The sequence below is a fragment of the Triticum urartu genome, unplaced genomic scaffold (genome assembly GCF_003073215.2).
Source record: "Triticum urartu cultivar G1812 unplaced genomic scaffold, Tu2.1 TuUngrouped_contig_261, whole genome shotgun sequence".
NCBI classification, from domain to species: domain Eukaryota; kingdom Viridiplantae; phylum Streptophyta; class Magnoliopsida; order Poales; family Poaceae; genus Triticum; species Triticum urartu.
This window is the reverse complement of record NW_024113100.1, coordinates 2,067-74,155: the sequence shown is the minus strand read 5'-3', so window position 1 is coordinate 74,155 and position 72,089 is coordinate 2,067. Positions and strand designations below refer to the sequence as shown.

Below are 72,089 nucleotides of genomic sequence, written 5' to 3'. Positions count from 1 at the left end.
CCCCGCCAAATGCATCAACTACACATTCACACATGTTACATCACGTACCCCATTGATCTAAAAAGCCCTCTCTTCATGTTTATTTCGCATACAACATTCCTTTGAATAAAGTGTGGCCAAAAAAATATTTTAGAGTTTCTACATATATACAACATTACAAAGTTATATGGAGGAGTACGAACGCTAATTTTCATTGCGTGGTGCCCACAATGATATTTATTCCGCACTGTGAATTTGTATATTTTTATACTATATACAAAGTTAGTCATAATAAAGAGAAACGAAGAGCATCTCTCTCTCAATCGCATACCCCCCTGTACGCCCCTTTCACGTATGCACACAAAACTATCTCCAGGTCCTCTAAAAGTAAGCCCCCAGAAAATTCACGCATGTTTCATCTTTCTCTCGCGATATATGCAATGACGATCATTGTATTTGAAGCGAAAGCACGATACGTTCATTGGACTTCAGAATCCACTCATTACGGTCACCATTTACGTTTAGTGGTTATTATACAGTCACGGGCTCACCGTACAACTCTATATTTGCTCATGACATGACTAGTTGACCAGTTAAACGCTCCACGTGGCACCTCTAGTGTTGCATCACATTATCTCACTACCATCGTGCCCACCTGTCGACTTGTATCTACTCTACATCTACACTCTTATAAAATCATAAAATACACTCTTATAAAAAACAGAGTTGGTGATGATGGTGTGTGTGCCATCCTGCAATATAGGCCGTCCGATTTATATTTGACGGATAGGAAAGAAACTATGGCAATTTTGCAAAAAGGTACCCACACACCTCTCCACATTTGCAAATAAGGCCTTCCCTCGTTCATCATTTTCTCTCACAAGATAAACAAGTCATACAAATGCATCTTGATGTTACGTGCAACGCACGGGCATCTTGCTAGTAAGAATGAAAACAAACGACAAAAAAAATATTTGGGCGGTGGTTCGAAGTCATGACCGCGGGCACAGCGGACAAGGTGGCCTTGTATTGGTATGCTGAGCCGTCTGTTTTAACACATAGGAGCTGGTGTGGTGATTATACACACACGCACACATGCACACGAACTGCATCCACGCAACACTCACACAAACACATGCACCCACGCACGCATGCAACACTCACACGTACACACGCAGCCACGCACGCACGCAACACTCACATGCACACACGCACGCATGCATGCACACACCAGTACACCACACGACCAACACACACTCTCACGCTCAAGTGCTCAACCTACACGTGCATGCGCACACATCAGGCCCTGACAGACACATACACAACCAGGTGATTCCCGCGCACGGGTTGGAGCCTTGTCGCGCCTGCGTAAATTTGTGTTTATCTGACCTTTTGCCTATGCGAACTAACAGGTGGGACCCATAAGGAACGTGGTCAATTTAACTAGTCAACATGGCGCCACGCAGACTATTTGGCCGGTCAACAGAGTGCAATCCGATGCTGAACTGTGAGCAAGTGACCGTATAATCACCGCAAAACATATATAGTGACCGTAATCAGCTTATTCTGAAGTTCGATGACCGTATTATGCTTTTCTCTCTGTAGGCCCTCCAAAACTACATCTCTACACGTTCTCACATGTTACACCTAACAACTATGCAATACAGCACTACTACTACACTCTAACACAATAAATCATATGTGTTTTTAGTTTTACTAGATATCATATTGTTACTTATAATTATTCAGTTTGCATACATTAAAATTGCCTTTGAAATGTATGGCCAGTATCATCTACCGCGCGGGGAAAATCCCGTCCTTTCCTGTTTAATCGGGTTTGTATCGATGGATCGTGCGAAACAGCAAAACTATAGTACTATACAGTACAAGTGACAGTTCACTGGGTTGTCGTGTCGTCTACTCCTCCGTCGTAAGAGTGGAGCGCTCGCTTTCATAAATCTTCTAGTCCCTTTCGCCGACATGTGGGACATCAAGCTACCGGGTCCACGTGCCATACCGGAATACAGTGCAGAGCAGCCGGGGTGAAGCACCCCATTCATGGCACTGGTGTAGTAATGAGTAATGAGGCGTCAAATCACAAAGCTGCACCTTTCCCGCTGTTAAGTTGGAGGGACGAAGCAACCATCATTTCACTCGTTGCTGAATCCACTTCTCCCTCATCTTCTTCAACTTAACCACGTGTTGCTTCTGCCGTTGTTCTGCCTCATGTGGGACGCGGATCGGCTTGGTAAAGCACTGACACGTGGCACCGCATGTTAGCAAACCGCCAGGACAACGTCCTTCGAAAATAAGAAGCCTAATCCTAGACTTATAAAGGGCTATGTAGTTGCTATGTATACTTTCCATCTAATCTATATATGCCCCCCTGATTTTCAGGTGGGATGGGCCTAATCCTCTCCTTTAATCCAATCAAATAGTCCCACATCACATCAGTTCGTAACTTTACGTAAACCATTACGTGGATGTAGCATTGCTCAAATAAGAAACCTCCCCCGCCATCCGCGCGGCAAAATCACCTCCTTTTTACTAATCTTGATTCTATAATTTTTTAGATCAATATAATTGAGATTTATATAGATAGCACATAGGAGCAAAACTAAGTGGTACGATTAAGGGCATCCACAATGTGTAGCCAAATGTGAAAATAGCTTTTGGCATCGTGGGAACCATTGTGAACGGTGTTGCCAAAGCCAAAAAGATGGAACCGAAGCTCCCTGATTGATTGATTGAAGGAATAGAAAAATGCAACGTCTCTCCTCTTTCTCCCATGCTTGGACGCATGTAGTACAGTATAGAGCACAGAGTCTACTCCCCTGTCCCTTCTATCACAAATCCCAAAGCAGTGAGGCATCAAATCACAAAAGCACGGACGAAGCAACCATCATTTCACTCTTCGCTGACTCCGCTTCTCCATCGTCTTCTTCAAGAAACCATCTCACCGCACTAGTACTCCTAGTAGTACTAGTAAAGGACTTCCTGGATGCAAATAAGGCGGTTGTCTCGGCTTGCAGGTGGCACTTGCAAACGACTTACCGTGGTCTCCCTCAATGGTGTTCTCCGTCGAACGCACTTCGCCAAACCACAAAAAAAAGATATCGTCGACGTCACCGCAATGGGGAAGGAAGTCAAATATAGTTACTACCTCCATTTTTTGTACACAAGGCCAGTATATCAAAATTACAATTTGCAAAGGGCCACTAACAATAGTCGAGGCAAAATTGATGGGGTTAGCAACCAAGGACATTAATATCCCCTGCATGCATGCGGAAGTGAGAAGGTTGGTTTGCATGGCGCTGCATTAATCAAGCGATGAGGAGTGAGATAGTTAGCTATTTGGTCTTTGGAGAAAAAAATACGCATTAATTGACACATGAAACGAGGATTTGTATCGATTAAATCCCGTGAAGGAAAACCCCGCCTTTCTTTTTTAACACTAGTACTCCTAGTACGTATGTACTTATCCTGTTTGGGCCTAGGCCTTGCATTGCCAAACTTTGCCACACATTTTTGCCAAGCTTGCCTAAAGTTTTCAAAATGAGAAGGAGGTACACTTGCGCACGGCTTTCGCGGTCGCACCGCACCCTCACACGGTCGCTCCTGCACGTCGTGGTCGCACCGCACCCTCACACGGTCGCTCCTGCACGCCGGAAACCCAACCAAGGGAACGCACCCTTACTGACACGTGCTGTCGCATGTGAACAAACCAAACTCAGCCATCCTATAGCTGACACATAATTTTCGTTCATAGAGTGTGTTTATCCAACCGCATGTTGGGGAGTATCCGTACGGCGAGGAAGAATGAAACAAGGGTTAGGAGACGTAGGATATTCATCCAACCGTCTGAAATGGTAGACTGACCCAAGTTAGGCGACTTGCATAACAAATATATGTTTTTACACAGCAAAAGATCCATAAAAACAACAACATAAAGAAAAACTATCACTGCTCGTGGAAAGAGACGGCCTCGTCGTCTTTGGCTGCCGGCGCGAACCAGCCATCGCTGCCGACGTGTGTCTCCGCACCGTGGTTGTCCTTGGCCTCCAGGTACTCGTTCAAGCGGAGCGTGCAGGCGCTCTGCACGGACGAGAGCACAGCCCGGTTCAAGTCGAGGACGTCCGGTTCCGCCTGCAGGAGGGCCTCGATGGCAGCGGCATCCGCGCGCTCCGCGTCGAGTCGAGCCTCCACCGCCTGGTTCAAGTCCAGGAAGCCCGATTCCGACTGCAGGAGGGCGTCGATGAGAGCGGCATCCGCGCGCTCTGCGTTGAGTCGAGCCTCTGCCGCCCGGTTCAAGTCCAGGACGTCTAGTTCCGCCTGCAGGAGGGCCTCGATGGCGGCGGCATCCGCGCGCTCCGCCTCAAGTTGAGCCTCCGCCGCCCGGTTCACATCCACGACATCTGGTTACGCCTGCAGGAGAGCCTCGATGGCAGCGGCATGCGCGCGCTCCGCGTCAAGTTGAGCCTCTGCCTCCCGGTCCTCCCTTAGTATTGCCATGTTGAACCGCTAGTCCGCCTGCACCGTGAGGGACTCGGACGCCGGCACGAAGTCGACGTCCATCGTCTCATACCCATCGGGGGCCTTCTACGCCGCGACCTCCGCCATGAACATTGGATCGGCTTCCTCCTCCTCGTAGCTTGGCTCCAGAGAACTTGGGGATTGGCCCGCCGCAAAGCGAGCTTGGGACTGGAGGTCTGTGGCGCCCACCGCTACCGCGATTTATGCGCGGCGCTCCAGCGTCAGCATCTTGTAGTAAGTGATCTTGCGGCGCACCATGGCTTTCCGGCGAACTAGGGGAAGCTTGATGCGGGCTAGGGGATTGAAATGTGGGGGAATGGGCTGGAGATTTGGTGTGGTTTTAGGGCAGTGGCTGGCGTAGGCCGAGCAGCGAAGGTTTTGGTGTGAATAGTGGTTCCGGTGACGACCGGTCAATCGGTTTTGAGTGTACATCACTCTTGTCGTGTTCGCGTTGCAGCCCGGCACGCTGGACCCTCCACATCGCTCACCAAATGGAACGCGCTTTGTCTTGTGTTTTCGCTCGCTTGTGGGACCGCAGTTGAGAGCAAACCAACGTCCCTCCCCCTCCCCCGCCCGCGTCATTTATTACCACCACTCCCTCCGTTTTATGCGGAGTAAATAAAAACAGAGGGAGTATACTACGGATGAGGATCCCCTGATGTGGTCGAACCCATTGAGTAACTGACATGCGGGGCCTAGCAAGCATGGGGTCCGCCAGTAAGTGACCGAAAGGGAGGGTAAGGCAGGGATACCTACGTCAGAGGATCCACTTCCACTATACTACTTTGACCAAATGTTAGAGTAATAATATATGACATGCAACTTACACAAATGTTAGAGTAATAATATATGACATGCAACTTACACAAAGCATACAGGGTCTAATGCATTTTTCGAGGCTAACTTTGACCAAATGTTAGAGTAATAATATATGGCATGCAACTTACACAAAGCATACGGTCAAATTCGTATGTGAAAGGAGTTTCCAATGATATAATTTTCACATTATACATCTCATGTACTATTAATCTTGTCAATAGTCAAATTGGAAACCATCTCGAGTACAAATCTAGGAGTACGTACGAATCTAACAATATTGATTGGGCGTTGTTGAATGTTGATACCTTTTTGATCAAAGTAGAGATACTTTGACTACACATAAAACTTAATGTAAACTCGAAAGGATAGGAGGGAGTATATTGTACGTTCAAAAACGAAACAAACATTGAATACCCATTATATATGATTTGCGGATGCTATGATCACTGGTTCAAAATTCTGAATCCGCCTTAGGTATCACGTGCCCCCACTCGTTCCCTCTCGATTTCATCTCGGGGTCCGGAGATCTATTGAAAGAGGACTAGGGTGGGTACATGCGAAGGATACTCGGCAGAATGTTCAAATGAGGCATGCAGGAGCATGGACTCGACTGGAGGGCGACATGATCGATGGAGAAGAGGGTTGGAGAGGAATGAGAAATAAGCAAACGCCACATGATTATACTTGAACGGCTCAAATAAACAATAATTTGTCTCACTTGGCCTACATAGTGAAAGGCCTAATGCGCAACGCGGAGCACTGCCGCTCGAATATGGCCGGGAAAACAGGGAAACCGACATGTGGGGCACACCCGTCGGGACGACATAGCGCAGACTAGTCCAATGGAGGAGCTGGCCCATGACCTCCTCGCCACCGACAACCGTTCATGTGGGTCGTTGGGGCCAACAATGGGGCGCAGCTCCAGCACCGCATGTGGACACGGCGACCGCGGTGAGCGACACGCTCATATCGTCGCTAGACACGGTCGGTTTCAGTGTGTCGAGGGTGGCATTAGTGATGTGGCATGACCAACGGTATGTTTGTTTTGTGCCCAAGGTTGCCCCATCAAAGCATTGGGTAGCCAAAATTTTGGTTGAGGTATTGGTTGCCCATGATTTGGCCGACATTGGCAAGAAAAATGGACTAGAGTTGGCTAGAGTTCATTGGCATGCCAAAGAAATGGCAACCATCCAAACAAAGACCAATCTTTGGGTCATGACCAAAATTTTGGTTGAGGTATTGGTTGCCCATGACTTGGCCGACATTGGCAAGAAAAATGAACTAGAGTTGGCTAGAGTTCGTTGGCATGCCAGAAAATGGCAACCATCCAAACAAAGACCAATCTTTGGGTCATGACCAAAATTTTGGTAAGGTGCACTTTGGCCACAATCCAAACACACCCCAACACCCGGCTCGTCGAGGATGCACGGGGCGTCGCGACGCGTCCGCGGAGTGGTGTAGCGTGGCCAACTGCATCCTCTGGACCTGAGACCATGCCGGGTCGTCTTGCTTTTTCAGTGACATGCGGGGATCACATGTGAGCAAAGGGCATCTCCAACGTTGCCACGACCGCAGCTGACTACCCTGGCACACCAAAACCCTCGTCCCTCGCGCCGTCGCGCGGTGCGTTCCCAGCCGGCGCCCGCTGCCCGCATTCATGTCGTCCGTTCGTATGTCATCGTTAAGAGGCTCGGTGCCCGAGGAACCAACTCCGGTGACTTAATGACGCACCCAGACGCTTGGCCTCACCGGAATGCGCTACTTAAAGCGGCAACGCCCAGCTAACCTCCACACCATAGCGCATCGTCCTCCTACCTGGCACCACATCCGCCATGACCGCAAGTGCGAACGCTCTGCAGGAGAGCTTGTCTTCGGGGATGAAGCTCGAGGTCGCCGCCCTCGCTCAAGTCGCCTCTCGTGACGCAATAGCGGCATAGCCGGACGCGGACGCGACCGCACAAGCGGTGGCCACGCTGGCGGCCGACGACGGGAGCACCGTCAGCCACGCGTCCTACTTGCCGCCGTCCAACGTCCGGCACCGCCGAGGTTGGGAACTCCTCCGAGGATGAGTAGGGCATGGGAGGCGGCAGGGCATGGTGTGCCAACTGGCCGGTCCGTATCCCGTGTTCTACTCTTCCTCATCGGAGACCGCACCTTCACTTCACGGGTCTTGAACCCCGCCCCCGTACATAGAGATCGCAGATGGAGGACGTCGGTCGCCGCCGTAGAATAGGTTTAGGGTCGGGTTTCTTTTATTTTTTTTGTCCTATAGAAGTTTGAAATGTAATGAAAATCTGTCGTGTTTGCATTAATCTCGGCCGGTGTATATGAACTTTCATAATAATATACATATTGTAGGAGTACTAGCAAGATGCCCGTGCGTTGCACGGAAGATCAAGATCTTGTGGGAGAAAAGGATGAACGAGGGAAAGCCTTATCTGCAAATGTGGAGAGGAGTGCGGGTAAATTGTCATAGTTTCCTTCCTATCCGTTAGATATAGATCGGACGGCCTATATTGCAGTATGACAGGCACACCATCATCACCAACTCTGCTTTTTATTGAACCGAGACAAATCTAACATGCGAAGTAAAATAAACACATAGGGTCTATACATACACAAATTATCTTAGGCACTCCAATAGTACGTCCACTACACATTCACGCATTTCACATCTTTCTACATCTACGGGAACCTACAAAAGGGTTAACGTAAATTGCCTCTCTCTCTCCTCCCCTGATTTTCATGGTGGTGGGCCCCTCCCTCCCCCCAATCTACAATCAACAGCTCACACGGTTCACATTACGTTAATTACGTAACTGGTATTACGTAGGTGTAGCATTACTCGTCCTAAAAAACCCAACTAAGCCAACCTCCCAGCATATCGCGCGGGAAAAGACCCGGCCGCGCCATTTTAGTCGGGATTACCGGATTACTAGTAGTAGTATCAATGGATCGCGCGAAGCAACATTTTTTTTGAGGGGGCGAAGCACCTAGTTTAAAAGGAAAAAAGGCGGTACACTCACAGCACTCCTGTCGCGGTCGCATTGCACCCCACACACGTTCGGTCCTGCACACGGCTCACGCAAACGGAACACGCTTCGGCTTGCCTCTTCACTGACACGTGGGACTGCATTTGGAGAAACCGACCATGCGCCAAATTCCCCCCGCCCACCGCACGAAAATCCTCCCCCCCCCCCACCGCGTGAAAATCCTCCCCCCCCCCCACACCCAAAAATTCCCCCCAAATCTGATTCAACCGCCCTTTGGCCAACTAGCCAATAATATTCCCCAAACCCCCCTCCCCCTGTCCCCCTCCACTCCATTGGCTCCACCAAAGCCGCCCTCCCTGCCGCGCTGATACGTCGGCGCCGCGGTTCGGCGATCCTCTCGCTCCCACAGTACGCTCTCGTAGACTGCCGTCCTCTAGCCACGCCGCCACCTCTGGCTACGTTCTTGTGGAGGCGCACGGCGGTCAGCGCCGCAATCGCTGGCGACGTTCGTGTGGAGACGCACGGCGGTCAGCTTCTCTCACTATACGCTCATTCTAGACTGAGGCCCCGTTCATGTCGGTGTAGCGCTGAATGTTAGCTGATAGACGCTATTAATCTCACTGTTTGCCGAAGTAGTTTACTGTCAATATGCTCTGCTTAAGAAGCTTCCTTGCCCTGTTCTGCACTCAATCTGCTTAGCTGAGATGGCATGCCAAGGCTGATTAGTTGCTAAAATATCCTGCCATATATTATTGTGACATAGACTGCCATGGTCTAGTAGCCAATCTGTTAGGTGAAACAGCTCTACACCATTTTATACTCGATCTTTGTTGCTGCGATGGCCTTCAATAGTTTGATGGTTGTGTGCCCGGCCTCATTGACTGCTGAAACAGCCTACCATAATTTGGCAATCAAATCTGTTTGCTGAATTAGCTTTACACATATTTCGTTACTTAGATCTGCTCGTCCAAATATCTTGCCATAGCTTTAGACATCGACCTAGGTATTTTTTTTCTGGACTTCATAAAAAAGCATATATGTTTTTCCTGTAATATCTAGTAGAAGAACTAATTTGTATTTCTAACAGATGGACAGAACTTGGATAACTTCTGCTCGAAGATTCTCCGCTGCATATGTCGAGGGGGTTGAAAACTTCATGAACTTTATCAGAGCTGAGTACGGTGGTCTGAAATCAGATGTGCTCTGCCCGTGTAGCAGTTGTATGAATTCAGTTACAAGACCCCAGTCAACTGTGCAAAATCATCTACACTTGTATGGGATGTCGGTCACATATACTAGGTGGGTTCATCATGGTGAAGCTGTGAACGTCAATGTTATTGACTACGTGGAAGCAGCAGATCACCATCTTGATCTGCCTGATGCTCAGGTGGAAGAGGAGGAGGAGGTGGTGGTGGCGGAGCCAGTGAGTTTGACCAACATTGAAACAATGCTACGAAATGCTCGTGCATTCCGTGAACTTTCACCTGCAGAAGAAAAACGGTGGGCCCGCATGTTGGAACAATGCAATGTTGTTATCACCCCAGGAAATAAGCTGTCAGTATTCTCAGCTATGGTCACCTTTCTTCAGGTGAAGACATCTGAGCAGATGACCAACAAATCATTCAATGCGATGTTGGCTGCTTTCCGCGAATCTTTCGTAGATGCGTCTGAGCTGCCACACACCTACAGTAAAATGAAGAATTTCCTTCGTGCAGTTGGAATTGGATATGATATGATCCATGTTTGTAAGAATAATTGTGTTCTATTCCGGAAGGTTTATGCCAACTTAAGTGAATGCCCGAAATGCAAATCATCAAGATGGAAAGATGGCGATGCTGTGAAGAGGATTCCTCATAATGTTCTGAGACATTTTCCAATTACACCAAGATTGCAGAGGTTGTTTCATGATGCTGAAACAAGAGAGGATGTACTGTGGCATTCTAGGAACCAGGAGTACAGAGATCAGAATGTAATGAGCCATTCATCTCATGGTAGTGAGTGGAAAAGCTTCAATGATAAACACAAAGAGTTTGCTGCTGACCCGAGAAACATTAGACTTGGCTTAGCTTCAGATGGATTTAACCCATTTGGCCACCAGAGCGCCACATATAGCATGTGGCCAGTGCTTGTTATCCCTTACAACATGCCTCCAAATGTCTGCATCAAATAATCAAACTACATGATGGCCTTGCTCATCCCAGGTCCAAAAAGTCCTGAAAAGGATTTTGATTTATTCATGGAGCCTCTTGTGGAGGAACTTCAACGGCTATGGAAGGGTGTTCTTACTCGAGACCTATATAGCAGCCCACCATCTGCTTTCTTTCTGCGTGCTATTATAATTTGGTGCATCCATGATTATCCGGCTTTGGGCACTATGTCAGGGCGAACGACACATGGTTACAATGCATGTGTTCGCTGTGACAGGAATCCGCCGTCATACGCAATACTTAGCAAGATCTGTTACATTGGACACCGTTGTTTGCTTGCCAAGGACAAGCCGCATCCTAGAAAATACCGAAGACATGTGTTCAATGCAAAGCATGAAAACCGTGATGCACCAAAGAGGCTCACCGCCGATGAGTTGCAAGTGGAATTAGAGAAGGTCAGGCATATTACACCAGGAAACCATCCTGGTAATAGTAGCGGGAAAAGGAAGCGTGGCAGGGTAGAAGAGAGATTATTGTTTACCCGCAGGTCCACTTTGTGGGACTTGGAGTATTGGAAATATTTGGATCTGAGGCAGAATCTTGATGTGATGCACATCGAGAAAAATATATGTGACAGCATTATCGGCACACTTCTTAATATTGAAGGCAAGACGAAAGATACCTTAAAATCTAGGATTGATTTGACACACCTGGGTATCAGAAAGGATTTGCAGGTGCAAGATGAAGGTAAACCATGGGATATGGCACCAGCTGTGTACGTCTTGGACAAGGTAAAAAGAAAAGAATTCTGCGAGGTCCTGTCACGTGTGAGATTCCCACATGGATTTGCTTCCAACCCTGAAAGGAGAGTCAGTGCAGATGGAAACAAGGTACAAGGGTTGAAAACTCATGACTGTCATGTCCTACTTCAAAGGGTTTTACCTGTTATCCTTAGAGGATTGGGCCGCCCTGACTTATACAGAGCAGTTGCAGAGTTGGGACAATTCTTCAGGGAACTCTGTAGTAGGAATATCAGGATAGATGCTTTGGAGCGTCTTAGAGACAAGATACCAACTATCCTATGCGACCTTGAGAAAATATATCCTCCATCCTTCTTTGATGTGATGGTGCATTTGGCTGTTCATCTACCTAGTGAGGCACTACTTAGAGGTCCAGTACAGTATGGCTGGATGTACCCTATTGAAAGGCGGCTAGGCACTTTCAAGGGCTATGTTAGGAATAGAGCTAGACCCAAGGGTTCCATTGCAGAGGCCTACATTGCTACAGAAGCGTTGACATTCTGCTCAAAATACATTGAAACAGCTGATCAGCTTAGCAAAGAGGTGGGTGAAGACAATCCCGGGCTCAATGTTTCCAATTATTCTGTTCGAGTTACAGGGAAGAGTCGACAAGAGGACAAACCTAAAGATTTGGACAAGAACCATGTAAGCTTTTGAAGTGCACTGTCAGTTTTTTTAATATATTGAGTACATAGGATGATCAACTTGTCTATTTTCTAACCATAGGTTAAGAAGATGCGGGAGGATGGGCAGGCAGTTGATGATGCCCTTTACTCACTAGCAATGGGTCCTGATACTCGGGTAAGACATTATGAATCTTGCGTTGTTGGAGATGTGCGCTACAACACCCTTGCACGAGATGAAGGCAGGAAGACACAAAACAGTGCCATCATGAGCATGGATACGTATGACAAAGAGACAACTGAAATGTATGCTAACATAACAGACATTATTCAGTTGCAGTATATCTCCAGTTTCGAGGATCATCGGTGTGTGGTTCTGTTGTGCTGTCGTTGGTATAACCTGTTGTCCAGCATCGCAAAACCCAGAGTTGATGATTATTTCAAATCCATCAATGTCAAGGCGGCGTACCAGACCAACGAGCCTTTTATTTTGGCAAATCAAGCAACATAGATATTTTTCTTGGAAGACACATTTGCACGTAGCGATGACTGGAGAGTATTGCAAAGGTTTGAGCAGAGGAATTCATTTAATGAAGTTGCACAACAAGATGATGCTTACACTGCTCCTGATGTACAAGATAACACAGATGTTCCTAATATCTTTGAGAACCATCACGTCAATGGCGCCAGCGAAAAGATTGCCTGTCGTGCTGTGGACATACAAGAGTTGATCAAGAAGAAGCCAACGTTCGAGGATGTTGAGGACGAAGAAGAAGATGACACCGTGGAGAATTACGATTTAGACTGATACACATGGTGAAGATGTTGACGCTGCTGCTGCAGATGATGATTACATTGCTTTTGTCGTATTTGCCTGTCAGAAGACGTTTTTTATATACTATGTGAAATTGTGTTTGCTATGACAACTGAAACCTGATGAACATGTTGTTTAGTATTTTGCTGTGAGAACATCACTTGTTATGTATGCTGATTTGTGTTTGGTGATTGTCTGACAACTAAAACATGATGACATTGTTGTTTAGTTGTAATCATATTTGGCTGTGAAACTTGAATTTGATGACATAGTTTGCTATTGGACTGCAATTTGCTCAACGTCTTCGAATGAGAACAAAGCTGGCCCGATAGGGCCTCTGCTATTTATTTATTTATATGAGCAAAAGGGGATACCCCCTGATTTCCGTTAATAGAAATCATTAGATGTTCACAACACTACGCCCAGCCTGCTACACAGGTTTCATTCATTACTAGTTTCAGCAAAGTGCTCATGTCGTAGCCACTGAATACATCACGAGTGCTACATACACTGCAAATAAAGAGACAATCATCCTATAGAGCACATCGATTTTTCCCATTATCTTCACAAGCTCTTTCATCTCCTCATTGATGTCAAGGCCGTTCAGCAGCTGTTGCTTGTCCATGATCAGAGGAACTGCATCTTTAAGCTTCTGCTCTGCATCTTCCTCTTCTATCGTTCCTTCAGTTACTTGTCCAACACCCCAACCTGCTGGTATTGGGATTCCTCAGCTAACCAAATAATCAGCGTAGTTGCATTCCCCCACACCGGCAACTTCCTAGAAATACAAATCACGCGAATCTTCCCTTTTCTGCACGAATCAAATTGGTAGATCATCAACCAAACTATTAAAAAATCAGTAACTGAAAGCAGCAGAACAACACTTAAACATATTATTACCCCATGATTCGGGCATTTGTAGAAGACTCGGCCAGGGTTGCGGATTGTGGTTGAGACGCGACGGATGACTTTGCGTGATTTGCAGAAGTGGCACCACACCAACGGCAGCGGGTTGCGATGAGCAATCGGCTACAGTGCGCGTGCTGGTGAGGGTGTGATGAGACCCACAGGCAATGGTACGGGTTGCGACTTGGCGCATATCTGGTTGTTGCCTGCTGAAGAGCAGGTGGATGAGTAGCCAGCGGACATGGTTGCTGCGGCCAGAGCTTCTGATGCTAGGAAGAGTAAGTAGAGAAGAGGAGAAGCGAACGTTGGATATGTCAATTTCATTACTTGCAGAGTAGCATAGCACCATATATAGTCATAGTCTAGGTTTGGATTCGAACCAGCTATAGGAGCACGTCTTTATTTTTTCTAAAACTCGGCAACGTCTCATTACTGGTACACTAGCTTGTTCTGTACGCCTTCCCAAGTCTTTGATTTTCTTTCCCTTTTTTGCGAGGAAGGAAGGAAGACAAAATTGAGAGTTCCTGGGACTCGAACCCAAGACCTCTTGGTTGAAAACCAAGGGTGCTAGTCACTTATGTGGCGAACGTTCCCTGTGAGGAGGATGGCAGAAGAACGCATTTGCCTCGCAGTTTTCTTCCTATATATAAAAAGTATGCTACTTGGTGTCCGCTTAGTCAACAAAACGATTGTGCCAACCTTGACCGTTGGATTGACATTCAATGTCTGTCGTGTTTCTTCAGTCTCTTCTTCCTCGAGCCGCCAAAGCCAAACCAGCGCCGGCGGGACCGCCTGCTCCCGCCTCCCACGGCTGGCTGTGATCTGCCCCGGCTCCTGTTCGTTCCCGTCCGAGGCCTCACCATCGTCCTCCGCCTTGGTTCCCTCGCCGCGGCGCCGCCCTCCAGTGTTGTCAACATGGTCAACAACCGAGAGGAATAAGGAGATGACTATACATGGTGAGGATGACAGTAGGGACCCAGCAGTGCGCGCAGTAATTTTGTTATTTCGGGACGGAGAAGGGTATCAACTGGGTTGTGCGGGACCCGTGGCCCGTCTAGCCCAGGCTTGTATTTCATATGTTTAGCACATGACCAGCCCAGTTTGTTTTTTTCCTTTCTGAAAATTGCTAGCCAGCTATTTTGTTTTTTTTGCAGAATAACCAATGTAGGCCTACTTGCTTTTCTACGCCCTGCTGGGCCGGAAATCTTTCAAGAGGAGGAGGGATGCATTTTGCCTAGAAAATGTCCTATAAGTAATAAGAAATGGGCTATAAGAAATAATAAATGGGCTATAAAATGAAAAAATACAGCAAACAGACAATTAGTTCCAAAATATTGTTTTCTTTCGGATTTTGATATTTTAAATTTCATTATTTTTGTGCGGGTAAAATTTCATTGAATTTAAATTAAGGTATATTTAGATTTAAAATTAATTTGAATCTGGCTAGAAATTTCGGGCTGTATGCTGTTTGGGACAGATTTGGAGGCTGATTTGTGGGTCTACTAGGTTGACGTGTACTTTGGCTTTGTCAACTTAGTCCACAAACGATTCTAGCAGTAGTGACCGTTGGATGTTAATCCAACGGTCGTGCTACTTCTTCAATATCTGATCTTCTTGCTCCAGCCGCCCAAACCAGCTCCGGTGGGACTGCCTGCTCCCGCCTCCCGTGGCCGGCTGTGCTGCCGCACAGGCCGCACCGCCCCACCCTACTTCATTGCTGGCCAGGCCATTCCTCTACTCACCCACACCTCCTGTTATTTTCCGCGACGGCAGCCGGACCAGTAAACCCTCGTACTCCCCACCGCGAGGGCAACCATTGTCGAGTCTTCCCCGGCTCCGTGTCGTTCCCTTCCTAGGCCTTGCCGTCGTCCACCACCATGGTGCTCTCAGCGCGGCCTGGTCAACTTGGTCAATGAACGACATCCATCGGCCGTGGACTGTACGCGCAAAATAATGATTCCTCCACCTGACAGCTGGGACCCACCGTAAGGGCCTCTGTATTTCGCGAAAAAATGTTCCCCCCGCTGACATGTCGGACCCACCAGCTATATCTTCGCACACAAGGAAGTGCCTCCTTATTACGCACAAAAAAATGAATACCCCCTGCTAGCTGGGACCCACCATAGTGGGAGGATGACTTGTGGGCCAACAAAGTTGACGGGGACGGAGGGCTTGGTCAACTTAGTCAATATGAACGATTCTAGCTCCAGTGACCATACGATGTCCATCCAACGCCCGTAGTGCTTCTTCAACCTCTGGTCTTCTTGCTCCAGCCGCCCAAAGCAGCGCCGGTCGTGCCGCATGCTCCTGCCTCCCGTGGCCGGCTGTGCTGCCGCGGAGGCCTCACCGCCCCCTACTATTCCCACCACTGGCCAGGCCCTGCGGCGACGGCAGCCTCACACCGCAGCCGAACCAGTGAACCCTCGTACTCCTCTCCGCGCAAGCTTCCACTGCCGCGTCTTCCTCGGCTCCGCGTCGTCCCCTTCCTAGGCCTCGCCATCGTCCACCGCCGTGGTGCTCTCCGCGCGCGTCATCAACATGTTCAAGGAACGACTTCCATCGGAAGAGTACTGTACGTGGAGAGGCTGACAGCTGGGTCCACGGCCACAGCCAGTTTTTTTGTGATTTGCCAAGTAAGCCGCTTTGTCAGGCCTGTTGGGCTGCAAATCTTTCAAGACGAGGAGAGCTTTCATTCGGCTAGCCGAGAAAATGGCCCATCAGTAATGAGAAATGGGCTGTACATTTTTAAAACACATCAAACCGGCAATTAGTTTCAAATATCTTTTTTTTCATTTCAAGATTTTAAATTACATTAATTTTTATGCGTGGAGAATTTGTTGGATTTTATATTGATATACATTTATTTTTAAAATTAGTTTGAATGTGAGTCGAAATTTCGGGATTAAAAACAGTTCGGACCGCACCGAAATATGCAAAATTTCGTATAATTTTTTAACCGTGGCCACAATTTGGGTTGTAATGCTAACAAAGAGAATATGGGCTCCAAAAAAACCTTAAGAATTAGCAAATGGGCTGAAAATTATTAGAAATAATGGCAGATGGGTTGTATGCTGTTTTCCACAGATTTGAGGCTTTCCTAAAAAAAGGTTGACGCACAAGCAGTGACTGTTGGATGTCCATCCAATGGCCGTCATGCTTCTTCAATCTCTGCTCTTCCTGCTCCAGCCGCTCAAACAAGCGCTGGCAGGACTGCCTGCTCCCTCCTCCCCGCGGCCGGCTATGCTGCCGCGCAGGCCTCACCGCCCCACCGTACTCCCATCGCTGGCCTAGCTATCCCTCTACTCACCCACACCTGCTGTTATTCTCCGGCGACGGCAGACGAACCAGTAAACCCTCATACAGTCGTACTCCCCTCCACGTGGGAAACAACTGCCGAGTCTTCCCTGCCTCTGTGTCGTTCCCTTCCTAGGCCTCACCTCATCCACCGCCCTGGTGCTCTCGGCGCGACCTGGTCAACGTGGTCAACGACCGACATGCATCTGAAGTGGACTGTACATGGAGAGGCCGACAGCTGGGTCCACGGCCGCACGCAAGGAAATGCCTCCTTATTACACGCAAAATAATGATTCCTCCACCTGACATCAGGGACCCACCGAAAGGGCCTCTTTATTTCGCGAAAAAAACGTTACCGCCGCTGACAGCTCGGACCCACCAGCTATATCTTCGCACGCAAGGAAGTGCCTCCTTATTACGCACAAAAAAATGAATACTCCCCCTGTTAGCTGGGACCCAGTATAGTGGCAGGCTGACTTGTGGGCCTACTAAGTTGACGGGGACGGAGGGCTTTGTCAACTTAGTCAATATGCATGATTCTAGCTCCAGTGACCGTACGATGTCCATCCAACGGTCGTAGTGCTTCTTCAACCTCTGGTCTTCTTGCTCCAGCCGCCCAAACCAGCGTCGGTCGTGCCTCGTGCTCTTGCCTCCCGTGGCCGGCTGTGATGCGGCGGAGGCCTCACCGCACCCTACTACTCCCACCGCTGGCCAGGCCATCCCTCTACTCACCCACACCCCCTGTTACTCTGCGGCGACGGCAGCCTCACACCGCAGCGAACCAATGCCCTCGTACTCCTCTACGCGTGGGCATCCACTGCCGCGTCTTCCCTGGCTCCGCGTCATCCCCTTCCTAGGCCTCGTCATCATCCACCGCCCTGGTGCTCTCGGCGCGGCGTGGTCAACGTGGTCAAGGAACGACTTCCATCGGACGTGGACTGTACGTGGAGAGGCTGACAGCTGGGTCCACGGCCGCGGCAAGGAAGTGCCTCCTTATTACGTGCAAAATAATTATTCCTCCACCTGACAGCGGGGACCCACCGGACGGGCCACCGTATTTCGCCCCCCTGACTGCTGGGACCCACCAGCTACAACTTCGCACGCAAGGAAGTGCCTGACAGTCGGGACCCACCTGGTCGAAGCATACGTAGCATTGTCATTCTGGTCGCGAACGTGTACGTACATATATACTGGTGGATGTAGAGGCGCGCACGTGTCGTAGTAGAGGCGGCCAGGGTGCAAGAAAGAAAATACGGCCACGTATGTGTACATACGGGCGGGGTCTCGAACGCCTACTCACGCATACATACGGCGAGGGCTCGTTGACATGGCTGGGTCGGAACGGAGAAACAGTGTTGTCGTCGTGTTCGTGGGGAGGCAACGGAAAGCGTCGTGTTCATGGGGAGGCAACGGAATGCGTCGTGTTCATGGGGAGGCAACGGAACGCGTGGGAGCCAACCGGCTGGGTCGGAACGGAATGCGTGGTCGTGTTCATCGGGAGGGCTTGGACGGAACAGGTGATGGAAACGAGGCCTGGCGTACCGCACAACGGAGGAAACAGACCTCCTACGTTCAGAACGGGGTCCTGTTGATCGGGAGGGGTCTAGCTTACCGCAAAATGGAGGAAATGGACCTCCTACAGTCGAAACGGGGGTCCTGTTCATCGGGAGGGGTGTGGCGTACCGCAAAACGGACGAAACAGACTTGTGTTGGAGCGCTACGGTCGAAACGAGGGTCATGTTCATTGGGAGGGGTGTGGCGTACCGCAAAACGGGACTCCGCGAGATACTGTTCATCTCCAACGTCGACCCCCTCCAGCCTCCATGAGCTACTGTTCATCCACTGTCGACCTCCTCCAGCCTCCACCTGCGACTGTTCATCCACGGGCTCCTATTCATCCAGCCTCCACCGCGCGCTACTCCACCGGCTACTGTTCAACCAGCCCTCTCCACGGGCTCCTGTTCAACCACCCCTCCACGGGCTACTGTTCATCCTGCCCTCCACCGTCTACTGTTCATCCGGCCCTCCACGGGGTTGTTCTGTTCATCCAGCCCTCCACGGGGTCCTATTCATCCAGCCCCAACCGGCTCGATCGATCGGGGTCCTGTTCATCCAGAGGCAACACCACGGGGTCCTGTTCATCCACCCCCACCAGGAACTGTTCATCCACCCCCCCCCCCCCCCCCCCCCCCCCGGAACTGTTCATCCCCCCCCCCCCCCCGCAACGCTCACTGTTCAACCAGAGGCAGCATCGATCGGCTTCAGTTAGCAGCAGTAGCGAAGGAATCGCTCGATCGGGTTCAGTTAACAGCCATCGATCGATCGCTCGGGTTCAGTAACGCGTAGCCTGCAGTGCAATCGCTCGGGTTCAGTTAGAGCCCAACTCCTCGCTCGGGTTCAGTTAGAGCCAACGCCTCACACACACGCGTGTATGTGTACGAGAGAAACGCGCATCGCTCGGCCCCCGACCTCCCACCGTAACCGGGAACTCCCCGAAATTTTCCTCGCCCTCGCTTCTACCATGGTTTTTTCCGTCATGGACGGCCCAAAGAATGTCATGCAGCTGCATCTCCGGCCCGCCCAGGACGAAAAGCCCATTTTATGTCATGATTTTTTTGTCATAGAAGTAGGAGCCCACCACATCTATGATGATACCGGGTTTTGTCACAATTATCGTCATAGAAGTGTCATATGTATGATAGAAAAAAATTCGTTCAGCACAAAATGTCACGGATGTGTCATTTTTTGTAGTGTTTGCATCATATTATTGATCATCTTTATAATATCTTTCTTTAAAATGATGGTTCGGATAATTGTGCTTAATTGTTAGAAGAAGAAGTCAATAAAATGTTTGGCACAAAATATTTGAATGATGAGCATGATTTCAATGTTGTTAGTATGAATTTTTTTGAATATCCATGATGCTAGTGATATGCAAAGCCATAAGATTGGGGATGCTATGTTTGATGAAGATGATATTTTTAGTCCCACAAGATTTGATGTGCAAATTTTTTATAATGATAGCATGCCTCCTATTATGATGATTATATTGATGAAAGTTGATTTGGAGAGGTCATGACTTTATTTAGTGATGAATTCACTATTTTGGAAGAGGTTTCAATTGATTGTGACAACAAATTTGCTATCTATGATGATTATGGTGATGACATATATGTATTAGAGAATAATTATAAGCATGAAACTTGTCATCGTGATTCTTATTTTCAATCCCATGATAGTTATTTTGTTGAGTTTGCTCCCACCACTATTCATGAGAATAATTTTGCTTATATGGAGAGTAATAAATTTTCTATGCTTGTAGATCATGGAAAGAATGCTTTATGTGATAGTTATATTCTTAGGTTCATTCATGATGCTACTGAAAATTACTATGAGGGGGGAACTTATGCTCAGGGGCGAAGCCAAGATTTGACGATAGGGGGGGCGAAGAAGACACCGAACATATTTTTTTAACAATGACCATACATAGAGGAACACAAGATAATATCTATTTTTCAATTAGAAAATTGTCTTTTTGTTTGTTAGTTTGAATGTGGCTCTTACACCCAAAACACAGAACAAAGTCGATAACCCTATATGGCGATTCTAGCTTGTTGTAAATTTTACTCATGCTAGAATATTTGATCAGTACTTTGTGTACCAGCTAATTTGATATTGAAGTCATCATGCATACAAACTCGTAGAGTTCTAATGGTCCCAAAAATACAAACTAGCATCTAACAGTTTGTGCATACCTAATAATAATAGTAACTTGCAATAGCCTAGACATGAGCCAATGATATACCTTAGATCCAACGAGAGTCCTGCTATGTTGTCCTCAGGGTGAAATTTAAAACTCAGATGATAAAATCAGCGCAAACCTAACTTACAGTACCTATTATTTGAGAATAAAACAAGAAATTGCTACCCCTAATTATTTTTTGAGAAATTACCCCTAATTAATTTCATCTAAAGCAAAAAAGTTTATGGTCTATTGGAGCCAGATGCGGACCAGTTCATCAATTGAATTCCAAAGTATAAATCAACAAAGGAATTAAAGGAGACTCACCACAGGATTATTGTACCATCGGCACTATTGTGGATCAGTTGTACAGATGCCATCGTCAAACTTCCAGGCGGAGCAAGCGCGTGTGCCTGCTTCGTCGGCGCCGAAACGAACGATAGGGAATGCCCTCGATCGTGGCCTCGTCAGATTCTGGAACTACCCCTGGGTGTTTGTTTTCCCTAGCGTGGGCTAAGCAACAAGCACGTATGGGCTTCAACTAGGAAAGCTCCCTAGCGTGGGTTGACCAACAAGTACATATGGGCTTCAACTAGGAAAGCTCTCGGGCTTTAATACTTGAGCGCACTGTTACGGGGGGGCTAATTATCGCTAAAGTTGTTTGACCTAGCCTAATTAACTTGGCATAGATCACGGTGCTTTAGGTACGACGCGGCCGTTGGGGGGCGTGGCCCCCGCTCGCCCCCCCATAGCTCCGCCCCTGCTTATGCTTCTACACATCTCAATAATATCAAGTTCCCTCTCTTTATGTTGAAAGTTTTGAAGTTGCACTTGTTTTGCCTTCCTATGCTAGTTGATTCTTGCTCCCATAAATTGTTTGCTCACAAAATACCTAAGCATAGGAAGTGGGTTAGACTTAAATGTGCTTGCCATGTGATTCATGATGCCCTCTTTATGTTTCAATTCTTATCTTTTATGCGAGCATCATTGAAACCATCATGCCTAGCTAAAAGGTATTAAAGAAAAGCGCTTGTTGGGAAACAACCCAACACTTTTACCCACTGTTTTTGTATGTTAACATGATTAGGCTATTTTATTAATCATGTTTTATTGCTTTTGTTTCAATAAAGTGCCAAGTAAGACCTTTGGGATGGATTACGGTGATAGTTGATTTGATCTTGCTGAAAAACAGAAACTTTTGCGCTCAGGAAAACAATTCTAATTTTTTAACAGAAGCATGATAAAATTCTGATTCTTTTTGACTAAGATTAATATACAAATTACCTAGGTTTTCCTAAATTTTTCAGAATTTTTGGAGTAGCAGAAATATGGTTGGAGTACAGATTACTACAGACTGTTCTGTTTTTGACAGATTCTGTTTTCAATGCATAGTTTGCTTGTTTTCTAATTTCCATGGCTTATATTGCTCAATATAAATTGTGGAAATTATATTCTACAGTAGGCACTGTGTGAGAACAATCATGAATCTTGTCTTTGACAGTACCAAAAGTGAAACGGCTTGCTCTTTATCATACTAACTTGTCTCACAAAGTTCGTTAAGTTTTGTGTGATTGAAGTTTTCAAGTTTTGGGTGAGATGTCAATATGAGGAGAATAAGGAGTGACAAGACCCTAAGCTTGGGGGTGCCTGTCGGTGTCAAAACCGGCGGATCTCGGGTAGGGGGTCCCGAACTGTGCGTCTAGGCCGGATGGTAACAGGAGGCAAGGAACACGATGTTTTACCCAGGTTCGGGCCCTCTTGATGGAGGTAAAACCCTACGTCCTGCTCGATTAATATTGATGATATGGGTAGTACAAGAGTAGATCTACCACGAGATCAAGGTGGCTAAACCCTAGAAGCTAGCCTATGGTATGATTGCTGTATGATGAAGTTGTCCTACGGATTAAAACCCTCCGGTTTATATAGACACCGGAGAGGGTTAGGGTTACACAAAGTCAGTTACAATGGTAGGAGATCTTGAATATCTGCATCGCCAAGCTTGCCTTCCACGCCAAGGAAAGTCCCATCCGGACACGGGACGAAGTCTTCAATCTTGTATCTTCATAGTCCTGGAGTCCGGCTGAAGGTATAGTCCGGCTACCCGAACACCCCCTAATCCAGGACTCCCTCAGTAGCCCCTGAACCAGGCTTAAATGACGAGTCCGGCACGTAGATTGTCTTCGGCATTGCAAGGCGGGTTCCTCCTCCAAATTCTTCATAAAAGTTTGTAAACACCAAGAGTAGTGTCCGGCTCTGCAAAATAAGTTTCCACGTATTGCCACAGAGAAAATAATATTAACACAAATCTCATCTGCTGACGTATTCCGCAGCGTGACATCACACTACGGCCAAGCCTTTATTCGAATCGTTTACACCTTTACACCTCAGTGTGTTTTGCGAGGCGGTTTCCTTGGCACGTCTTGTCAAAGCAGAGATCGTGTCCCCTTTATTTACGGGATTCTCATCAATACGGACGTGGGTAACCCAATCGTGCCCGTTAGCATGTCTTCTCGATTAAAGGCGAGTCCCAAACGGTTACGGGGAGGGCCCCTGGTATTCAACCTCTTATAAAGAGACCAGGGCCTTACTCCTTTTCTCCAATCTCAAAACAAGTTCTCCCGTCGCCTCGAGTTCCAACACCCTAGGCTCCAGATTCCAGGCGCTTTGGACCTTCGACAATGTCCGGTTCCGACCTTCAAGGCCGATGGATGCCCTCCTCCGTCACAGAGGAGGACATGCTAAAGTTGAGAGAGGCTAAGTTCTTGACCGCCGAAATTTCGCATAGGTTGCTTGCTCAAAGGCAGGCTATTCCCAGTCCCCAGCCCGGTGAGAGCGTAGTGTTCATGTCTCACTTCCTTCGGGGGTTAGGCTTCCCGATGGATCCCTTTGTGAGGGGGCTGATGCTCTATTATGGGCAGGAATTTCATGACTTAGCTCCGGAGTCCATCCTCCACATTTCCTCATTCATCATTGTGTGCGAAGCGTTCCTCTATGTTACTCCTCACTTCGGATTATGGCTCAAGACTTTTGGAGTGGAGCCGAAGATGATCGAGGGACGGCACGCAGAGTGCGGAGGTGCTGTCATAAGTAAGAATGCCGATGCTCCATGGCCCAAGGGCTCTTTTCAAGAGGAGCTCAGCTTGTGGCAACGAGAGTGGTTCTATATCACCGCTCCCAGGAGCACCAAGTGGGTGGCGCCTCCTGCCTTTCGCTCGGGTCCCCCACCACGTCTAGCATCATGGGTCAACAAAGGATTAAATTGGGGGTTATCCAAAGATGTGCCCTTGTTGCAGGGCCGCATTAGGGATCTCTTAGAAAGAGACCTCAACCTGGTCAAGGTGACGCAGGTCATGCTGATTCGCCGAACACTGCCCGGCAAATGTCGCTCCCTTCGTTTGTGGGAGTTTAATCCGGAGGGACCACGAGCTCTCCAGCATTTTATGGGCGCAACGCCCGTGGAGATGTATAAAATGTTCTTCGGATCACAAGCAATGTGTCCGGATTTGACTGAGGACGCAGGTTTAAGCTGCAATTGCCCGGATACCCAAGTAAGTAACCTTGTGCCCGGACTCGCTATCCGTAAAATTGTCATAAATTCGCCCCTAAAAGAGCTGTCCTTTTAAACATGAGTGGATAGCGAAGGCAAAGCTGATCAGGTGTCCGACTCCCCTTCCTGAGACCAGGCCGGATCCCGTGCCAGTTAGGATGTTGAAGATCGTGCCTTTTGGAGGGAAGTGAGGGGGAGGACAAGGAAACTATGGCCTCCTCGAAGGAGGCTGCTCCGAAGGGAGGAACCGACAATTCCTCTCCTAAGGGGAAGAAGAGGGCCGCCTCTGACGACCCGAAGACCATGGCCTCAAAGCGGGGGGAAAAGTCCTCGTCAGAGGGTCCGACGCCGGGGAGATCCTCGGCCGAACTACGCCCTCAAAGGGATCAGCCCTCCAGCGAGCCGTAAGTAGAGAAAGATTTTCCTTTAGAGGGATGAGAGAAATCCTTGCTTTTTATCTGAGAAGATTAACCGAAATTTTACTTTGTAGCTCGGACCTCAGCCCTTCTCAGCAGAGCTCATCTTCGAGGGATCTTCTTCCGGAGATGATGGAGAGTGGAACGCCTCCCCCTGTCGTACCGCCTGGCGAGGCGGGCGACCCTGAGGTGTCGTCGTGGAGGGTTTCTCCAAATCCGGCAGGGGTGGAAGGTAGCCATATGTCCCCCCAAGGTTCTCCACGTCCGGCCTTCGATTGAGGTCATAGGACGAGTCCGGCACTGTCCGATGCGCGGTCGGAGGAGCTGATGATTCTGTTGGGGCGAGCTTCTATCTCAGAGGAGTACCGTGCATTGATGGGTACGGTGATTGGAAGGATTTCATCCGCGGAAAGCGGATTGCATGAGGCCGTCAGAAGTTTGCTGATGGGTTTTGAGGTACGTTTGATAATGTACTTCTTTGTCAGTTGCGCATAAACAAGATGCGCCCTGTGTAGATAGTAGCCCCTGAGACTCTATGCGTTGTCAAAATTGACGGCACGCAGAGGATCATAATCCCAGGTCTAAAATGTCGCCTCTGTATATAGGTGGCGAAGTGTCCGGAATCGAGCCGAACTGATGATTTTGCCGAACTAAAGCGGCAACTTGACGTGGCAGATGCCGACATCACGCTCGTCAACGAGCAGCTTGATGAGGCTCAAGGTATGCAATTCCTCGGGCGGCATCTGGTAAGAGGAGCTTTATGCCAGTATCTTACAATGTGTGTGCTTGACGCAGATGGTGCGGCCACCATGGAGAGTCTTCGGGTGGAACTTGCCCGAGCTAAGGAACAAGCCAGGAAAAGTGATGCGGCTGCCGAGAAGGCCCTTGAAGAGCTGAGAGCCGAACAGGCTGCTCACTGCCGCAGCAAGAAGGAGATGGCCGAGATGGCCGTGAAGTTAAAAAGTGCTGTTGACGTTGCAAGTTTCTTGAGAAAGAAGACCGGGCGAGACAGACGGACTTAGAGAAGGTCGTTGCTGACGCCAAGGATGCTCGCTCTGCGATGAGAGCTGCGAAGGAGGAGCTGCGTCAGGCCGGAAAGATTGCGGCTGGAAAGCCCTTTATGCTGCAGAGGAAGTTTTGCGATCCGAAGTTTTCTCCGTTGGACCGGATGTGGAGTGCGGAGGACACCTATCTGGATTTGGCAGCGAGTGCTGCTGATGCGACTGAATACTTTCGAGATCAAGAAGATCGCGAAGTGGAAAGGCTTTTCTGGTCACAGTTCCAGAATCCAGAGCATCCACTGGCAGTGGACGATCGTCTGGCTCAATGGGCCGAACTGAATAGATTGTCTGGACTCGCCATGAAGTACGTCATGGGTCATCTGTGGCCAAGGAGATCGGAGCCGAAAAGTTATTTCAGCTTGGTGCAACAATTCCTTGACGCGGTGCCACGTATCAATGCGATGAAGAGGTCAGCATGCATAGAGGGTGCTCAGATGGCTCTTGCCCGTGTCAAGACATACTGGGCAGAGATGGAGACCACCGTTGTTGCATCTCGAGATTCGGACAAAAGCCGAATACTCTCCGAGCACTATTTTCAGGAAGTCCTTGAAGGCGCTCGTGTAATAGAGGCGCAGTGCTCGAAGGATGCTATGTTCTGATAGCATATGTAATTATAAAGCAATATTTTGATGAATTGTAGTAGCCTTTTATACTTGTGCCTTCAAGTATTTGGAACACCTCCTGTGCGGCCGTTTTAAGATATATATACAAAATCTGAAAGATTGCAGTCGTTGGCTTCAGCCCCCACGCACATAGTGCGGGGGTGCTCGTAGAAGGCGCATTTTCACACTTAATCCAACGTCTTGGTCCTACAAAGGAGGTGATAGCGCAGCGAGCTAGGCAACCGGACTATAATGCTTTAGCACTTTCAATTAGCCATAGGAGCTTGACAATGGGACTATATAGGTAGCCCCTGGTGGCGACTGCGCTCGCCCGAATTCGGGGCGCGTATGTGCCTGGCCAGGAAACGGCCCTTCGTTAATGCGGAGGAATCCTAAAGATTCCGTAGAGTCATCGAGTGGTTGACCAGTCTCACACCATATCATGACAGTCGGTTTTCGGCTTTCTCTACTAAGGTGCTCGCCTGGCCGAACCAGGGCACAATCGCAGTAGTTCTCCTGGTGCCGCCTTAGCCGATAGAGCGGAACGTAAGGCGGCCGAACACAGGAGCCGGGCAACCCAATATTTGACCAAAATCATGACTCGGAGCTGATGCATATAAGGCCAAACTCGCGACGCCGAACACTGCCTAAGGTATTCGATCTTTATGAGAGCGGGCGAGGTAACGCTCTGAGGTATAAGCCCCTAGTGTCCAGGTACGCGCAAGAATTCTGACGTGGCCACATGCCAAGACGCCAGCCTCCTCCTTGGTCATAGAACCAGGGGATGTGTATCAACAAGAGATGGTAAAAAAGGTTTACGCAGGGTCTTAATATGAAAAGAATCCTTGGAACGGGTCCCTACTGCACATCTGCGCCTGTGTCTCCATTGTGTCGTATCCTGGACGGGCGCAGCACGACGTTCATCTGTAAAAAGAGAGCAACTAAGTTGAAAAAGGGGCATGCCGAACAAAAGCTATATGAAATAAACAAAGTGTAAAGTAAAATATGGAAAATTGAGCTTTATTGTCTCTTATTTTATACGTGTGAAGCCCCTAGTGCAGGGGTATATGGCCAATAAGCCTTTATCAACGATACTTTTGTGCCGGACTCGTCTATCCGTGTCCGTGGTGTTAATGACCTGTTCCGATGTTCTGGCTGGTGAAGCCATTGTATTGTGGGGCTGTTAAAGCGGCCGCACAATCCTCCGCTTGGGGGAGGTGTTCTCACTGCTTCCCCTTTAAGGAGATGATGCCGCATGGACCGGGCATCTTAAGCGTAAGAGATGCATAATGCGGTATTGCGTTAAAGCGGGCGAAAGCTTCACGTCCCAGTAGTGCTTGATAGCGACTTGAGAATGGGACGATGTGGAAAGTCAGCTTTTCGCGACGGAAGTTATCGGCAGAGCCGAAAATAACCTCGAGCCGGAGAAAACCCATGCAATGGGTGTCCGGACCTGGCGTTACTCCTTGAAAGGAGGTTTTGCTGTGGCGAATTCTTTTTGGGTCGATCCCCATGTGGCGGATTGAGTCCTGATATATCAGGTTGAGTCCGCTGCCACCGTCCATAAGGACATTTGAAAACTGGAGTCCGCCAATTATTGGATCGAGTACCAGGGCAGTCCAGCCTGGGTTCCTGATACTTCTAGAATAATCCAGATGATCGAAGATGATTGGTTTTGACAACCAGTGGTAGGATTCCTTTGGAATAGGCCGTGGGGCGCGTACCTTTATGGGCGCCGCACGTTTTGTTATGTGGAGTAAGTTTACTATTTTTACTTCTTGTGGGAAATTCTTTTGTTTCCTGGTACTCTGCTTTTGGGGTTCGTCCTTGTCTTCGCTTGGTGTGTCGAGCCCCTTGTGTTCAGCGTTGAGTCTGCCGGATTATTTGAAAACCCAACAATCTCTATGGGTATGGTTAGCAGGCTTTCCGGGAGTGCTGTGTATTTGACATATCCTATCCAAGATTTTGTTTAGGTTGGATAGGTCGTCCTTGTTATCTTGGAGGGGCGGCTTTTTCTGATTCTGTCGTGAGCTTTTGAATCCGGCATTGACTTCCGTGCTCTTTGGACTTTTTTCCTTAGTCCGGCGACGGTCCTTATTACGTCGCGGTTTTCCATTTCCATCCCTAGTTTCGGATGTACTTGGGTCACTGGTGCTGCATCTTGCCAACCAGTTGTCCTCTCCTGCGCAAAAGCGGGTCATGAGGCTTGTTAGTGCGGCCATTGTTCTTGGCTTTTCTTGGCCGAGGTGTCTGGCGAGCCATTCGTCTCGGACATTATGCCTGAAAGCCGCTAAGGCTTCATCGTCCGGACAGTCGACTATCTGATTCTTTTTAGTAAGAAATCTATTCCAGAATTGCCAAGCTGACTCTCCGGGCTGTTGAGTTATGTGACTAAGATCGTCTGCAACCGGAGGGCGGACATAGGTCCCTTGAAAATTTGCTCGGAAAGCGTCCTCGAGCTCTTCCCAACTTCTGATTGTGTTTTCCGGAAGGCTTTTGAGCCAATGCCGGGCTGGCCCTTTAAGCTTGAGGGGTAAGTATTTTATGGCGTGGAGGTTATCTCCTCTAGCCATATGTATGTGGAGGATATAATCCTCGATCCAGACTCCAGGGTCTGTTGTTCCATCATATGCCTCTATGTTTACGGGTTTGAATCCTGCTGGAAATTCATAATCCAGGACCTCATCAGTGAAACATAGGGGGTGTGCGGCACCCCTGTATTTGGGTGTGCCGGATTCTGATAATGGCTTTATTGCATTGCTTACGAGAGATTGCTTTCTTGGCCCGTAAATGAACCTGGCTGGGCCATGATGCGAATCCGTAAGTGGGTCGCATGTCGGCTTAAGTGCGGCGCTGCTTGCCGCTTTATGCTGGCCATGGAGTCATCTATCCGACCGTGTGGCTTTCTCACTTTTGGAATGCGAGGGCTCTAAAGCCTCCTCGTTGAATTCAGGCAGTAGCTTTCTCTTCAGATAGCTTTTAGTGCAGCGACTGTCGCCGTATTTGTCTGCGGTATTGATTACTTTACTCCATCTGATCCTGAGTGCATCTTCCGCAGTTTTTAGCTTCCGCTTCTGCTTTTTCAGGCTGCGCACGGGTGCAACGAGCCATTTGTGGAGGTTCTTCTGCTTTGTGGGCTTGTCCGGCGTAGGGTTGTCCGGAATGCCATTTTCGCCGGGGGAGGGATGTTTGGTTTCTCTATCCGGGTTTTCCTGTTGGGACGGTTGCTCTAAGGCATGCTCGTCGTTTACCGGCTCATCCTGCTCTATGGCTGGGTCTTTATCGAGGCGGGGCTTGGGTCGGCGTTTACACCGACGCTTTGATTGTTTTTTGAGAGATTGATCCCTCTTTCCATCCCCGTTTTCCTCGTTGTTGCTTCCTTTAGGGGTATCCACCATGTACACATCATGAGATGAGGTGGCTGTCCGATGCCCTATAGGCGTTGGTTCTTGGTTGTCTCCTGCATAGTCGTCCATACCGTCGATGTCTTCGGAGTCGAAGTCGAGCATGTCGGTTAAGTCGTCGATAGTGGCTACGAAGTGGGTGGTGGGTGGGTTTTGAATTTCTTCATCATCCGAATCCAATCCTTGCTGACCGTAGTCCGGCCATGGCTCTCCTGATAAAGAGAGAGACTTTAGCGAATTCAGGATGTCGCCGAAGGGCGAGTGCTGAAAGATGTCTCCGGCGGTGAACTCCATTATCGGCGCCCAATCGGATTCGATCGGCAGGGGCGCGGGGGCTCGGAGTTCGGAAAGGAATCCGGCTCCTCGGAGTCACGGGCCATGCGGAGTGCGGGGCTGGAGTTCGGCTCAATCGCCTCTGAGATCTCAGCCCCTGAGGCAGCGTCCAACCGCTGATCCTCGATCGGCGCAGTAGGCTCCGAATCAATGGTCAGAACCGATGCGTGTGCGGCCTCCAAGGCGCTGTTCGGCGGCAGAGCTATATCATGCCCATCGAGACAGTGCGGCGCGCTTGGCTGTGGCTCGAATCCGTCAAAGATCAAGTCCCCGTGGATGTCAGCCATGTAGTTTAGGCTTCCAAACCTGACCTGATGGCCAGGGGCGTAGCTTTCGATCTGCTCAAGGTGGCCAAGCGAATTGGCCCGCAGTGCGAAGCTGCCGAAGACGAAGATCTATCCGGGGAGAAAAGTCTCACCCTGGACTGCATCGTTGTTGATGATTGAAGGAGCCATCGGGCCTAAAAGCGACGACACAGAGGAACTCTCAATGAAAGCACCAATGTCGATGTCAAAACCGGCGGATCTCGGGTAGAGGGTCCCGAACTGTGCGTCTAGGCCGGATGGTAACAGGAGGCAAGGGACACGATGTTTTACCTAGGTTCGGGCCCTCTTGATGGAGGTAAAACCCTACGTCCTGCTCGATTAATATTGATGATATGGGTAGTACAAGAGTAGATCTACCACGAGATCAAGGAGGCTAAACCCTAGAAGCTAGCCTATGGTATGATTGTTGTATGATGAAGTTGTCCTACGGACTAAAACCCTCCGGTTTATATAGACACCGGAGAGGGTTAGGGTTACACAAAGTCGGTTACAATGGTAGGAGATCTTGAATATCCGCATCGCCAAGCTTGCCTTCCACGCCAAGGAAAGTCCCATCCGGACACGGGACGAAGTCTTCAATCTTGTATCTTCATAGTCCTGGAGTCCGGCTGAAGGTATAGTCCGACTACCCTAACACCCCCTAATCCAAGACTCCCTCAGTGCCTAAGGCACCCCAAGGTAATATTCAAGGAAGATCCAACCAACTAAGCTTGGGGATGCCTCGGAAGGCATCCCCTCTTTCGTCTCCAACATTATGGTAACCTCACTTGGAGCTATGTTTTCATTCGTCACATGATATATGTTTTGCTTGGAGCATCATTTTATTTTGTTAGGATTTTCTTACTGTTATTTAGAATAATTTTTTTCATATTTTATTTCAATAAAAGTGTCAATGATAGCCTTTGCCATGCTTATTTTGCAAGTATACATGTTGCTGTTTGAAAACAGAAAGTTTACTGCTGTTGCAAAAATTCCCTAGAAAAGTCAGAATGTGATAAAATGTTAAAACTTTTTGAAAAATGAGCTCCGATAAATTTTATACAGTGTGGAAAATTTTCACAACTTTTGGAGTTAGGGAAATATTGATACTCTTGCATTCTTTACAGACTGTACAATTTTGGCAGATTGTTGTTATGTTTGCATTCTTTGCATATGTTTGCTTGTTTAATGATTCTATTTGAGGATAGGAGTATTAAATATGTAGAGGAATTTAGTGTGGAATGTTGAGTAATAATTTTAGTGATTTGCTACAGTAGAGAGTGATAAGGTTTTTGCATTGGTTTATACTAACTTATCTCACGAGTTCTTGTTGAGTTTTGTGTGGATGAAGCTTTTGAGATTTAGGAAAACCGTGATATGAGAAGAATTAAGGAGACACAAAAGCTCAAGCTTGGGTATGCCCAAGGCACCCCAAGATAATATTTCAAGAAGTCTCAAGCATCTAAGCTTGGGGATGCCCCGATAGGCATCCCACCTTTCCTCTTCAACAATTGTCGGTTAGTATTGGTTGAGCCTAAGTTTTTGCTTCTTCACATGAGTTGTGCTATTGTTAGAATGTCATTTTGTTTGTTTTCCTTGCTGTTTTAATAAATTATTATATCTTGAAGTTTTTAAATAAAATAGATTCCTCAAATAGTTTCCAAGGAGGCTAGGTAAGCGGCATTCACATCCCGTCAATGAAGCTCTTTTCTATGGGATTGCTCTAGTGCTTCACTTATATCTATTTGAGCATGGTGTGCTTTAGTATCTTTGAAGAAATTCTCTCTTGCTTCACTTAAATTAATTTGAGATAAAAAATATTATGCTCATGATCTTCATTTATATCTTATTGGAGTAGCTTGGCATTTACTCTTGAACTTCACTTATATCCTATGAGTAAATTGTTGAATAAATTGAATGTCATGAAGTTGAAATCATATCATGCCTAGTGGTAGCTTCACATTGGGTTTAGAAAGTGAAATCTTTTGAGGCTTGACAATCACAATATTGGTCATACAAGTAATTCGTGAATAATTAGTATAAGGAAGAGAACTTTCACATGCAAATACACTATCTTGGAAATCTTTTGTGATTGTGAGCCCCCATCAAAATATTATATGCCAAAATTGTTGACGTTGGACAAGGAAGACAACGTAATGGTTTACGTTTGTTCATATTGACGTAGAAGTTATATTGTCATAGATCCTTCAACATGTGGTGCTTGCCCCCCATCTTTGCTAGCCAAAAATTCCGCACAAAGTAGAGATACTACTTGTGCATCCAAAAACCCTTAAACCCAAATCTTATCTTCAAGAGTCCACCATACCTACCTAAGGATTGAGCAAGATCCTTCAAGTAAGTTGTCATCGGTGCAATAAGGCAATAAAAATTGCTTCTAGAAGTGTGAGATCATTTAGTGTAAGAGAAAATTGAGCATTGTACGAACTTGTGATGGTGAAGAATAAAAGCGACACACTACATAATAAAGGTTGCCATCACAAGGGGCAATACAACGTGACATTCTTTTGCACTAAAGGGTTGAGCATACAAACAAATAAGTGCATGGCAACCTCTGCTTCCCTCTACAAAGGGCCTATGTTTTACTTTTATGTATTTACTTTTATGCAAAAAGTCAAAGTTCTTCTCTCTATTCCTTTTTATTTTTCTCTTTTGGCAAGCATCATGTGGTGAGGAAAGATCTAGGCACATATATCCAGTTGGATAAGGGCAGCATGAGTTATTATTGTTAACATGACCCTTGAGGTGAATACGTTGGGAGGCGAAATTATAAGCCCCTATCTTTCTATGTGTCTGGTTGAAATGTTTTGCTCATGTGTATGCAGTGAGTGTTAGCAATCATAGAAGACTATATGATGGTTGAGTATGTGGAGCTCTTACTTAAACTATGTTGAATAAGTTGAATTACAATTGCTTGGTGACTGAGAACATAGGTTGTTGAGTTTCAAGAGAGTTGATTGTTTCAACCTTAACATGTGAATTGGTTGCTACTTTAACATGAGAAGTTTCATAAGAAAGAATTGTTGTTATGATGCTAGGAAAAGTGATTGAAATTATCATTGATCAAACTTATGCACTTTGCTAGCATTCACACTTCATAAATTATTTCTTTTATCATTTACCTACTTGAGGACGAGTAGGAATTAAGCTTGGGGATGCTGATACGTCTCCAACGTATCTATAATTTATGAAGTATTCATGCTATTTTATTATCATTCTTGGATGTTTTACAATCATTTTATAGCAACTTTGTATCATTTTTTGGGACTAACATATTGACCCAGTGCCCAGTGCTAGTTGCTATTTTTTGCTTGTTTCGTACATCGCAGGAAATCAATAAACGGGGTCCAAATACCGCGAAACTTTTTGGAGATTTTTTATGGACCAAGACACCCAGGATGGGCCAGAGAAGCACCTAGGGGTGCCCCGAGGGGGGCACAACCCACCAGGGCGCGCCTGGGGGCCCAGGCGTGCCCAGGTGGGTTGTGCCCACCTCGATGGCCTCTCGCACCCCCTTTTACCCTATAAATTCCCAAAAATTCCAGAAACCCTCGAGGTTAACTAGATCAGATGATCCACCACCGCAGGGCTCCGTAGCCACCGAAAACCAATTCAGACCCGTTCCGGCACCCTTCTAGAGGGGGATCATCCCCGGTGGCCATCTTCATCATCCCGGCGGCCACCACGATGAGGAGGGAGTAGTCCACCCTCAGGCCTGAGGGTTTTTACCAGTATTTATGTGTTTAATCTCTCTCTCTCTCTCGTGATCTATATCACGGGCTTTGTTAATGTAGATGCATCATATGATGTTTCTCCCCTCTATACTCTTGTTGTGATGAATTGAGTCTTTACCATTTGAAGTTTTGTCATGTCGGATTGAATGTTCAGATTTGAGAAAACATGATGTATGTCTTGCGGTATGAATACTTGAGGTGACAATGGGGTATCATATTGATTCACTTGATATACGTTATGGCACTCAACTTGCGGATTCCCGCGGTGATATTGGGGTAATCTATGCATCGGGGTTGATGCACATTTTTATTATCTTTTCTCTGGTAGAAACTTTGGGGTCTCTTTGTAGTTCTTTGTGTGGATTGAGTATTATGAATATGAATATGCTTTGGTGTTATTCTAGTACGAACTCTAGGATAGGTCAAACGGAAAAAATAGCTTTGCGTTATTTTAGTACAAATATTGAATAGATCGAGCGGAAAGAATAGCTTTGAGGTGGTCTCGTACCCTACAAACAGTTTATATCTTTTGTTCTCCACTAATAGGAACTCGGGAGTGATCCTTTGTTGCACTTTGAGGGATAATTATATGATCCAACTATGTTAGCACTGTTGAGAGATTGCGCTAGCGAAAGTACGGACCCTAGGCCTCATTTTAAGCATTGCAATACCATTTTTGTGACCATTTACAATTTGCTACCTTGTTGTTTTTATTTATTCAGATTACAAAAAAATATTTCTACCATCAATATTACACTTGTATCACCATCTCTTTGCCGAACTAGTGCACCTATATAATTTGCCATTGTATTGGGTGTGTTGGGGACACAAGAGATTTCTTGTATTTGGTTGCAGGGTCGTTTGAGAGAGACCATTTTCATCCTACACCTCTCACGGATTGATAAACCTTAGGTCATCCACTTGAGGGAAAATTGCTACTGTCCTACAAAACTCTGCGCTTGGAGGCTCAACACGTGTCTACAAGAATAAAGTTGCGTAGTAGACATCAAGCTCTTTTCTGGCGTCGTTGCCGGGGAGGTGAGTGCATGAAGGTATATCTTTAGATCTTGCAATCAAATCTTTTAGTTTCTTGTTTTATCACTAGTTTGGTTTATAAAAAGAAAACTACAAAAAATGGAATTGAGGTTGCATCATATTATTGATCATCTTTATAATATCTTTCTTGAAAATGATGGTTCGGAAAATTGTGCTCAATTGTTAGAAGAAGAAGTCAATAAATGTTTGGCACAAAATATTTGAATGATGAGCATGATTGCAATGTTGTTAGTATGAATTGTTTGAATATCCATGATGCTAGTGATATGCAAAGCCATAAGCTTGGGGATGCTATGTTTGATGAAGATGATATTTTTAGTCCCTCAAGATTTTATGTGCAAATTTGTTATAATGATAGCATGCCTCCTATTTATGATGATTATATGGATGAAAGTGGATTTGGAGAGGTCATGACTTTATTTAGTGATGAATCCACTATTTTGGAAGAGGTTTCAATTGATTGTGACAACAAAGTTGCTATCTATGATGATTATGGTGATGACATATATGTATTAGGGAAATATCTACCATATTTGTGCCGCATCATCCCTTCCTCTTTGGGGAATAACCGACGTAGTTCAAGCCGCATCAAAAGGAATTTTTGGCACCGTTGTTGGGGAGTCATCATCAACGCCTGCCAGGTTCCTAATCACAAATCTCAACTCCTTGTAATTTACATCATTTGCCATTTACCCCTCGTTTTCATCTCCCCTACTTCACAAAAAATTATCGTTTTATTAGCCCTCTTTTTCTTTCGCGGTTCTCATTGGAGTTTTGTTTTCTAGGATATGTCACCAAGAGTGACTTTGGTATGGCAGAAACAGATGATGGCCTAACTCCTAAAATTGGACGATCTGGCAATTTGGATGCTAAAACCTTTATTTTGGGACAAGGGAATGTTATAGGAAAAGAACGTATCCAAGAATTTTTCAATTGTGTTGGAAATTTAAGTCTTGACGATGTTCCTATACTTAAAAGAACTAAATCTTATGCGGAAGCTATTTCAGCACTAGTTCTGAAACTTGAAAATAAATTTTTCCGTACCAATCCTACCTTGCAAAGATTGTTTTTGAGCTACCTGTTATAAAGCATCTCAAAGCCAAAAAGTTAGCCACCCTCGTTCTCATGAATGAATTTGATTACATAATATTGGAAGCTAGAGAAAATTTTGATTTCTATCGTATGAATCGTGAAAAACCAGTGATACATGAGATTCTTTATAATAGTGATTATGTGCTAAGCCATTTGCTTGGTGATAATCAAATCTTTGATGAGAATCTTAAAAAGGAAGTCCCTATTTTAGATATAATCCAACAAGTTTTCAATGATGTTAATCAACACTATTGGATTGTTGCCAGAAATCAAAGGGGATATGATGATAAGCAACTTGATAGTGCTAAAGTCTCTATGGATAAGGTGTTCTATGTTGTCTTTGCAAAATATCCCGACAAGAACACCTCTAAAGAAAATGAAACTAAAGATGACAATACTTAGATATTTGCATTATGCCTAGCTTGGGGCATAAAACGATAGCGCTTGTTGGGAGGCAACCCAATGAATAAAATTTATTTTTGTCTTTTTCCTTCTGTTCTTGAGTGTTTGCACAACTATGCCACTGTTATGATTGTGTTTTTTGTTTTAATTAGTGTTTTTGCCAAGCAAAGCCTTTGGGATCATGTTGGGTGATAGTTGATTTGATCTTATTGAAAAACAGAAACTTTTGCGTCCAGAAAAATAATTTTCATTTCTAACAGGATCATGATAAAATCCTGATTTTTCTACACTAGATTGGTATCCATATTTCCCACATTGTCCTAATTTTTAAGTATTTTTTGAGTTGCATAAGTATGCGAAGTTTTCAGATTTCTATAGACTGTTCTCTTTTTGACACATTCTATTTTTCTTTCCGTTGTGTGCTTATTTCGATGAATCTGTGTTTTGTATTGGAGGGTATAAGCTATAGAAAAGTTGGAATAGAGTAGATATAATGCAAAAATAAAATATGAATGGGTTTGCAACAGTACTTATAGTAGTGATTTGCTTTGTTATACTAACGGATCTCACGAAGGTTTTGTTGAGTTTCGTGTAATTGAAGTTTTCAAGTTTTGGGTGTGGTCACGATGGATGAAGGAATAAGGAGTAAGAAGAGCCTAAGCTTGGGGATGACCCATGGCATCCCAAGCCATTATCTAAAAGAGAAGCAAGCAACTAAGCTTGGGGATGCCCGAGTGGCATCCCCTCTTTCTTCTAACAACCATCGGTATTTTACTTGGAGATATATTTTTATTTGTCACATATGATGAGTTTTGCTTGGAGCGTCTTGTATGATATGAGTCTTTGCTTGTTTTGCTTTTTATTTTTAGTCATCTATCCTTGCTGGACACACCTATTTGAGAGAGCCAAAATTATGCTATGACTTGTTAGAATTGCTCTCTATGCTTCACTTAAATCTTTTTGAGCTATGGAATTGCTCTAGTGCTTCACTTATATATTTTTTAGCACGGTGTGCTTTGGTATTTTTGAAGAAATTCTCTCATGCTTTACTTTGATTTATTAGAGAGTTAGTAAAATTTTAAGAAATTCTCTCATGCTTCACTTAAATTATTTTTTGAGAAGAAAATTTTTCTGCTCATGTTCTTCACTTAGATTTGTTTGAGCTATCAAAAGCAACATATGAAATTAGTCCCAAAGTGATAGATAGTCAAGAGGGATATAATAAAAACTTTCATGAAGATCATTGGACAAAATATACTTGATTCCTCGTAATAGTTTTGTGATATGATGATATAATATGTGAGTCATGTTGATTAGTAATTATGCCTTAGTAAGAATATTGGCGTTAAGGTTTGTGATTCCCTATGCAAGCACGGAAGTTAACAATTATGCAATGAAATTATATCCTACTTGTGGTGCATTATTCGATGTTAGTTATGCTTAATGCTCGCTTATGAGATTTTTCGTTTCTTGGTTGGATGCTTCTCAATCTTTTGCTAGCTTCATTTGCACTATGTATGATCACTACTTGTGCATACAAAATCCTTAAACCCAATTTTGCCACATGAGTCCACTATGCCTACCTATATGCGGTATTCTTTTGCCGCTCTAAGCAAATTTGTATGTGTCATCTCTAATTTTCAAAATAAATTTCTCTTTTGTGTGCTCGTACCTCATGAAATGGTAGGTGGTGGCTAATATGTTTCCATGCTAGATGTGTTATTCCCAAGATGAGTGTTATTCACTTTCACTGCATGAGAGTACGGCAAAGGTATTAAGGATTCCCAGTCCCAAAATGAAAAATGAATTTACTTTATGTTGTGAAATAATAAATTCCTTGGAAAGTGTTGGTATGGACGACACCCGTGGATTCGGTTAGCCGTGGAATGTGAGAGTATGTTGGAAAAAGGAATAAATTTTATTTTCTGTTTGGGAACCGCCTATGATATATCTAGCATGGAAAGTATTGGGAACTACTCAATCGTTTTTGTTGACAGGAAAAGCATGCCACCGAAAATGTTTTTATCTCTATCTTTTTCGCTTTGAGCTCTGGCACCTCTACAAATCCCTACTTCCCTCTGTGAAAGGCCTTTCTTTTACTTTATGCAATTTTATTTTTATTCGAGTCTCCATCTTCTCTTATGAAGCACCAACTAAGGGGCACTATGATCGTACTTGAGCATTGGCTGTAGCTAATATGCGAGTGTGTTTCATGAATGGATCAATGATTGAGCATAATGGGCTTGGGATAACTTGCTTTAGTGTCGATATTTTGAAAGACATGGTTGCTTGTTGATATGCCTGAGTATTGAAATCTTCATGTCAAAACTATACTATTGCTTTGAATCACATAAAAGTACAAATGGCCATGCTACAAAGAAAAGAATATCTGATGAACATGATAGGCAGCAGTCCACATAAAAAATTCTGTTTTTATCATCTACCTACTCGAGGATGAGCAGGAATTAAGCTTGGGAATGCTGATACACCGCCAACGTATCTATAATTTTTGATTGGTCCATGCTGTTATATTATCATTCTTGGATGTTTTACAACCATTTTATAGCAACTTTATATCATTTTTTGGGACTAACCTATTGACATAGTGCCCAGTGGCAATTGTTTTTTTGCTTGTTTTTTACTTCGTAGAAAATCAATACCAAACGGAGTCCAAACGCAACGAAACTTTTTGGAGAATTTTTCTAGGACACGGGATGGGCCAAAGAAGTACCAGAGAGGTGCCCCGAGGGGGAACAACCCACCTGGGCGTGCCTGGGGGCCCAGGCTCGCCTTGGTGGATTGTGCCCACCTCGATGGCCTCTCACACTGCCTCTTTGCTCTATAAATACCCCAATATTCCAGAAACCCTAAGGGAGTCGATGAAAATCAATTCCAACCGCCGCAAGTTCCAAAAACCACAGATCCAATCTAGACGCTGTCACGGAAGGGTTCATCATCCTCATTGGTGCCTCTCCGATGATGCGTGAGTAGTTCATTATAGACCTACGGGTCTGTAGTTAGTAGCTAGATGGCTTCCTCTCTCTCTCTCTCTCTTTTGATTCTCAATACAATGGTCTCTTGGAGATCTATTTGATGTAACTCTTTTTGCGGTGAGTTTGATGGGATCCGATGAACTTTGAGTTTATGATCAGATCTATGTTTTTATCCATGAAAGTTATATGAGTCTTTTGATCTCTTATATGCATGATTACTTATAGCCTTGTATTTCTTCTTCGAACCTTTGGTTTAGTTAGGCCGACTAGATCGATTTTTCTTGCCATGGGAAGAGGTGCTTTCTGATAGGTTCGATCTTACGGTGCTCGATCCCAGTGACAGAAGGGGAAACGACACGTATGTATCGTTTCCATTAAGGATAACAAGATGGGGTCTATTCCTACATGAATAGATCGTGTCTACATCATGCCATCGTTCTTATTGCATTACTCCATTTCTCCATGAACTTAATACACAAGATGCATGCTGGATAGCGGTCGATGTGTGGAGTAATAGTAGTAGATGCAGGCAGGAGTCGGTCTACTAATCTTGGACGTGATGCCTATAAAATGATCATTTCCTGGATATCATCATGATTATTTGAAGTTCTATCAATTTCCCAACGGTAATTCATTTACCCACCGTATGCTATTTTTCTCGAGAGAAGCCACTAGTGAAATCTATGGCCCCCGGGTCTCTTCTTTATTATATTTGCCTTCGAGATCTATTTTTATTTGCTTTTATTTTCAGATCTATTAAACCAAAAACCCAAAAATATCTTAATGCAATTTTTATTTATTTATTTTATCTTGCGTTCATGTGAGATCTATTTATCCAATCTACTACAATGTTTACCTATGTTTTACCCGTGAGGGACTGACAACCCCTCTTTTATGTCGGGTTGCAAGTATTTATTCTTTGTGTGCAGGAGCCGTTCACGTAGTGTTGCGTGGTTCTCCTACTGGTTCGATAACCTTGGTCTCATCACTAAGGAAAATACCCACCATATTTGTGTTGCATCATCCCTTCCTCTTTGGGGAATAACCGACGTAGTTCAAGCCGCATCAAAAGGAATTTCTGGCGCCGTTGTTGGGGAGTCATCATCAACATCTACCAGGTTCCTAATCACAAATCTCAACTCCTTGTAATTTACATTATTTGCCATTTACCCCTCATTTTCATCTCCCCCACTTCACAAAAAATTATCGTTTTATTCGCCCTCTTTGTCTTCCGCAGTTCTCGTTGGAGTTTTGTTTTCTAGGATTTGTCACCAAGAGTGACTTTGGTATGGCAGAAATAGATGATGGCCTAACTCCTAAAATTGGACGATCTGGCAATCTGGATGCTAAAACCTTTATTTTGGGACAAGGGAATGTTATAGGAAAAGAACGTATCCAAGAATTTTTCAATTGTGTTGGAAATCTAAGTCTTGACGATGTTCCTATACTTAAAAGAACTAAATCTTAAGCGGAAGCTATTTCAGCACTAGTTCTGAAACTTGAAAATAAATTTTTCCGTACCAATCCTACCTTGCAAAGATTGTTTTTGAGCTACCCGTTATAAAGCATCCCAAAGCCAAAAAGTTAGCCACCCTTGTTCTCATGAATGAATTTGATTACATAATATTGGAAGCTAGAGAAAATTTTGATTTCTATCGTATGAATCATGAAAAACCAGTGATACATGAGATTCTTTATAATAGTGATTATGTGCTAAGCCATTTGCTTGGGGTTAATCAAATCTTTGATGAGAATCTTAAAAAGGAAGTCCCTATTTTAGATATAATCCAACAAGTTTTCAATGATGTTAATCAACACTATTGGATTGTTGCCAGAAATCAAAGGGGATATGATGATAAGCAACTTGATAGTGCTAAAGTCTCTATGGATAAGGTGTTCTATGTTGTCTTTGCAAAATATCCCGACAAGAACACCTCTAAAGAAAATGAAACTAAAGATGACAATACTTAGATATTTGCATTATGCCTAGCTTGGGGCATAAAACGATAGCGCTTGTTGGGAGGCAACCCAATGAATAAAATTTACTTTTGTCTTATTCCTTCTGTTCTTGAGTGTTTGCACAATTATGCCACTGTTATGATTGTGTTTTTTGTTTTAATTAGTGTTTGTGCCAAGCAAAGCCTTTGGGATCATGTTGGGTGATAGTTGATTTGATCTTGTTGAAAAACAGAAACTTTTGTGTCTAGAAAAATAATTTTCATTTCTAACAGGATCGTGATAAAATCCTGATTTTTGTACACTAGATTGGTATCCATATTTCCCACATTGTCCTAATTTTTAAGTATTTTTGAGTTGCATAAGTATTCGAAGTTTTCAGATTTCTATAGACTGTTTTGTTTTTGACATTCTGTTTTTCTTTGCGTTTTGTGCTTATTTTGATGAATCTGTGGTTTGTATTGGAGGGTATAAGCTATAGAAAAGTTGGAATACAGTAGATATAATGCAAAAATAAAATATGAATGGGTTTTCAACAGTACTTTTAGTAGTGATTTGCTTTGTTATACTAATGGATCTCACGAAGGTTTTGTTGAGTTTTGTGCGATTGAAGTTTTCAAGTTTTGGGTGTGATCACGATGGATGAAGGAATAAGGAGTAAGAAGAGCCTAAGCTTGGGGATGACCCATGGCATCCCAAGCCATTATCTAAAAGAGAAGCAAGCAACTAAGCCTGGGGATGCCCGAGTGGCATCCCCTCTTTCTTCTAACAACCATCGGTATTTTACTTGGAGCTATATTTTTATTTGTCACATATCATGAGTTTTGCTTGGAGCGTCTTGTATGATATGTGTCTTTGCTTGTTTTGCTTTTTATTTTTAGTCATCTATCCTTGCTGGACACACCTATTTGAGAGAGCCAAAATTATGCTATGACTTGTTAGAATTGCTCTCTATGCTTCACTTAAATCTTTTTGAGCTATGGAATTGCTCTAGTGCTTCACTTATATCTTTTTGAGCACGATATGCTTTAGTATTTTTGAAGAAATGCTCTCATGCTTCACTTTGATTTATTTGAGAGTTAGTAAAATTTTAAGAAATTATCACATGTTTCACTTAAATTATTTTGAGAGAAGAAAAATTTTATTCACTTAGATTTGTTTGAGCTATCAAAAGCAACATATGAAATTAGTCCCAAAGTGATAGATATTGAAGAGGGATATAATAAAAAAAACTTTCATGAAGATCATTGGACAAAATATACTTGATTCCTCGTAATAGTTTTGCGATATGATGATATAATATGTGAGTCATGTGGATGAGTAATTATGCTTTAGTAAGAATATTGGTGTTAAGGTTTGTGATTCCCTATGCAAGCATGAAAGTCAACAATTATGCAATGAAATTATATCCTACTTGTGGGTCATTATTCGGTGTTAGTTATTCTTAATGCTCGCTTATGAGATTTTTCGTTTCTTGGTTGGATGCTTCTCAATCTTTTGCTAGCTTCATTTGCACTATGTATGATCACTACTTGTGCATCCAAAATCCTTAATGGTTTTATTGTGCCAGTTTCTCTTCTTCTAATGAGAGGTCGGCTTCAGCTCTTCTCATCTATATAAAAGGTCGCTCCTCTACAGGGGAAAAAACAACTCTTTGTCTCATGTGAGACAACAGGCATCTGAAACCCTGCCTCTTGTGATCCATTACGGGAGAGGGGCAACTAGGTTTTTGGGGAGTACCATCGCACGACTGCTGGATTTTTGTTCATCGTGGCTGCGAACGACGACATCCTCGACGACGAGTTCCCCAACGACGACTTCTTCCTCGACGTCGACGACATGACGAATGGCGTCTCTACATATTCTGTTGTTGTCCCGTATGTCATCTTAGTCTCTATGTTAGGGCTAGCATTTGGTTTACTGCTACCCATGATCGGCCTGGATATGTTGCTTGTTGCTTATGATATCAATTGGATGACTAGTTAAATAATCAGTTGCATGTATCAATTATTCTCTCTATCATGTTGATCATTTTTTACCTATTGTTTTTCTGGATTAAACTTAATGAAAAAATGCCTAATTTTTCAATAATCCAAAAACCTAATGTGTGTAGGCATTTTTCTCCAATTACATTTGCTACCACTCTTAAGCCTTCTGTGTTTGAGGGTGTGAGTTATAAGAGGTGGCGTGCGAGGGCAGTTCTTTGTCTTACCACCATGAACTGTTTTCATGCATCTAAGGGCAAGCTAGAGGAAGAGCTAACTGCTGAGCAGGAGCAAGCTTTCCAGGCTACAGACATCCTCTTTAGAGGTGTTGTTCTGAGTGTTATTGGTGACAAGATTGTCGATCCATTCATAACCATCACGATCGGTAAGGATATGTGGGATGCGGTCGAGGCCAAGTTTGGGGTCGCTGATGCAGGAAGTGAGTTGTGTATCATGGAACAGTATCATGACTACAAGATGACTGATGACCGCTCCGTTGTTGAGCAGGCTCATGAGATTCAATCGCTCATTAAAGAACTTGAGCATCTCAGTTGTGTGTTACTGGACAAATTCATTGCCGGATGCATCATTGCCAAGCTTCCCCCTTCATGGAGGAATTTTGCTACCTCTCTGAAGCATAAGATGCAAGAGTTTATTGTTGTTAATCTAATTGGCACTCTCGATGTGGAAGAGAAGGCGAAGGCAAAAGACATATGTGCTCGTTTCCATGAGGGGAATTCTAGTGCCAGTTTGGTACGGAAGAGAAATTTCCAAACCTACAAACCCAAGAACAAAAACAACTATGCGGGAAAAGGAAAATTTGAAGGCAAGAACAAAGCCCAACAATCTGCCAACTTCAAGAAGAAGAAGGAAGTTTATAAGAAGAAAGGAAAATGCCATGTACGTGACAGTGAAAATTATTGGGCTTCATCCTACAATGATTACTAGGACATGCATCAAAATGAGAACGGCAAGACCACTAATGTTGTTATTGGCGATGTTGAGATGAAAGATATCGGGTATTGTTGGTCTTATACCCCATGGTATGACCCGACTAGGAATGACCTGGCATCCCATGGAGGCTCGTCATTAGGCTAGCAATGTGGGCCGTAATTCAAAGCCCAGGGGGCGACTGAAAGAAGAGGCCGACTCGTGGGTCAGTATTTGGTGAGTCAGCCCAACAAGGAAGTTGTAAGAAATTTTCCCTTACTTGAAGGACAAGGTGAATAGGAAATAGACTAAGACATGGGTTGTAGTATGACCCGGACTCTGTTGTAAACTCAGGGCCTCGGCCTACATATAAAGGGGAGCCCCTGAGATAGAGAAGTTAAGTTACAAGGTCTCGAGTACTAGATTAGCTAAGTCGCACCCTTGTTTTCGAGATCCAAGCAATAATCAATCAAGTAGGAAGTAGGCTATTACCTCTGTCGTGAGGGCCGAACCTGGGTAAACCCGTGTATCTCGATTCCGATCAACCCCGGCAAGCTACTACCTAGATGTGATGGCATCAGGACTAAGTCCTTTTTCGAGGACATCTGCCGTGACAAAACCACAACAATTGGTGCCCACCGTGGGGTTATCGCTCAGTGGTGTTGAGATCTCGGAGGGAGCTCTCCCAGGGATCGAGGGATATGTGATCGTCCGCATGACCAAGAGTCGCCGCGACAAGCTCTACATCGACGATTTAGACTGGGGCCCTAAGACCGACTCAATCAACTACGGTTACCGGGTCCCCTTCGACAAGGTCCATGTTTTCATCGGCAAAATCGACGAATCAAGACCCGAGTCGGACATCTACACCAAAATCGATGAGTCGGCTTAGTGCAGGCAACCCGCCGGGGCTCAAGTCGGTCGGAATCATGTCTTCGTTGGCTTCACCCAGGGAGTCGATCTCGCAGACAACTCTGTGTCTGGTGGGGACACCCTCATCTACTCCGACGGTGAGTTATCGGTCGGGGACACTGAGTCAATCCTCCCGCTGTATCATGGTAGGCTTGGGGCTACTCCGGTGATGAGCCGGCTCCAATCGACCACGAGCTGCTCCATCGAACCACCGTCTACATGGCAGGCACTACGCCGACTCTTAACTCTAGGACAACAGGTGCCGTGATGGGAACCAGCTCTTCAGCACTGGCTTCGAATGAGAGTAGCCCGGTAAAACCGCTGGCTCAAGTTCTCACAGAGTTGGTCGCCTCATTGGCAACGCTCCTGGAGACACCGGTGACTGCGAAAAACCACATGGAATGCAATGTGGAGATAAGTAAACTTCATGAGCAAATGGCTAAGGCTCGGGAGGATATCAACGCTGAGAACACTCGCATGGTGGAGCTGCAAGCCCAAATTCATGATGAGGTGGAGCGCCTGAAGACAGAGGCCTGGCATATGGGCCTACGACAGAACGCAACAGATGTGGTTCATCAGAGGAGGCACATGAGCCATCTGCCCTCCAATTTTGAGCTCATGCATTTGTTCAACACACCACAAGACACGCCCATTCATTTCCAAATTTTGTTTGCACAAAGACCCACATGGCTCCTTTAAAGAGTGATCGATAAGTTGAAGCCAAGGTATAGAATCCTCCCACATGCCACTTCCAAAGCAGAATATCTGGACAATCTAGGATGAGCTGAATGGAAAGCATGACTTCCCAAAGCCTAATCACTTGCTCCAAGCCATCCGTTGAGAGAACTCTGACAATATCAATGGCCCAACGGTGTTTCAACATATCGTCCCTAACCGATCTTCGATTGATTGTCTAAGTCCTCACCTCTTAAAAAACAATCGACACAATATCCACACCCACTAGCACCATTTAGCCATCTGTCTCTCTAGAATAATATACGGTCCCTAACGCCCCCTTGTCAATGTACGAGGGTTGTTGACAGCACTCTGAACCTGTTGATCAGAGGAGGGAGACAAGTCTTGCCAAGGCCAGGAATCAGTTGTACGCTTAAGCCATTCCCAACGAAGCAAGGCAAGACCATGGCCCTTGAGGTCGATTACCCGATCCCTCCTAGCCGTTTTGGCTGGCAAACCCGCTACCAAGCCACAAAACACTTCCCAACATGGTTGTCCTTTGTTCTTGCCCAGAAGAAGGCCATGCAACCTTTATGAACATGACCGAAAGCCCATTTGGGGGTGTCTTCCACCAACCACTGATGATTAGCTAGTTCTAGCTATAATAACATTGTTAACCAAGATCAACCGGACAACTCAAGTAATTAGGCATTTTTGCGAGCCTGGCATTAAGCTAAGAACACTATCCACAATAGGCTGCTACTTTGAGTGAGTTAGTTGCCAGATTGATGATTGAAGGCCTAAGTACCAGCATGCCACAGGGAAGCTTTCCATCCTCCATGGAAGGGTCGACACCACAAGCTCCTTACCCCCACCTCCTCACAGATAGTAATAGTAGACGACTTCACGAAATTGACTTGAAGACTCATGGCAGTGTCGAAAATTCTAAGGGATTCTTGGACAAACAATGTATCCATAGCAGATAATCTGATGAAGAGGTCCACATTGTTCGCATAGATGGATACATGATGCAGTGGGGAGCAACTCGACAGGGCACTAATAACCCCAAGCTCATGTGCTCCAATGATCAAAGCAGTGAGGACGTCCATCACTATCACGAATAACAACGGCGACAATGGAACTCCCTCACGCAATCCGCGCGCGTGCATAACTTTTTTCCCTGCAAAACCATAGGCACCCCAATGCTCGTCGTTGTGAGCAAGGTGGCAATCGAAGATCTTCGTCTCTCCGAGAACCCTTTTGCACGCATCACTTCAAACAAGAAGAACCAAGAGAGCGAATCAAACGCTCGTGAGATATCCAGCTTCAGCAATACACCCTTGGCCTTGTGATGCTGTAACTTTTGTGCCACCTGCCAAACTAGCATAAAATTTTCATGGATATATGTTATACCCGCCCTTAATGAAAGCCGACCGGATTATATGCACTAGCTCTTCCATGCGCACAGTAAGCCTGACAACAAGAAGTTTGGAGCACATCTTGTGGATATCATGCACTAACCTAATCGGACGGAAATCTCCGATGAGGCATGCATTCGGCTTTTTCGAGATCAACATGATTAGTGCCTGATTAAGCCTGACAAAACCCTCGCCCATTGTCCAAGAACAGTTCGTGGATTGCAGCCACAACATCAGCTTTGATCACAAGAGCCCAAGCCTTTTAACAGTCTTGCAACGTCGTACAACCTAAATCAAGATGAAACTTAAGAATCCAAGTGGTTATAAACTACAACCTCCATAACTAAATATAAGACGTTTTTGCAGTTGAAAGTTGTTTTTGAAGTATTAAGTTGTTTCTAAAGTTCCTAAGTATCTATTGATTTATTTCAGAAGTTCAAATCATATGGACACTTTACTACACCCTCCGTTCATTTTTATAAGTCGTTTCAGACAACTAAAATTAAGCTATTTTATACACTGTCTGAAATGTTACAACACCTTAGAGCAACTCCAACGGGGCGACCCAAACGGACGCGCGCTTTGTCCGCTTTTTGTCCGTTTGGGTTGGCCAGGCAGACGTCGGCGTCCGCATTTTAAAATGGATTGGCTTGACCGCCCAATAGGGAGGCCGACACAAATGTGCCGGCGTGAAAAAAAACAAGCTGCACAAAATAAACATAATTAAACATAAAAGTGGCCGGTCAAACGCCGGCCAAAGTCCACCTAGATCTAATAAGCATTAAATAAAACATTAAAAAAAGTCTGCGCCCGCCTGCTGCCGCCCCGCACGCTGCCCTAGACGTCGTCGGCCTTGCCCTCGACGCCGCCATCGTCGGTGAGGTCGATGAAGACCGGAGCAGGGCCAGCCCACCCGAACGCCGCCTGGTACGCTGCCAGGGCAGCCTCCTCCGGCGTCTGTTGTGGCGACGGCATTGCGGCAAGCCGCGCGCGCTCCTCCTCCTCCTCGTCGAGCCGGAGCGCCTCCGCGTCGCGTTGGAGCATGGCCTCGTAGCGCATCTTCTCCTCGCCGTCGGCCTGCTTCTGGCGGAGCCAGTGCTCCTTCCATCGCTCGAGGTGGGTCGCCTCTTCCTCCAGCGTCGCGGCGAAGTGGACGGGAGGCGCGCTCACCCACTCGCGGTACTGGCCCGTCCACAAGTAGGCCTCCTCCGGCCAAGTGGGTGGAGGCGGGGAGCGCTTACGCGACGGCTCCGGCTCCGGCTTGGACTATACGGGCGGCGACGGCACGAAGAACGGGGTGTGGACGGAGTTCCCCGTCGCCGACAGGTCAAGGGCTTGCTCCAGCCCATCCCAGTGCGCGTCCTCCTCGATGCGGCTAGCCTCCAGCGCGTGCTGCAGGGCCTCCTCGAGGGCGGCTTGGTACTCCGCCTTCGCCTCCATGTCCTCGGGCTCTACCTGCGGGGCGGCGGTGGGAACGACGGCGGGACACCCGAGCGCCGTTGCTCCTCGTATTCGAGGGCGAACCAAGCCTCCCAGTTAGGAGAGTCGGCGGCGTACTCGGGCAGCCGACGCTGCTCCGGCGTGAGCAGCGCGCGGCGCCGGCGCACCTCGTCGTCGTGCGCCCGCTGGGTCCGCGGAACCGCTGGCACCGGGATCCGGTTTGGATCCAAATGCCAATGGTGCGGCAGCGTCAGGTCGGGGTAGGGGAGGGGCTGCCTGTACTCCCAGTGCCACTGCGCTTGGTGCACCGGGATGTGCAGGCGCCGGCGTCCAGGGCGGAAATGCGTCGGCGGTGGAGGGGGAGGGGGAGCACGGGATGACGAGGCGCCGGGGGTGCCCTTCCCCTTGCCATTGCTTTTGCCGAAGAGGCCCATGGCGCGCGCTAGGGTTTGCGGTCGCCGACGAGGAAGCAAAGGAAGTGGTGAGGGGCCAGATGTGGACGGGAGAAGCGGATGAGGCCGACCCCACCACACGCGTGGTTAAAAAAGGACGCGCGCACTAGCTGACGCGTGGGCCTGCTATCGGTGGTCGTCATAAATAAGACGACCGGTGGCGGTTGGGTGGCCGCCAGGTGGGGACGCGCGGCGCGTCCGTTTCGCGTCCGCGCCGACGCATTTCAGGCGTAATTTTGGGCCGGAAATGGGTCGGCACGGACACCGGGCGGACACGATTTGAGTTTGGGTCGGCGCGTTGCGTCACTTTTGTCCGCGCCAACCCAAAAAGACGCGGGCGGACGAAATGGGTCATCTCATTGAAGTTGCTCTTGTAAAAGTGAACAGAGGGAGTAGTAAAATCTGGAACAGGAGTTCAAACACATCTTCCCTCTGTCGTCTTCTGTGCTTCAACCGGAGAAGGCTGGATGGGACTCGACCTTTTGGCTAAAGCTGTCAGAGCCGCCTGGACCGAGTCCATGTGCACCAACCAAAACCCCCTTCCTCCTTTCCCCACCGTCTTCGCTCACGGGCAGAAGCACAAACAGCGTCACCGACTCCTCCAGAAGCAAAATGCCCCTCCTGCTCCGACGCCTCGCCGGCGCCATCACCGGCGCGGCCCCCCTCCGCCGCGCCCTCTGCACGGCGGCCCCGCGCCCTCCCTGGGCCATGGTGAACAGCCAGGCCGCGCTGGACGCGTCAGGGGCGCCGTCGCGGGGCGCGCGCGCGCTCGTCGACCTCGACACCACCCCCTGCGTCTCCCGCCTCTCCGTCCCCGCTCGCCTCGTCGACCCCCACGGCGACATGGGTCCCCTCGTGGGCATCGTCCGCAGCGCCAGCCGCGACGGTCTCCTCCTCCTCGACTTCGTCGACGCCCGCCCCCGCCCCCGCCCCATATGGCCACACGAACTCGCCGCGGACCGCGGCGGCGTGGAACCGGACGCCAAGCTCTTCATCTGCAACCCACTCAGCGGCCAGCTGGTCCGCCTCCCGGCCCCCGGCATGGATGTCCCCAAGATGAGCACCTCCTTCGGCCTGCTCACACAATCCCAAGGCTCCCACGGCCCGCCTGATAGGTACGCCGTCGCTCAGCTCAGCAAAAGCAGTCGCGGGGGAGGGGAGTGCCGCAGGGTCGTGCGCCGGTTTCTGTCCGAGACAGGGGAGTGGGACGAGCGGCCGCTGGTCGGGGTGGCCGAGATGGACACTGCGCGGAGCATGCTGATCAACCATGAGGTGCTGGCGTTCGGCGACCGGCTGTGGTGGGTGGACGTGGCCTGGGGCGCCTGCTCCGTCGACCCCTTCAGCGACTGGCCGGAGCGCCGCTTCGCCGAGCTGCCGCGCTGCAGCGTGCTGCCTGCTTCCGATTCCCCGTTGCTTCCGACGCTGAGCAGGTACCGGCACATGGGGGTCAGCGACGGGAAGCTGCGCTACGTCCAAGTGTCCAACAGAGACGACAGGTCCAGCGTGATCCTTTCCTTCTCGCTGGATGACGAGACCTACAGCTGGGCGCTGGATCATTCAGCTCAAATTACAGATCGGCGCGACCGCTGCCATGTTCAGATTGCTGCCATAGATCCATTCAAAGCCAACCTTGTGTACCTCCAGCATGGTGGCACTGTCATTGCCATGGACCTGGCTAACAAAAAGGAGATCTGGAGGAGTTCCCTTCCACAAGAAATCTTCTTTGAAAATTTGCTCCGCGGTAGTTCTCTTGTTCCGTGCGCGCTCCCAACATGGCTTGCCACAAGCCAGATCCCCTCTTCTGCAGGTACATATAAGCTTCATACACTTGATACCGAATCATCCAATCCAAAGTTTACTGTCCTATAATTGTTAGATTGCTCAGGATTTAGTTTGTTAATTTGCACAAATTGCGTTTGTATTGAAGATTCTGAAGGATTTGACGATATCTCACACACTGTGGTTTAATAATTGCACATACACTTATACTTTTCTGAATTATAAATTGGCCATTGTTACCAGTGTTTTTAACCTTTTTAGGATATCAGAGGTGGAATTTGGCATCGCCAGAGAATCTGATGTATTTTATTGATTGCATTGGTCATGAGATTGTCTATCATGTAAAAAATGGTTTTGCCGATCTAATTGATGTCAGCATATAGACATGCAATTGTCCTGTTGAATGACTAAATGTTGTTCCAATTCAAGTCCTGATGCAACGATGAAACATATACTGCTCTTGTTGCTCTGTGTCATTTTTATTTAAGTTCTTGTATCTATTAATTGAAGGAACCATTTCAACAAGCAACAAGGCCGATTGCAAAAAGAAGACTTTGGCAGACATGCTGGTTCGCGTAGACAGCTAACCTATCTCCGGTACACTCTCTTAAGTAACTCTTTCTTGTTTGGGTACCCTTCTTGATTCGTTTGATATCTTGTCATATCTTGTTCCTTCTTGTCGCATGATTCTGCATTTCTCCTACACTGCCCATAAAATGTGTTACTTGCACAAGCAACAAAGTTTTGGTAATGTTTCGAAATCACTATGTTTAATAATTATACTCCACCATTGTTATCCTTAGATCCAACTTGTCAGGATTGTATGCACAAACTGTGGCTAATTACAGGACAGGGCACTTCCTTTCCTACAATCATGCTGCACTTTTAGATGAACAAAATTTTGATGCTTGAATATGTTGGGACTAGCTAGTCAATGAACCGGTAGCACGGCGACTGTTTTGGCTTCTACTTCTTCTTGACTCTTATAATCGCCGGTACTGTCTATAGTGCTGGACTGCTACACAGAGTAGTATTACCTTGTCTGAACTACTTCATTATCCGGTCTGACTTATCCCAGACATAAAATTAGGACAAGGCTAAAATATGGCTGCCTTTTCACCATGATAAATATGTCTTTCACTAGTCGATGTCCTGAAATGTTATCAACAAATCATGACTGAACTGAAGCATGGTGCTTGCTATTTCTTACCAAATTACCATACTGTATAAGTGTATATTGACCTATGACCAAATTTGCAATGCTATCTAGTAGTCCTTCAACAGAAGTGTTCCCCAAGTATGTCAAGTTGGGCTTATTTTTTGGGCTGATGCAATTCTCTTTGAAAAGGACGGATGTTCTTAAATATTTCGGACAAGTGTAGGTGCACACCTATCAGAAATCCAACGATACTTGCGAGTTGCAAGGGATCATGCTTTTGTTCTTTGTAAAATGTTAATGCCCTGAAGTGTTTAGTTCTGACATGTTTCGCTTTGTATTCATCAAATCTGAGATATACTTGATTGCATATTTGCATGCTGATGATGATAAATCTATGAATTCTCTTTATGTTGCTAGATGTTTCTGCATAACTAAAAAACGGACCTCTCACTGGCATATATGTTAATTTGAAATAGGTTATCAGGTATGTGTTGTAGAGCATACCATTTTCGTCGAAAAATCGGTCATATCCAATGTAAACCAGAATTCATGTTAGAACTATTGTAGAATGCGTGTATTTTAGATTGAATAACTGAAATATTCATTAGAAATAATGGATCCAAAGTTGATGCTATTATATTGATGGTGATGATTTTGTAGGAGAAACAGTCGGTGATCTACCTAGTGTGAAAATTGTGTTAATAAGTCTTGATGCAGAGATAAACTACAAACAACCTAAGAACTACAAAGCTGGCAAACTAGCTTGCAGTCTGCAGATAGCATCTCATTTTTTGTAATTGCTCTAAAGCAGTATTAACTGGAATCTGTTTGTGCTGTTGTGTACTTCTGACTCATGTTTATGTTTACGTGTGTTTATATTGAGCCCAAGAAGAAATTAAAGGAACAAAAATCTTTTGTTTATGTCAGGTGTTCTCTCCATGCCAGTATTTTGATGTCTCTAGAATGTAAAAAATTTCAGAATCATGACAAAGACTCGACTGAGACTCATGTTTATATTTTGGTTTGCAGGTTACTCCAAATTGTCAGATCAGAGTTATTTTGGAGGATTAGGAAACTAATGGTGGTACTTTACTGAAATCTCATTTTGGGGGGAATTCCTTGAGAAGTTTGGGTATATTAGGATTTGCTGATGCACTTCCTCAATCACAGTTTGGGCAAAAAACTGTGGCGAGAAGTTTGTCATATTTTGGCTTTACTTGTGCGCTGTTGAATTCAGTACAATGGTTGTTCCCTTCGTCAATTCGACATGTAACAGAAGTCAAGATAACATGACGCAACGTGCCCTCTTAACTTCGAATGAATTAATTTCTTTTGGAAGTTAGTAGAATTCTGGATCATTATGCCTAGACTGATCTGGAATTTGAAATCTTGTTTTAACTTGAGAATGCTTACTTTGAACTGAATGAATGGGCGGGGCTTGTAAGCTTAAACCAATGTGCTCTGGCATTGTTATGGAATGATGATTGGAGTCTGGGGATAAGCTTCACCCTGGGCATTGGCATGTACCTCAATTGGTATTTTGGAGTGGTTTAAATATGTTGTGAACTGTGGCTGTTCTTGGAGTGTGCATGCCAGTTTTTTTCCTTTTCAGTTAGAATGCCTTGAGGACGAGCTGCAGAGATGGTACATGTCGACTGTACATGCTTTAGGATGAAAATCCTGCTTTAACATTCCGATTTTGTTTTCTACAGAATCGCAGTTTGGTGAATTGATTTTCCAATATGTTCAACTAGAGATTCTGATGATCCGCAAGTCAAAACTCTTGGTGTTTTTTTTCTTTCCTTTTTATACTTGCCCAACCGAAAAATCATAGAGTGGGCGATGACGGAGTAATTCACTTTCTAGGCTACGCAGGACGGATAAAATCCGCATGTAAATATGGCTTGTATGTGTGGACTTGGGGTGTTTTCCCCTTTCTTCTTTAATGAATGATATGTACACTCGTGCGTATTCGAGAAAAAAAATAGCAGTGAGCAAACTCCTTTTTCTCCTGGCCTAGAAATTTTTGGTGGTAAATGATGAGGGTGCCTAGTGTCGATAGAAAGTCATACGTTTGTATCCTGGTGACATGTATTACCGTATTTTCCGTATATGCGTCGGCCAGGGGACCCCTACTTGAGCGACCGACCTAGCAAGGTTTTGCTATCCCACATTTGTCGAGAGGAACACGTATTCAACGTGGCGAACCTAATCGACTCAGAGAAGAAGAAAATGAAAGGCGCATCATGGCAAAATTGACTTAGAGAAGAATGGATTTAGAGAAGAATGAAAGAAAAGGCTCATATGGGAAGTAACCATGCACATCTTGGATCCCACCAACACATACGTGGATTGCGAGACTATCTCCGCCCTTAGCCCGAGGGCACTACTCACGTGTCGCAATCGCCATGAACATAAGAGACATTGTACAATGGTCTTTAAGCTGAAGTTAAAAACTATTCTTACAATCTCGTGAATTATGGTGGAATCTTGGTGCACCAGGGTTAGCCTAATGGTGAGTAATTATGGAGATGAAGGATAATGTGGCGGCGGTTGTGGAGGAGTGGGTGACGAATGGATCTCGACCTTGTTGTCTGTGAACTTGCTCGTGCATTTCTCCCCTGAATATCGCTAGTGCTCTCGATTACGGCTGGGGACGGGGGCTGTTACCAATCCGGAGGCTTGAACCTAGGTAAAATCACTATGTCATCTTTATCGCCGACGAGATTCCTTCCGATACCACCCTTCTCTGTACAATAGTTCACGACTACATATAGCTCGTAAGATCAGCGGAGAATTATTCATCAACACAAAAGGGTGTCTACTATCTTATCCTAGAGCCTAGACATTTGAATAATTGTCCTAAAAAATTATTTCCAAGATTTTTTATGAGGTTTTCATCCACATTTAGTTTGGTTGGTTTCTATTCCAATTTTTAGTTTGAAAAAACTTATCTAGGAGTTGGGGTTGATATATTTACCGGTGGTCATGAATAGGATAAGAAAGGTTGGGTTAAAATTTGGACCTTGATATCCTCCACACATTCGGGTGGGGAGAGCATCGCCCACACGTGTGGTACCAGCGATCAACCCACCGAACAAGTTGTTCGGTACCAGCAATCAACCCACCGAACAAGTTGTTCGGTAGGGAAACACCATAGCCCAAACGCTCTACCCATCAGCCCCTAGAGGCCTTTTCCCTGTAAAAATAAAGCCCAGTAAAAGAAAAGCCCAGATTTATACTACACTTGCCATTGTCCACAAAAATAAAAAAAACTGGGCTTTATTAGTCACAACAAAATCTGGGCTTTATAAAAATAATTTTTTTCATATTTTACCATGGCAAAAAAAACTACATTTGCTATTGTCTAGAAAAAGTAAATTTGCCGTGGCAGAAAAAAATAGAAAGTAGAAATTTGCCATTAGCGTTTAAAAATAAAAATGTCGTGTATGTTATAGTAAAAATGTCATTGCAATACAGGAAGATTAGCCATGCCGGGAAATGAAGGTAAATATGTCGTGGGATTTTTTTGCCACGGATGAAAAACAAATGAAATTTGATATGGTTCAGAAAAAGTGAAAAAATGCCATGTTGTCTGAACTACATTTGTCTGATCCATAAAACTAAAAAGTGCCAGGCGCACAGAGAAAAGAGGTATTTTTGCCTTGTTGCGAAGAAATAAGCTCACCATGGTGTAAGAAGAAGATATAAAGAAAGTGTCATAAGCTCATGGCAAAACAGGAGTAGTAATTGCCATGGCAATTTTGTAGTCTATGAAAAATTGGGTGAAGATTGCCATGGTCCATTAAAGAAAAAGTTTGCCATAGCCCATAATACAACCAATTTTTTTTTACCATGGTCCATCAAGTGAAAATTGGCCATGGTATAAGAAGAAAAAAGTTTGCCATTATCCCAAGAAAAATCGCCATGTTCCATAACATGAAATTGCCGTGGTGCATACAGCAATTTTGACATCATCTTGAAAAAACAAAACTTGCCATGGGCATAGTGAATTTGCCGTGGGACATCTAGTGAATTTGCCACGGAAAATTCACTAACAATGTTTTGACATCATTGAGAAAGAAGAAACTTGCCATGGGAATTAATGTGAATTTGCCATGGGGCATCTAATTAATTTGCCATGGCAAAAATTGAAAAAAAAGTTTGACATCATCTTGAAAAAACAAAAAACTTGCCATGGGCATTAAAGTGAATTTGTCGTGGGACATCTAGTGAATTTGCCATGGCAAATCACTGAAAATAGTTTGACATCATCTTGAAAAAACAAAAAACTTGCCATGGGCATTAAAGTGAATTTGCAGTGGGACATCTAGTGAATTTGCCATGGCAAATCACTAACAAGTTTTTGACATCATCGAGAAAAAATAAACTTGCCATGGGCATTAAAGTGAATTTGCCGTGGGCATTAAAGTGAACTTGCCATGGGTATCAAAGTGAATTTTTCATGGCAAATCACTAACAAATTTTTATATTTAAATGTATAACGGAAAATGCATATTTCTGTTTTTAGTTCCACCAACCTAAAATTGATCAAGAGATGCATAATTAAGGAAGATAATTGGTCAAACTTAAAAAATGAAAACCAAAATTAAAGTTTCAGATGTGAAGCTCTAGTCTACATGAAGAAAGTGAAAAGAAACAAGAAACCAAAGGGTCACCTTGTATATAAACAAACCAAGGATCATCATATAAGGGAAATTTTATCAACCATCGATTCTAAAGTTGGAGATGAACCGCATAAAATTCCAGTCGTCAGACCGCGGCGTGCAGCCATACAAAAACATGCTTCCAACCAAACACATAGAGTGAGCAATTTAGGAATGAAACTATAGATTTTTTGGGGGAACAAACCTATGTCTTCTTTATTAGGCCCAAACACATAGATTTATTTTCTCCTGTGGATTAGTGAGGTAAGGAAATCTGAGAGCAGAAATTTGTTGATTATTAGGGAACACAAAAATTAGGCTGGATATTTCTATTTTTCTGAAAATTTCGAGCCTGATCCTTCTTTTTCTGTTTAACCAGTCAGTTGTTAGTTGTTAACCCATCATTTACTTTTAGTAAATAATAGATAGATATGTTTATCTGTTCTTTTATTACGTGATAGGTTTGCACAAGATACCTGGGTATTTTGTCGCAAAATGTCCAAACTTATCTATTTAAGGAACACATTTGTGCACAAAAAAATTTGTCCTCTAGATATGCAGGTGGTTTTTTTTTTGCGAAAAGCTTTTGATCTATTCATTTTCAATCATAACAGTACAACAAATATCAAATCTAATAAAATTTATGTCCATATCCGTAAACCACCTAGCAACGACTGACTATATCCAATGAAGCGGTCCGAAAGGCGCGCTACCATCATCGCCCCTTCCTCGCCAGAGCTAGGTAAAAGTTGTTGTAGTTGACAGTTGAAAAGTTGTCGTGTTAAGGTCTCGTAAGACCAGTGCACTAGTAGAACAACAACCATCACCGATGAAGAGGAGTAGATCGGAAGTATCCCACCTGAAGACACACGAATATAGACGAACAAAGATGGGATCTGAGCAAATCCAGCAAAAATAATCATAGGTCGAATCCTGCAAGATCTAGCGAAGACACACCTCCACAAACCCTCTGACGACGTTGAACGAAGCACCAAGACAAGGGCTATGTGAGGAGAACTTTTTTTTTTCATATTCAGCCTTCAGGGAGCCGCTGCCGTCTTGACTTCTTGAGTTATACACAAACCCTAACAGAATTCCAAAAATAATAATCTAAATATGGAGTGCTCCCGTCGACAAGGGTCGAGATCCACCACGCCTCCATGGCCCTAAGGCCATAAGAGACAAGGGCAAATCAGCGATGCCATCGATGGGAGGCAGAAAGCCTAGGCCCATGTTCCATTGGGAGGAGAGGTCTGTGTTCTCTATTTCCACCCTAAGATATGCATGTGTTAAAAAGGTGTAAACCCAATTTTTCTGAATTGTATAAGTAATTACTATTTTTTATCATCAAAACTTTATTCCTCAAACAAGCCATATCGTTTACAATTCGAGGCAAAATAAAGTCAGGGGCATTAGAGTCCCAAGACTCAGATAAGCTAACTCTAATACAATGTTTTGCTAGACTATCAGCAACAAGATGATATAAACCGAACCTCGATAGCGAGATTCGATATGTTGTTGCGGCCCGATCTTTCACGACACTCCACCACTAGTAGTAGCAACCTCTCGCCCGCGCACGCGATGTACACGAAGTAGAGGGTTTGAACCTTGCGGCCCAGCACGAGAAAACCAATCTCAACGAAGGTACTCACGCTCAAAACAATTTCCACGAAAAGAAATCGCAACACAGAGGTTTTTTAAAGATCCCTCCAAAACTTGATACGGGTGTCTACCCTGAAAAACACATCGTGTCTATTTCATATAAAAATAACTTGATTTTTACAGCAACACACTATGGCTTTATATAGCAGCCAGAACATCTATCCTGACTTGGAAAGCAAGCTCCCTGACTAAAACTCACGGAAAACAAAGAAAGGAAACCTGGATCGGACGCCATATTTAAATAATACTAAAAGATTATATGCTTTATATTCTAGCAATATAATCCTTACAAAAGATTGACCTGGACTCTTTTGAACTTGTGCGTAGACATCTAACTCCTCTGTTGGTGGACCCCATCCAATATCACATAAGTTTAAACAGTCACGTATCTTCATGATTGGTTTGTTAAAGGGTAGACCACCCTTCTTCTTGCGTGGACGAAATAAGAAAATAATTCGAGCCCTTGTTCTGGAGAATCGTGCAAAGAAATCAACAAATATATTTGTTGTTTTATCTCTGACCAACGTACGTAACCTGCATGCATATCTATCAATCCTTGGCTGGTCTCTTTCCTCCAAAAGATAAAAACAAACTCCCTTTGTACTATACGTGCAAGTACTAGTCTGTTTTAGCATGAAGACAATGATGCATCTGGTCAGCTCCAGGCTTGCTCCTCTAGTTTGCTCGTGTGTACTTTCCTGATTGACCAATGCAATCGTTGTTTGTCTCAACTTGTTCTGATCATTGCACGATGTTGCATGCCTGACGTAACGGCGACTAGCTCATCGACGTCTTCGTATTTCTGCCGTAGACAGGTTGAAACATGTACATCGCCCACTGTAATTTCTAATGATGCAGCAACAACTTGATCCCGACCATTAGCTTGTGCGTCGTCATTGTAATCGGTACACTTACAACCGGTTGTATCACAAGATTTGCTTCCCTACAACAATGAATATAATCAACACTTGAAAACTCCAACGCCAAGAGAGGAGCATTTGTAATGACCGGCTGTCCCGACCCAATATCCCTTCGGATTCGGAATTGCACCCAAGGTGCTCCTATTGTCCGATTCGATGACAACTTTAGTGTAGATGATGTTAGCCGCTGGATTCGAAATGCATAACCAATGTTTCAGCATAAAATGACGCGTCAATATTGATTTTAACATATCCTGCATTTGATTTCTTTCACACATGCTCAGATTTTCGGATATGCTGGTTCGGTGTATAACCAATGTTTCAGCATAAAAAACAGTCTACATGATTATATACAAGGCATACATATATCTACTGTAATATCATTCGTCATGATAAAATGAAACTTTTCATGTGAAATTCGGAAATAATTTCTAGTTAATAGCTGCATGGCGGGGATTTGTAGCTTAACCACGGATGATATACCCCCCAAAAAATCACGGATAGTATCAATTCAATAACACCATTGCAACTTTTTTATTTACTTCCGTGTTTTAATGATGCTATATATGGCATATTTTCTTTGTTTTTTGAATCAAGAGCGACGTGGTTATTACCGCCGGCCGGACGACATTACCCCTACATGTTGCCTATATAAGCCAGCCCAATAATCCTACATCTACGTAAACAAGCCAGCCTGCCGCGCTCCTCTTGGCTCCACCTTCGCTCCGATCCTCGGCGTAGTCGACGAGCTGGTGCTCAATTTCAATGGCAATGGCGCCCGTAGCACTTGCACTCTGCTTGTGTACCGCCGTCCTCCTCTCCACTCCACCACCCGCGCATTCGTACACCGGCGACCCATCCACCGCTCCCGGTCCGAGCCCCGCAGCGGCAGAGCCGACGTCGTCCTCGAAGTACAAGACGTACATCATCCTGCTCAAGCCTCGAGCGGACGCCCAGGTCATGGACGACGAAGCGCGAGAGGGCTGGTACCGGTCCTTCCTCCCCGACGACGTGACCGCCCACGGCGAGCCGCGGCTCGTCAGCTCGTACAAGACCATCTTCCATGGATTCGCCGCCTTGCTGACGGAGGAGGAGCTGGACGCCGCGTCCAGGAAACCCGGCTTCGGGCGCTGGTTCCCGGACGAGATGATGTACCCCACGACGACCCGCACGCCGGAGTTCCTCGGCCTGAGTAAGGACGCCGGCTTGTGGCCCAAATCTAGCTACGGCAAAGGGATCATCATTGGGGTGATCGACTCCGGCATTGAGTCGCGCCATCCCTCGTTCGACGACGCCGGCATGTCGCCGCCGCCCGCCAGGTGGAAGGGCACGTGCAAGGGCATGGTCAGGCCCGTCCGGTGCAACAACAAGCTCATCGGCGTCAGGTCCTTCGTGGACTTCAACCCTGACGACGAGACCGGCCACGGCACGCACGTGGCGTCGATTGCGGCGGGCAACTTCGTCGCCAATGCCTCGTCATCACACGGACAGGCTGCCGGGACGGCCGCCGGGATCGCTCCCGGTGCACACTTGGCCATGTACAAGGCCTGCAGACCCACTGGGTGCCTCCGTTCGAACGTAGTCCACGCGATTGACACGGCGGTGGGCGACGGGGTCGATGTGATCAACATCTCCCTCGTCCGTGAGTCGGGAGTACCGCTCGACAAGGATGTTGTGGCCATTGGCGCATTCCGCGCTGTGGCCAAGGGCGTCGTCTTCGTGACTTCTGCTGGCAACGACGGCCCCGACTCGTCTACTGTCAACAACGACACGCCGTGGGAGATCACGGTGGGCGCTGGGTCGGTGGACCGGAAGCTCGCCGCCGGCCTTTTGCTGGAGTCAGGCGACCTGGTCGAAGGAGAGGCACTGGTACAGGCGCCCAACTCGACCGCTTACCGACCCCTCCACTACCCCGGCGAGGGGTGCAGGAAGGTGAGCGTTGAGCGCACGAGGGGCCACATCGTGATATGCGATGATGCCAGGGTTAAGGTTGACGTTCAGGCCCGCATCATCAAAAATCTCTACAACAATGGCGCGGCTCATGTCGTGCTGATCGGTCAGGAGAAAGCCGGTTTCACCTTGGGCTTCAGGGAGTACGGTTCCTCCGTCGTGCAGGAGCCCGCCGCCGTCGGCCACAAGCTCAAGGACTACAGCCAGTACCCGGATTCCGCGGCGCAGATGTTCTTCAAGGGCACGCAGCTCGGCATCCGCCAGTCGCCCACGGTCGCCTACTTCTCCAGCCGAGGCCCGAGCCGCGGCAACCCGCGCATCGTGAAGCCCGACATCCTGGCGCCGGGTCTCAACATCCTCGCCGCTGCCACAGAGAGTCCAGACCGGGGGCCTTTCAGATTCATGTCCGGGACGTCGATGGCGGTGCCGCACATCAGCGGCGTGGTCGCCCTTCTCAAGGGCGTGCACCCGGACTGGTCGCCGATGGCCATCAGGTCCGCCATAATGACCACGGCCGATGAGTTGGACAACGACGGCAAGCCGATCATGAACGAGAAGCATGAGCCGGCGAGCGCATTTGCTGTAGGCGCGGGGCACGTCAACCCCACGCGGGCCGTCGACCCGGGGCTAGTCTATGACTTGGAGGTCAGAGACTACGCCGGGTACGTTTGCCATCATTTTGCCAGGGCCAGGCTCGACGACGACGACGATGACGACTACGCCGTGCAAGACATCCTCCAGGACCTGAACTTGAATTGCAGGAACGTGCCCCGTCTGTCGGATGTCGACCTCAACTACCCGAGCATCGTGGTGCCGGCGAACAAGAAGGTGCGGCGGACGCTGACGAATGTGGGGCCGGCGGAGCAGTACACGGGCAGGTTGTCCATGGCCCATGGCGTGGGGGTGGATTTCTCGCCCAAGTCGTTGTCCTTCTCGCGGCCCGGGGAGAAGCTCACCTTCCAAGTAAGCCATCATGGGTCCGAGGTCGCAGAAGGATTCTTGATCTGGGAGTCGAATACGCACACGGTCCAAAGCCCACTCGTCGTCGTGCGTTCGTGAGCGGAAGTTAGACATATCTGAACACAAGAGATGTGCTACTCCACTGTACTACTCCTATTACTAGAAGAACGCTCATGCGTTGCAACGGGGCCACGTTAACTTAAAGAGTTCAATATTACGACATTGGCGACTTTTTTTACCATCAAATCCTCACACACACACACTCCCTCCCTCTTCCTCACTCTCTCTCCCCCTCTCCCTCTCTCTAACACACACACATATCCATCTTATTAGGTACGGGACCATAATCCATCTATTTTACACACACACGCTAGTGCATAACAATATGGATTATGTGTATTATATTTGCCACCAGAACTGAGGGAATTAATTTCATGTAAATCGGCCAGCCACAGCTCCAAGAATACGTGGAGGAGGTGGCCCGGGTCAGCGTCGGCGTCGTCCGGCGCGGGCCACGGGCCCGCTTCCAAGTGCACGTGCAATGCACGTCTTCACAAATATTACAACCAGATGTGAGAAATCACATACTAACACGATGTTGCAATCAATTTGTAATTAAAGAAGCCAAAAGTCTTTTTTCTTAAATAAGAATTCCTTATGCTGGAGTTTAAACAAACCCCACAATAGCCCTACTTATCACCTAATTAAGCAGATGCATGACTTATGAAGCGGATAAGAAATCATGTTAACTTGGAACTAAAATTCCAACAAAAGAGTGAGGAATAAACCTTTTTATCATTGCTCTGAAGTCTGAACCTCCCCCTATTTGTTAGTGAAATGTGAGTATGCTTGGAAGATAATAATTTCTTATGCAACATATGCTTTTACATCTGAAAGAGCTACAAAATATGTTGACCTACCTACGTGCACTTCCTAAATCAAGCGGATAAAATTATTTCTATCGGCAATATAAAATAGTAAACATTAGAAAGAAAGGGACAATGTCCACTAACCATGCAAATATTCTGACCATGGGATATTTAGGCTGGCGTATATGGGAAATCAAAGCTAAAAATGACTCGATGAGTTAGGGATACATCAATAAATATTGTAAAAAGTGATAAAAACAAATCTGCAGCAACTCGCGACCCCACGAACTCGTATTCGCAATGAGCAAGTTAGTGAGGCCACCACGGTAGGCTAGTACCAAGGGACAAGGGCAACAACCGCCTTCCCATCCAACCTACTGATTCTGCTGGCGCTACTTTCATCCTAAGCCCATGAGTACCGTTATTGTATTGCCACGTACGGAGAAACTATGAACTGAAATTTTCATCCAAATCATGAAAAATGTTAATGTTCCTCTCCTCTCCCATCCCTCGTGTGAACATACCCAATTCGTGGTTGGCTCGCTACATTCAGCGTAGCTCTGATGTGCACTGCCCTCGCTCTTGATTAGTTGCCGCAGTGCCACGCATCTACGCCAACAAGCTGGGGAAACAAATGCAAATGTTACACCGAGTCAAAATCAACCATCCCACAATCGTAACAATAGAAAAGATAATAACCAAAATTTAACAGAAGAACTATTGCTTGGCTCCCAGATCCATCTCGATAGCCCTTGATCTGGCTGCTGAGCTTCTCCTAGCCGCCTCAACATCACGTCATTACCAAACATGTAGTGGATGCCTAGTGGGACAAGGATTAAGAAATAACATGAGGTGAAAAATGCGATGGCTGTCAATTCCATAAGACGATCCAAGTAATTTGACAAAACAGATCAGGAGCATCTTGTATAATCTCAAAAAAGCAACTAAAAATATGAGAAATGAAGTGATGAAAATCAGCCCCTGCTCTCATTTATGCTCGCTTTTGTAATGGGAGGTAAGGAATGGGGATACCGGGAGAAGAAAGGATCACATGGACGGCAAGCCTCCACCACCGGCAAGTGGGGTTGCTTCACATCCAATCTCCACGGCTGCCGCCTCCATGGGGACGAACTCCCATGTTCACAACCGGGCTCCCAATCGGCCGCTGCCTCGCCGACCTTGACGACGAAGTAGTCCCTCCCTTCGATCCCATTCGCAACGGAGGCAACACCCATCCCAGCGGACGGGTCCGCGGTGAGATCCCTACTGGATTGTGGTCACGCCTCCCCAAACCTCACCGCGGGACACATGAGAGGGCGCCGTTGCCATGGTCAGGCTTGGATGGGGAAAGGAGGCGACATAGCAGCAATGGCGCCTTCGCCGGGATTGGTGGCGACGGCGGCGGCGAGCGAGCGGGAGGACGGCGGCGGCGAGAGAGTAGGAGGGTGGTGGCGGCAGTCCATCGGCCGCCGTGACGTGAGAGGAGGATGGGGATGGGGTCGCGATCTGGACGTATGGAGCGGTCGAGAGGAGGGGAAGCAGGCGGCTGGGTTTTTCCATCATGCGGGGTTTGGGGAGGTCAAACGAGAGAGTTTTTTTCGTGCGGGAGGCAGAGCAACGAGGGCGGATGTAGGGAGACGGGACGCGGTCGGTTGGCAGGAAAAGGAAAGCTACGCAAAATCACATCAATATAAGAAAATATCCCATCAATACTTGATTGATTGCGATTTATTTTTTATATGGTAATTAATCTGATCATCAATACTTGATTGATTGTGATTTATTTTTTATATGGTAACTAATCTGATGGGTTTATGTGGGTGGTGAAGCGAAAAGGAAAGCTACACATTTTTTTAGTCAGTAGAGATGATTGATGATAAGAAAGGGAAAATCACATCAATATAAGAAAATATCCCATCAATACTTGATTGATTGCGATTTATTTTTTATACGGTAACTAATCCGATCATCAATAATTGATTGCGATTTATTTTTTATATGGTAACTAATCTAATGGGTTTATGTGGGTGGTGAAGCGAAAAGGAAAGCTACGCATTTTTTAGGCAGTAGAGACGATTGATGATAAAAAAGGGAAAATCACATCAATATAAGGAAATATCCCATCAATACTTGATTGATTGCGATTTATTTTTTATATGGTAACTAATCTGATCATCAATACTTGATTGATTGCGATTTTTTTATGGTAACTAATCCGATGGGTTTATGTGGGTGGTGAAGCGAAAAGACAGGTGGGAGGAAGACGAAATAAAACCAGCGAAATAAAAACCAGCGAAAAATAACCGGCGGACTATTCGTAGATTTTTTTGATTCGTCTGTCTTGGTGCGACGGGATGTTAGGGCCTGGAGTGCGTGGGGGCGGGCGGGGGACTCGGCTTGAGGTTTTTTTTTGGTTCTATGCGGCTTAGCGTGAGACGGGAGGTTGGGCGTGTGCGGGACTCGATCGCGGGGTTTTCCTTGGTTTTTCGCGGCTGAGAGGGAGGTGGGAGGAAGTACCAAAGAAGTACCAAAAAAGACCGGGTGAGGTGGGACGAAAATAAAACCCGAAACGCGACCTACCAACTGAGACATTAGGAGTAGAGACTAGCTTTGCATTGCTTACACGATCGGAATAAAAGAATATGTTATTTACTTATTTTAGAGAAGGTGTTTTGGTGGCTGAAATTTTGAAAAATTCAAAATTTATACATCTCAGTTTCAAAAGGTTCTGAAAAATATGCACGTATACAATGATGTAATGTACTCCTATATGTGTCTAGAATTATGTAATAAAATACCTTCCAATTGCAAACTGCACAAAAATGTCAAAATCGTAGACTTTGGGAATGAACAGTTCAAGTGCTGAAAAGTTATAGATTTATTTTTTCTTCTACGTACGTACATTATATCTCTGGGCATATGTGTATTTAGAAAAATGAAATGTAAAATCATGAATTATGAATTTTTCCAAAATTCGGCCTCCATTTAGCATTTTCGCTTACATCGCCCATCTATGCAGCATGTCCGTACTGTCCTTAACTACGTGAGATTTCTGATGGGTCTAGGAGTTTGCAAAGATCAGGAAATGTTTTTTTAAGGAAAGATCAGGAAATGTGAATCCATTTCCAGTATATATTCGAACCATGCACGGTTTTCTTGCGATAAGAATTTGTATTACTCAAACTGTTCTAAATCACGCAGTCCCGAGTGGAGCCAAACAACTGTTTGGCCCTCAATATGTCTAAACTTAGCCATGTAATCACTACAATTGTTCTTGCTTCTGCTTATATGAGTATTTCTTTCAGCTTTTTTAAGATGTAAAATCTCATTGATTAAGGAAGCTAAAGATGAAAACTGCACATCCATGGGTAAAGGTTAGTCGAATGACAAGCGGAAAGTTAGGTGGTATAGGATGATATTAGTGAAAACTGCACATCCATGGGTAAGGGTTAGTTGAATGACAAGTGGGAAGTTAAGGATAATCATAACTGATACACAATACTCCCTGCGCTGGCAATCATCTTAGGGAACACAATGTCCGAGTTCTGGCCATTGCAGAAATTCCTGAAATTCAGAACACCGGGGTGGAATGGCTATTGCATGCTATAAATGGCCTTCCGGAAAGAGAAAGAGCCATGTTGCTCATGGTTGTATATATTGAGATGCTGGTGGGGCATATTTGTTGTGAGATGGTCCATGATAAAATCCCATCAACCGTCAAAGTCTCATGTACTCCATCCATTTCTTGATATAAGACGTTTTGACAGTTTAAATTGAACTGTCAAAAGTCATATATTTAGGAACGGAAGGAGTAGGTTCCTATGCAGCTATCCTACATGGATATTGTTAGAGGCAAAGGCACTATAATGCATCTTCCTATTATGCCAAGGCGACGAGATCGGCCTATGCCTTGCTCTGTTGAAAATCTTCCCTGGGTAGCTCTACTCATAGCTAGGGTGGGCAAAACTAAACATAGACGGATCCTTTGATACATCTTCTGGGAGTGCTGGGGCTGGCATGTTGCTTCACAATCATGATGGTGAAATCTTGTTTAGCTCCGGAAGATTTATACACGTTTACTCCTCGATCGGCCCTTGAAGCAGAAGCAACAACCTGCATGAAAGGCATGGCATCTTCCCTACAATGGTGTAGCAGCAGCACCCCGGCCCGATGATTGTTGAATCAGACTGTGTTGAGTTGGTGAAAATGTTAAGCAACGAGGAAAGGAAATGATTAGCTTTAGCTTCCTTAAACAGTGAGATTTTACATGTCAAAGCTGAAAGAGATACTCATATAAGCAGAAGCCAGAATTATTTTTTTTGAAATCCAGAACAATTGTAGTGATTACATGGCTAAGTTTGGACGTATTGAGCGCCGAACTGTTGTGTGGCTCCCTCCGGACTGCGTGAATTAGAACAGCTGTCTCGTGCAGATGGTAACATAACTACTTGAGTAATACAAATTTCTTATCGCAAAAAAACCGTGCATGGTTCGAACATATACTCCTAGACTCATCTGAAATCTCACCTAATTAGGACAGTACGGACATGCTGCATAGATAGGCAATGCAAGCGGAAATGCTAAATAGAGGCTGAATTTTTAAAAATTCATAATTTTGCATTTCATTTTTTTAAGCACACATATGCCCAGAAATATAATGTGCATACATTAAAATGAGAGCTAGACATGAAAAAACAAATTACGACTTTGCAGCACTTGAAATGTTTATTCTCCCAAAGTCCATAATTTTGATATTTTTGTGCAGCTTGCAATTGGAAGGTATTTTATCACAAATTTTACACACATATACATTACATCATTGCATACCGAGAAGTGTATTTTTCAGAACTTTATGAAACTGAGAAGTTTAAATTTTCAAAATTTCAGCCACCAATATGCCTTCTCTTAAATAAAATTAATGGATTCTTTTATTCTGATCGTGTAAGCAACGCAAAGCTAAGTAGTAGTGATAGTAGTAGTAGTAGTAGTAGTAGTAGTAGTAGTAGTAGTAGTAGTAGTACAGTGGAGTAGCACATCTCTTATATTCGATCTGTCTAACTTCCGCTCACGAAGGCACGACGAGGAGTGGGCTTTGGACCGTGTGCGTATCCGACTCCCAGATCAAGAAACCTTCTGCAAGCTCCGGCCCCTGATGGCTTACTTGGAAGGTGAGCTTTTCCCCGGGCCGCGAGAAGGACAGTGACTCGGGCGAGAAATCCAAGCCAACGTCATGGGCCACGATCTTGCGTGTGTGCAACCTGGGTGTGTACTCCCCCGCCGGCCCCACGTTCATAAGCGTCCGCCGCACAGTGGTGTTGGCCGGCACCACGATGCTCGGGTAGTTGAGGTCGACGTCCGACAAACGGGGCACGTTCCTGCAATTCAAGTTCAGGTCCTGGAGGATGTCTTGCACGGCGTAGTCCTTGTCATCGTCGTCGAGCTTGGCGAAAAGATGGCAAATGTACCCGGCGTAGTCTCTGACCTCCAGGTCATAGACCAACCCCGGGTCGACGCCCGCGTGGCGTTGACGTGACCCGCGCCTACAGCGAAGGCGCTCGCCGGCTCGTGCTTCTCGTTCATGATCCGGCTGCCCTCGTTGTCCACGTCATCGGCCGTGGTGATTATGGCTGACCTGATGGCCGCCGGCGACCAGTCCGGGTGCACGCTCTTGAGAAGGGCGACGACGCCGCTGATGTGTGGCGCCGCCATCGACGTCCCGGACTTGAATCTGAAAGGCCCCCGGTCTGGGCTCGCCGTGGCGGCGGCGAGGATGTTGAGCCCAGGCGCCAGGATGTCGGGCTTCAAGATGCGTGGGTTGCCGCGGCTCGGGCCTCGGCCGGAGAAGAAGGCGACCGTGGGCGACGGGCCGACCCCGAGCTGCGTGCCCTTGAATAACACCTGTGCCGCGGACTCCAGGTGCTGGCTGTAGTCCTTGAGCTTGCGGCCGACAGCGGCGGGCTCCTGCACCACGGAGGAGCCGTACTCCCTGAAGCCCAAGGAGAAACCGGCTTTCTCCTCAGCGATGAGCAGGACGTGAGCGGCGCCATTGTCGTAGAGATTTTTGATGATGCGGGCCTGGGCGTCAACGTTAACCCCGGCATCATCGCAGATCACGATATGGCCCCTCGTGCGGTCAGCGCTCACCTTCTTGCACAGGTTACCCTCGCCGGGGTAGTGGAGGGGTTGGTAGGCGATCGAGTTGGGGCCCTGCACCAGCGCCTCTCCTTCCACCAGCACGTCGCCCAGCTGCAGCACAAGGTCGGCGGCGAGCCTCCGGTCCACCGAACCGGCGGCCACCGTGATCTCCCATGGCGCGTCGTTCTTGACGGTGGATGGGTCGGGGCCGTCGTTGCCAGCAGACGTCACCAAGACTACGCCCTTGGCCACCGCGCGGAATGCGCCAATGGCCACAACGTCTCTGTGGAGCGGTAGTCCTGGTTTACGGCCGAGGGAGATGTTGATCACATCGACCCCGTCGCTCACCGCCGTGTCAATGGCACGAATTACGTTCGAACGGAGGCACCCACTAGGTCTGCAGGCCTTGTACACGGCCACGTGTGCGCCGGGGGCGATCCCGGCGGCCGTCCCGGCAGCCTGGCCGTGGGACGACGAGGCGTTGGCGACGAAGTTGCCCGCCGCAATCGACGCCACGTGCGTGCCGTGGCCGGTCTCATCGGCAGGGTTGTAGTCCACGAAGGACCTGACGCCAATGAGCTTGTTGTTGCACCGGACGGGCCTGACCATGCCTTTGCACGTGCCCTTCCACCTGGCGGGCGGCGGCGACATGCCGACGTCGTCGAACGAGGGATGGCTCGACTCGATGCCGGAGTCGATCACCCCGATGATGATCCCTTTGCCGTAGCTAGATTTCGGCCACAAGCCGGCGTCCTTGCTCAGGCCGAGGAACTCCGGCGTGCGGGTCGTCGTGGGGTACATCATCTCGTCCGGGAACCAGCGCCCGAAGCCGGGTTTCCTGGACGCTGCCTCCAGCTCCTCCTCCGTCAGCAAGGCGGCGAATCCGTGGAAGATGGTGTTGTACGAGTGGACGAGCCGCGGCTCGCCGTGGGCGGTCACGTCATCGGGGAGGAAGGACCGGTACCAGCCCTGGCGAGCTTCGTCGTCCATGACATGGGCGTCCGCTCGAGGCTTGAGCAGGATGATGTACGTCTTGTACTCGGAGGACGGCGTGGGCTCTGCCGCTGCGGGGGTCGGGCTGGGAGGGGAGGATGGGTGGCCGGTGTAGGATTGGGCGGGTGGTGGAGTGGAGAGGAGGACGGTGGTACACAAGCAGAGTGCAAGTGCTACAGGCGCCATTGCCATTGCCATTGAGCACGACCACGTCGACCACGGCGAGGTAGCGCGGCAGGCTTTGCTTATATAGGCAACATGTATGGGTAACGCCGTTCGGCCGGGGCTAACCTTCTCGCTCTTGATTCATCAAAAACAAAGAAAATATGCCATGTGTAGCATCATTAAAACACGGAAGTAAATAAAAAAGTTGCAATGGTATTATTAAATTGATACTATCCGTGATTTTTTGGGGGTATATCATCCGTGGTTAAGCTACAAATCCCCGCCATGCATGGAATTATTTGGTTTGTTAGCACTTTGACACATGCAGCTATTAACTAGAATTAGTTCCGAATTTCGCATGAAAGTATCCTTTTATCATGATGAATGATATTACAGTAGATATATGTACATAATTATGCAGAGTGTTTTTTGCACAGTACACCGAACCAGCTTATCCGAAAATCTGAGCATGTGTGGAAGAAACCGAATGGAGGGCATGTTAAAATCAACGTTGACGTGTCATTTTATACTGAAACATTGGTTATGCATTTCGAATCCAGCGGCTAACATCAGCTACACTAAAGTTGTCATCAAGTCAGACAGTAGGAACGTCTTGGATGCAATTTCGAATCCGAAGGGATATATGGGTCTGGACACGCCGATCATTAAAGATGCTCCTCTCCTGGCGCTGGAGTTTTCAAGCATTGATTATGTTCATTGTTGTAGGGAAGCAAATCTTGTTGCTGATAGTCTAGCAAAACACTGTATTAGAGTTAGCTTATCCGAGTCTTGGGACTCTAATGCCCCTGACTTTATTTTGCCTCGAATTGTAAACAATATGGTCATTGTTTGAGGATTAAAGTTTTGATGATAAAAAATATTAATTACTTACAATTCAGAAAAAATGGGTTTACACATTTTTAACACATGCATATCTTAGGGTGGTAACAGAGAACGCGCGCCTCTCCTCCCAAGGGAACATGGCACTAGTGTTTCTGCTTCCCATCGACGGTGTCACCGATTTGCCCTCCTCTCTTATGGCCTTAGGGTCATGGGGCATGATGGATCTCGACCCTTGCCAACGAGAGGACTCCATTTTTTAAAAAAAAATTGAGTTTTGTTAGGGTTTGTGTCCTACTCAAGAACGTAAGACGGCAACGGCTCCCTGAAGGCTGAAGATAGAAAAAAAAGTTCTCCTCACATAGCCCTTGTCCTGGTGCTTCGTTCAACATCGTGAGAGGATTTGTGGAGTTATGTCTCTGCTAGATCTCGCAGGGATATGGTTATCTTTACTGGATTTGCTCAGATCTGGTCTTCGTTCATCTATATTCGTGTGTCTTGAGGTGGGATACTTCCGATCTACTCTCTTTATCGGTGGTGGTTGCTGTTCTAGTGCACTGGTTCTATGAGGCCTTAGCACGACGATTTTACAACTGTCAACTACAACAA

The 72,089-nt window shown here is 46.2% G+C and overlaps 2 protein-coding genes and 1 pseudogene across 2 annotated transcripts; 2 read left to right on the top strand and 1 right to left on the bottom strand.

Annotated features, from left to right (window-relative positions):
• Positions 1 to 49,916: 49,916 nt before the first annotated feature.
• LOC125527025 lies at positions 49,917 to 53,637 on the top strand. Its single transcript, XM_048691606.1, has 3 exons — positions 49,917 to 51,188; positions 51,671 to 51,757; positions 53,349 to 53,637. The coding sequence occupies exons 1-2, from the start codon at positions 49,994 to 49,996 to the stop codon at positions 51,745 to 51,747; spliced, it is 1,272 nt and encodes a 423-aa protein (XP_048547563.1). The 5' UTR covers positions 49,917 to 49,993; the 3' UTR covers positions 51,748 to 51,757; positions 53,349 to 53,637.
• A 7,077-nt stretch (positions 53,638 to 60,714) lies between these two features.
• On the top strand, positions 60,715 to 62,643 carry LOC125527024 (subtilisin-like protease). Its single transcript, XM_048691605.1, has 2 exons — positions 60,715 to 60,921; positions 61,276 to 62,643. Exons 1-2 carry the CDS (start codon positions 60,715 to 60,717, stop codon positions 62,575 to 62,577), a joined length of 1,509 nt encoding a protein of 502 aa, XP_048547562.1. The 3' UTR covers positions 62,578 to 62,643.
• A 5,769-nt stretch (positions 62,644 to 68,412) lies between these two features.
• Positions 68,413 to 70,286, bottom strand: LOC125527023 (annotated as a pseudogene).
• Between the last annotated feature and the right edge of the window lie 1,803 nt (positions 70,287 to 72,089).

Coding starts and splice junctions, on each gene's coding strand:
- LOC125527025 (XM_048691606.1), top strand. CDS start 49,994: ATGCCCCTCCTGCTCCGACGCCTCGCCGGCGCCATCACCGGCGCGGCC. Junction 51,189..51,670: donor CCAGATCCCCTCTTCTGCAG/GTACATATAAGC, acceptor TATTAATTGAAG/GAACCATTTCAACAAGCAAC.
- LOC125527024 (XM_048691605.1), top strand. CDS start 60,715: ATGATGTACCCCACGACGACCCGCACGCCGGAGTTCCTCGGCCTGAGT. Junction 60,922..61,275: donor GCAAGGGCATGGTCAGGCCC/GTCCGGTGCAAC, acceptor GCTGTGGCCAAG/GGCGTCGTCTTCGTGACTTC.